This window comes from Phaenicophaeus curvirostris, chromosome 12 (genome assembly GCF_032191515.1).
Source record: "Phaenicophaeus curvirostris isolate KB17595 chromosome 12, BPBGC_Pcur_1.0, whole genome shotgun sequence".
NCBI classification, from domain to species: domain Eukaryota; kingdom Metazoa; phylum Chordata; class Aves; order Cuculiformes; family Cuculidae; genus Phaenicophaeus; species Phaenicophaeus curvirostris.
In genome coordinates, this window is record NC_091403.1 from 19,166,447 (window position 1) to 19,232,559 (window position 66,113).

Sequence of the window (66,113 nt, forward strand, 5' to 3'; positions counted from 1 at the left end):
GAAGGGCAAGACCCCACTTTGGGCTCTCCTGGCTTCTTCAGCTCCAAGCCTCAACCTGGCTTCCAAAATCCTTTCCCAAATCAGGTGAGTGCATTAAGCCACCATCCTGAGGTTGTTCTGGCTGGCTAGAGGCATTGTGGTTTCTCCTTTCATGCAAAAAAATATTTCCCTCAGTTTTCCCTCGCCACTTCTATTTAAGACTTCTAACACCCACTCATCCCCACTTCTTTCTCTTGCTGGTCCATGGGATGCCAACCTATTCAGATATTAGCAGGCTGATGTTTTTATTAGGAATGCAATCCAGCAGAACTTTCTTAGGCTCACTGAGACAAATCCTCCTGGGCCTTGGACTTGCAGCCTCCCTGGCCAGCCAACCTTAGTGATCTCACAGGGCGTAATCAAATGCAGAGGAACTGGCCCTTTAGCTCTAATTAGTTTTGCATGATTGTTGAGGGAAGAAATCCATTTTCATAAACAGAAAGGATTTATACCGCTCCTTCTTGCCTTCGCCCCCCGCCCTCCTCCTCCTGAGTCCCAAAGCACTTTGCTCGGGGCTAACAGGGAGTCATTTTATGAATGGTTTAGATTGAGCAATGCATTATTAATAACAGCCAATCATCATATTATATATCATTTCAGGAGATTTGCTTAATTCAGTGATTTACTGCCCTAAAAAAAAGCCAGATGGACTCTGGTATTTCCTTACACCTCTGTCTTGCGGGGCTGGAGGGGGGGAGTGTGTGGTTCATGGGGTGGTTGTGAGTGGAAGGGTGACCCAAGTGGGACTGTAACACCCTGTGAGTGTGTAGAGGCTGCCTGTTGGAGATGGAAGCTGGTAGGACCTTTGAGGAGCCCTCATCCTGCAGGGGTACCCCAGCTGCAGCCCTTTTTTTCTGGGGCTGGGGCTTGTCGGATGCTGCTCTGCTCACGTTGCTGCGACAAACCCTTTCTAGCCGGATGAATGAGCTTTATAGCAGCTCAGGGCAAAGAAACAGCTAATCTTGCTCCCACAGCCCATTGACTTCGCTATTGTTTTACAAGACTTGGATGAGGCTGGTGACAGCAGACAGATGGGGTCTGCTCTCCTCTGGCCATGCCCCTTGTAGAGGCTTCTCCCTGAGCCACAACCCTGTATTAGTCACCAAAGTATCCACCTGGGTAAATGAAATGGCATCGTCTGAATGTGGTGATGAGCCCTGTGTGCCACCACGCACACATGGGAGCTCCTTTGGGATTGCTCCCTGTAAAGTGCTGTATGGGTGGGATCTGTCCTGATGCCATCAGGACTTGCATGCCCAGGGAAGGCAGCTCCCTTGCTTCGCTGGCCAAGACCCAACTCCAAGAATTCACAACCGTCTCCAGGCCGCTGCTCCCAGAAGATGAGGGTCATGCTCCTTCCCCATCTCCCCCTAGTTTTCCAAGTGTGGCAGCTCCCATGGCAAAACTGGTTGGATGGCCGGGCCCAGAGAGTGGTGGGAAATGGAGTTAACTCCAGCTGGAGGCCAGTTCCAAGTGGTGTCCCCAGGGCTCAGTGCTGGGTCCAGCCCTGTTCAATATCTTTATCAATGACCTGGATGAAAGCATCGAGTGCACCCTTAGCAAGTTTGCAGATGAAACTAAGCTGAGTTGAAGCGTTGACCTGCTGGAGGGTAGGGAGGCTCCAAAGGGATCTGAACAGGCTGGACCGCTGGGCTGAGACCAATGGCAGGAGGTTTAACAAGGCCAAATGCCGGGTCCTGCACTTGGGGCACAACAACCCTGAGCAGCTACAGACTAGGAGAAGTCTGGCTGGAAAGCTGCCTGGAGGAGAGGGACCTGGGGGTGTTGGTTGACAGCGACTGAACATGAGCCAGCAGGGGCTCAGGTGGCCAAGAAGGCCAATGGCATCTTGGCTTGGATCAGAAACAGTGTGGCCAGCAGGTCCAGGGAGGTTCTTCTCCCTCTGTACTCGGCACTGGTGAGACCGCTCCTCGAATCCTGTGTTCAGTTCTGGCCCCTCACCACAAGAAGGATGTTGAGGCTCTGGAGCGAGTCCAGAGAAGAGCAACAAAGCTGGTGAGGGGGCTGGAGAACAGGCCTTATGAGGAACGGCTGAGAGAGCTGGGGGTGTTTATCCTGGAGAAGAGGATGCTGAGGGGAGACCTCATTGCTCTCTACAACTACCTGAAAGGAGGTTGTGGAGAGGAGGGAGCTGGACTCTTCTCCCAAGTGAAGGGGACAGGACAAGAGGGAATGGCCTCAAGCTCCGCCAGGGGAGGTTTAGGCTGAACATTAGGAAAAAATTTTTCACAGAAAGGGTCATTGGGCGCTGGCAGAGGCTGCCCAGGGAGGTGGTTGAATCACCTTCCCTGGAGGTGTTTAAGGGACGGGTGGACGAGGTGCTGAGGCACATGGTTTAGTGGTTGATGGGAATGGTTGGACTCAATGATCCGGTGGGCCTTTTCCAACCTGGTGATTCTATAATTCTTGGAGAGGAGACCTTCATCACGTCCCTTTCTAGCCCATCTTCTCCCGCCTTTCACCCCCACCCAGAGGACCCGTTCATCCCCTTCATCCTCTGTGCCCGCTACCCGCAGACCAGACGCCTCGGTGATGGTCGCGGGACCCCCCGGCTGGAGGAGGGACCACCGGTGGGTTCCAGGGATGCCTGTGAGGCTGTGCACAGAGGACACCTGGTGGTGCGCGTCCTGCACTGCCTGGTCGGCTTGGGGACACCGCCAGCACCCTCTGCCTGTCACCGCGGTCGCATCCAGGCTGCGGGGACTTGAGGGGAGCAAGGTACGTGCTGCTGCCTGGGCAGAGCGAACGGTGCCCCGAATATCTCCTCTCCCGACCGGCTGGGCAGAGGAGGGGTGGAAACGCCCCAATAAATTACGCTGTGCAGTGTAATTTATTTTATAAAGATATTAATTAGATCGGACGTTTTCTTCCCCCGCTCTGAGTGCTGACCCAGCGTCCCGGACCTTTTAAATCCCCTGCTGGAAGGACAGAGGGTCTATGAGTCCTGTTTGCTGCTGCTGTGAGCATCCCTACATCTCTGTGCACAACCCTGATGAGCATCCCTGCATCCCCGGCGCTGTTAGTCTGAGACCCAGCGAGCCCAGCTCACCCCACGGTTCCGCTCATGCCTTTTCCAGCTCCCACAGGATGAGGTTGCGCTGGGCTAGGATCCTGACCGCCCTCCTGGAGAGCAGCTTCTCCTGCACCAAGGGCTGCAGCATGGTGTAGCTCTGCAGGTTGCAGTGGGTGAGCATCGTTCTCGTATCAGCTTGGGGAGGGAGTTCCAGGGCTTCCCAAAGATTCTGCAAAGCCTTGGCTGTGGCCAGGGCGCTGCCCTCGTTGAGCTGCTGCTGCAGCTGCCTTTTTAGCAGGCTCTTCAGCTTGTAGGAAGGGGCCCTGGGCAGCTTTTCTTTGATCAAGGACAACATATCCACATAACCACCCACGAGGTGGCAGAAGTCCACCTTCCTGCCTGTGGCATCCAAGGCTTTAAAGAGAGCGGGCAGCTCCGGTGCCCAGAAATTATAGACGATGAGGATGGGCCTTGGGAGATGAGAGAGGTACCAGAGGAGGTGCTGTATCCCCACCTCCATGGGGCAACCCTGGGAGAGCAGCGCCAGCACCGACTCGGGTGTCTGAATCAGCGTCTTGAAGGTGTACTCTCCGTTGGCTGCCGCCAGCTCCATGATGTGCTGGGCTGTGGAGGGGAAAGGATGGGGCTGGGGTGAGCACTGGGGTTATCCCACTCTCCCCCCCACCCCCACCCCCAGCTCTCCATGCCCAGAGAAGCCAATGCTCACTTTTCTGGTCAATCTTCACACTGAGGAACACCAAGGTGCTCAGATCTGACCCGTCATCCTGGGGGCTGGCAGGGGTGACAGGGCTGGGGCTGCAGGAGCGTGAGGTGCCGCTCTCAGACCACGTTGGGCTGGAGGGTTTCTTGCTGTCCAGGGGCTTGGTGGGTGCCTGCAAGAGAGTGGAGAAGGGGGCCCAGTCCCTTCTACCTGCTTGGACCAGGCTGGAAACACATAAGGAGCAACCCTGGGTGCACTGTTGGCAATCATAGAATCACCAGGTTGGAAGAGACCCATCGGATCATCGAGTCCAACCATTCCCATCAAACACTAAACCATGTCCCTCAGCACCTCGTCCACCCGTCCCTTAAACCCCTCCAGGGAAGGGGACTCAACCACCTCCCTGGGCAGCCTCTGCCAGGGACCAATGACCCTTTCTGTGAAAAATTTTTTCCTAATGTTCAGCTTAAACCTCCCCTGGCAGAGCTTGAGGCCATTCCCTCTTGTCCTGTCCCCTGTCACTTGGGAGAAGAGCCCAGCTCCCTCCTCTCCACAATCTCCTTTCAGGTAGTTGGAGAGAGCAATGAGGTCTCCCCTCAGCATCCTCTTCTCCAGGCTAAACACCCCCAGCTCTCTCAGCCGTTCCTCATAAGGCCTGTTCTCCAGCCCCTTCACCAGCTTTGTTGCTCTTCTCTGGACTCGCTCCAGAGTCTCAACATCCTTCTTGTGGTGAGGGGCCCAGACTGAACACAGGATTCAAGGACTTGGTTGTGTGCAGTGATGTGAAACCCGCAGGGTCTGGCTGCCGGGGTGGGTTGGGTGTGTGTTGTTTCGCAGGAGCGGGCTGGCCATGGGAAACCCTATTGAGAGCCCCAAATCAGGATCTGGGCTGAGGTCCCAGCATGGATGGGGCCAAGTGAACAAGAGCAGAACCCTGAACACAGCCCGTCCTAAGCAGGGGGTGCGGTTCAGAGGGATACAACACACAGGTTTGGGGACTTGCCATCCCTATTTGTGCATCTCATGTGCATGCAGCTTATGCAGGAGCATAAAAGTGGATGAGCAACCTTAACAGAGGAGATACTGCTAGACTTAAAGATCCGTTTGGCCTCTAGAGGAAAAGGAGACTGAATTGGACTGGGAGGAGGTTTGGTGCCTCTCCAGGCTCACCAAATCCTGTGCCTATCACAGTGCTTCCCAAGGGTGAGTAAAAGTGGCCATGTCAACCACCTCCTACCCAGCTTTGGCAGGGATGGACATCCATGGGGTGCATCTCCCTGCTGGAAGAGTAGGACAGCAATGCATTCAAGAGTCTCTAAACTCATTTTTCCTCTGTCTTTCCCCCAGTGACAGTCCTGCACCCCTGGACTGTGCACCCTGCAGCAATGGGGCATCCTTCTCCCTCTGCACCTTCATCTGCAGAGCAGGAGAGAAGGAAATGTAGCTGGATGGATGTCTGCAAGGATGTATGCAAAACCAAGCACTCCCCAGCTGAGGGGATGTGGGATTGCTTAAATTCCAGGTTCAAATTAAGTGTTTGAAGGGCATTTAGGGTCCCTCTGCCTGAGAAGTGCAGAAGGATGGTGGCGTGATGCTAGTGCCCTGTGTCCCCCTCACCTGGCTGTGCTTGGAGTGGCCTGAAGGGAGTTAGATGAACCAAACCCAGCAACAAAAATGTGATTGCAGATGCTCTTGTTACCCAAACCAGCCACAAGCATTTTGAGTTTCTATGCAAAGGGGTTTTATTGAAGGGTTAAACAGAGAGGGGAAAATGTGCAGGATTTGGGGGCGGGGGGAAAATCACCCATGCAGCAACACAGACTCATAGCTCTGCAACAGCCGCGGGTGATGGATCTGGATAGAGCTGGGCACCAGAAATGCTCTTGTGGCTTCAGCTTGGTGCAGAGCATGATAATCCCCAGGTGATCCCACAAGGTTCCTCCTCAGCCCCATAATGTCCTTGTAGAAGTTGTCTGAGCTTCTAGGCAGGTCCCTAGCCCTCTCCCTCCCCTTGCTGAAGGCTGCAGCTTCCCTGGGCTGTATCCCACTGCCTCATTCCATTGCCTAGCCACTATCTCCCTCTGCTGCTCCTTTTTCTCCTTTCCCAGGCTTTAAACCCATATTTCCCATCTCTCAGGGTTGCACTTTCCTAGTGCTCAGCGCCAGACCATCGGTGAGAAGTTCATACTCTTGGGACCTCTCTTTTTTTCAGCCTGTGCCTGTGCTACACCCCTAAATCCACATCGTACCAACAGACACATGATTCCCACAGGGATTTCTTGCTACAAGCTGCTCATGTCCCCCAGAGCGCCAGCCTTGAGATATTTTGCCTCTAACAGGGAATGGGAACAGGGTTGTAGCCCCACAACTCTTTTTTTTTTTTTTTTTTTTTTCCCCCTTTAGAGATGAATCAGGAGAGCAAAGAGAAACAGCAAAGGTAAAATATGAATAAGGAAGCAGCAGGCTGGCGTTTAATCAGGAAACAGCTTTATTGAAGAGTAACAAGAGCATCTGTAATAATTAATACAAAAAGAAAAAGGGTTGTTTACCCCCCATTTAAACCAGTACTGGAAAATCACATCCCGTATTCCCCCACCCCCCTCCCCAGACTACAAATTAGCTGCACTTGCATCCGTTTCCAAAGGGATCCCTGCCTTGCGCTGTTGTTGGGGCAGCTCAGCAGGGATCCCATGCCCTTGGTTCATCTAACCACCTCGGCCAGGACCATTCGGTTGGAACGCAGCAGGTTGCAGCACTGGTGCTGTGAAATGGCACTGCAGGGGGCTTGGAAATGTCCCTTTGGGGATGTTCAGCTGGTTCCTACCTGCTCTGGTGGCTTCTGGGAGCTTCTCAGTCTGTGTAGGCACAGGACTGACAAACTTTCTGAGCACAGATACTACATTCAACTCACAAACTTGATTTTTATATGAAAATTCATTTGTTTCCTTTTTTTTTTTTTTTTAAGCTAAGAAAAACCTTTGCAGTGAGATGGAGAGGACTGAAAGAGTTGTTATGGAGGACTGGCTGGTATGGGATCCCACCTCAGCACAAACCAAGCTGGGGTTTGCTGGCGGTGAGAGAGGACCCTGGGTGCTCCAGAATACAAGGAGATACTGGCAAAGGTCTTAGCCCAGTGGGTCTGGCGCTTGAGAGCAACCAAAGGGGAAGAGAAAGCTGCAAGCAAGTTTCTGGCTGATGTTATGAAGGGAGAAGACTCATGTCTGAGCATAGCTGGAGAAAAGGGAAAGGCACCCCAGAGATGATGGGGCACAGCTGCCTCTTCTGCCTGTGACGTGGCTCAGCAACGAGGGACGTCTGGCATTACACTCACCACTGCGTCATCCTCGCTGTCCTCTGAGCTGGAGATGATGATGCCCATGTCTTCTGTGGAAGGAAAAAGAGGATGCTGAAGCTTCAAGGCTGTGGTGTTGGATCACATCAGTTTTCCCATGAGAGGACCACTCTTATCTCCTGATTTTTGCAGCAGAAGGCAAACACTTCTACCATGACCATGAACCACTCTGCCCTTGGGTGCTCTCAGATGCATCCCAAGGTGTGGGCAACCTCTCCACTGCTGTTTCTCCCAAGTAATGAGCAATAGAACAAGAGGAAGTGGCTTCAAGTTGTGCCAGGGGAGGTTTAGAGTAGATAGTAGGAAAAATTCTTTACTGAAAGAGTGATGGAGCACTTGAAGGGTCTGCCCAGGGCAGCAGTGGAGTCTACAACCCTGGAGTTGTTCAAAAATGTATAGGCACAGCACTTCAGGACATGGTTTGTAGGCATAGTGATGTTGGGCTGATGGTTGGACTGGACGAGCATAGAGGTCTTTTCCAACTGTAATGTTTCTACGATTCTGTTCACCCCATGGACCCTGCACCAGCTTCTCCAGAAGATGCATTTCACCCTCCCTCCTGCTTGCAAAGCTGAACCAAGGACCCCTCACTGAGGGATGCTACTGCAGGCTGGGAAAGCTTGGGAAAGAAACTATGTTTTGTTAAAAATTGTAGGCTGTTTTGCTCTAGGAAAATCCAGAGCTCCTGGTGCAGGAGGCAGGGGAGTCTCTCTGCACACTTGTCCTGCTGCTGTGTTCTTGCCTAGGCTTGGTTTTGCCTCCCTCGGAGACAAGACACGGAGCTGGATGGAGCATCCGTGTCCACCTCTGAGTGTTGCTCTTATATTTACCCCCTGGGAACCAGCTCCCTCTCTCTGCCTCTTTGCCCCAGGGGAGATTGGTCAAGATGGGATAACAGGAAAGGCCACGTCCGGGCTCCCTACCTGTAGGGAAGCTTCTGGTGGCAGGGATGCTGTTGCAGTTCCGGCTCAGCATGGAGGTGCTGGGCTCCCTTCTGTCATCCCACTGGTCTGAACTGGGATCGATGTTGATCGGCATGTCATCATACTCCAGCTTCAGTAGCTTGGGTGAAACCTGGCTGACCTTTTCCACGCTGTGCAAACTCCGCTTGAGCCACGTGGTGGCAGGGAGAGCCTGGAGAGAGGAGAGCATGGGGGGTGGAAGGTGCTGGGGTGGCATCTCCTGGTCCTCAAAGGCTCCTGTCTGGCTGGAGCCATTCTTACCGGGCTCGTGTGCATCTCCGTGAGGCTGATGGTGAAGGTGGGCACGATGGTCTCGCTTTCCGGCTGGACTGGCTCCTCTTGCTGCAGAGAAAGCGTGGAGCAGGGTCAGGATGAACCTCAAGGCCACCGAGCTCTCTGCAAGGCTGTGTGGTCTCCAAGCAGTGGGCAGAGCCATGGTGGGCAGAAACATCCTCAGCCAAGGGGAAACTGAGGCAGAGCCTGGCCCTCCAGCTTGGCTTAAGGCTTGTGCCTGGGCTGTGGTGTTACAGCCACGGCAGGCTATGGATTTCCCTGCCAAAAATGAGGGATCATGAAGCTGCAGGCTCAGAGAAGTGGGATGCATTAGTAGCACACCAGGAAAATGAAGGCTACAAAGAAGGTTCTTCTCTGCCCAGGTGGAAACATGCCTGAGGCGTTGTTGTTGATGAAGAAATGGGAGTGATGGGCTGTGGAGGGGAAGGCAGACCCCTGGGAAAGGCTTGCAAAGGTCAGAGGAAGCAGGGATCCATGTTTTGGCTGATGCAGAACCCCTCCCCACCCAGCAGTGAACATTAAGAAACACAAACATCTCACCAGGTTGTTCTCCAGGGCCACCTCGACTGTGGGGACAGCTTGGGAATTAGTATCTGCAATAGAGAGCAGGGCTGCAATTCTGAATCAGAGCCTCCGGAGCTCCCACTTGGCCCCAGCAGCAGCTGAGCTGGAAAAAACCTGCTCACTGGCTGCAGCAAGGAAGGAGCAGCTCTGGTCTCCATCCCATTTCCCAGCCCTTTGGTTTGGGATGGCCCCATGGGTTTAGGAGTCTCTGGGGACCCAGAATTTGGCATCATCAGAGCCTCTCTGATTGGTGGGAGAGCAGAAAGGGGTTCTGGTCATATAAGCAAAGGAGCAAATCTTGGGCCCAGTGGAAATAAGCACCCTGCAAGAGTGAATCTGGGCTCATTTTGCTGCAGGGAGATGGTTCCGAGCCCTGCAGGACTCAGATAGGTGATGGCTTTCTGAGCTGGCCCAAGCTGGATCCACCCCCACGGCAAGTCCTCACCTGGGTGCCCTGTGATGCGTTCCACCAGTGCCTGCAGCCTGGCTCTGCACTTGGCAAAGTCCCCAGGCTGTGCTCGGTCCCTAGCTGTCACCGGCTCCAGCTGCTGCAGGTCCTCCAGCGACTTCTTGATGAAGGGCTGCATGTCCATCACCTCCTGATCCGTGGCGTAGAGATTCATCTTCTCCACCAGCTGCCTGCTCGCCTCCATCCGCTTCAGAACCCCCTCCACGTGCTGCAGCTCCTTCGCCAGCTCTTGCTGGCCCTGCTCCTGCCGCGTCTCCACCAGCATCAGCAGCTCCTCTTCCTCCTGCCGGATCAGCTGCACCAGATGCTCCACGCGCTCCCGGATCAGCTCCCGCATCTCCTGCTGTGCCTGCTCCAGCCGGGCAGCCTCATCCTGCAGCACCGAGTAGGTGGCCTCAAAGTTGCTTCTCTTCTGCTTCAGCTCCAGGATCATGGTGCCCAGCTCCTCCTGCCTGCGCTCGGTCTCGCTGCGGATGTCGCAGAAGGACCCGTGCTGGCTGTCCAGCAGCGCGCAGATGCAGCACAGCGCCTTCTCGCACTTGTTGCAGTAGATGCTGGAAGGAAATGGGAGCGTCCTTCAAAGCTGGTACGTGAGTAGGAGGAGAAGAGCATTTCCAATACCCCCCTCCCCAAGGGACAGGTCAGGAGTTTAACAAGGGGGTAAACTGAGGCATGGAGCAGGAAAGGGCTTTGCCTCACATGCCTGGCTTCAAATATGGGCACGAGGCTGCGTGTTCAACACACCTTTGCTCCCCTTGCTCTTCCCTTGGACCTACCATTCCCTTGTCATACCCTCCTCCTGCCTGGGATCTCATTGAGGTTGTGGTGGTCCCTCTCCATAGGCAGGTGATGAAACTCTCTTGGCTTTACCCTCCTGGCAGAGTCGGTTGTGGAGCAGCAGCTCCAAAGCCCTTGGTGCAGGATGGGACCCAGAGACAAGGCACCACTCTCACCTGGAGATGTGTCCCTGGCTGGCATGACCAGGAGTGGAGCAAAAGAGGTTGCAGGACTTTTTGGTGTCTTCCAGGAACCGATAGGCTGACTCGGCACGAAGCTCCTCCACCCTCCTGGCCTCGTGGTTCCTCTTCTTGAAGAACCACTGGTGGTCCTCAAAGCACTTGGTGCAGAGGAACTCCTCGCACTCGGAGCACCAAGATGCCGCCAGTTCCCCCCTGCACCGGCTGCAATTTGGGCCGCTGCCATCAACAATCTTCTTGTAGACCTTAAGTCTGGCTTGCAGGTTGATGAAGAGCAGGTTGTCCATGTTGGGGATGCCGTTGGCCTGCGGGATGGCCGTCCGGCACACGGGACACTGCCCAATGGGCTTGTTCTCACTCAGGCAATTGAGGCACAAGGTGTGGAGGCAGGTGAGGAGCTTGAGAGTGGGCAACTCCTGGTGGCAGCCCTCACAAAGGACAAACTGGAAGTCATCCTCCACCGTGGACAGACGGGACGGAGTGGAGCAGGACGGTGTACTCAGCTGGGGTCCCATCTCCATGGGGGCAGCGGCACTGTCTCCGTCTAGGTGGGATGTGGGGGAAAGAGCCCGTTGGAGTATGCGGGATGGAGTGGGACAGGAGCTTCAGTCCCACCGACGAGGACCGTGCAGGCCACCAACGGGCAGCCCACTTTACCCACCCCGCTGCAGGGAAGGGCTAACAGAGCTGAAATTTGGGCAAGCGGCTCCTTTCCACCCCTCTGGCAGCGATGATTGGGTGGCTGTACCCCGGCAAGGTGAAGAGTGTTCTCCCAGGGAGATTCTCTGCTGGCTGCAAAGGGTTCTGCTCTATCCTGTCCTCTGTGCTGGACCCTTGGAGGCCCTCCCGCCCCATCCCCAACCTCTCCCCTCTTCTTTTGGATTTCATAGCTGGGAGGGGCGGGGAACAAAGGCTGCCAAGCCGTTTACTTTCAGTTTTCCACTTCTGCCTTTTCCTGTTCTGCAAGCAGGGCGGGCAGCAGAGGGAAAGGGGGGCCCTGGCTGTTGTCCCCCCAGCTCCTGCAAAGCCTCCTAGGCAGCACTGGGATGCTGGCACCAACCCTGTCCCCAGACTTGTCCCCTTTCCCACCCCTCGCCCCTCTGCCCCCCAGCCCGGCAGGGCAGGCCAGGGGACCCCGAATAAAGCAGGGACCACCCCCCACCCCCCTTACCACCTTCTTTCCCCTCTGCAATCATTTTGCCCCCTAAAAATATAACGACCTGCCCCCCCCACACCCCCCCAACCCCAAGCAGGCAATCCCCCCAGCTCCCTTCGGGGGATCCTGGGCCAGGCTGCTCCCCCTCCCTGCCCCACATCCTCCCTCTAGGAAAGCAGGGAGACACCCCCCCCCTTACCTGCTGGGGGGCCGGGGCCAGGTGGCTGAGGGGCGCTGGGGCTGTCGGGCATTCGAGCGGCAGAGCTCCCCCAGGAGTTTCGTTTTCCCGAAGAGTCTGGGAGGAGAAGGAGGAGGAGGAGCTGGTGGGAGGAAGGAGAGGAGGGCAGGTGGGGGCATCCTCTGCCCTGCCTCCTCCTGCCTTCCCGCTGCTGGTGGAGGAGGAAAGTTTGGGGGCGGGAGGAAGATGCAGGCAATGGGGGATGCAGGCACCGAGGAGGGGATGAAGGCACTGAGGGAGGGATGCAGGCAGTGGGGGATGCAGGAACCGAGGGAGGGGATGCAGGCACCGAGGAGAGGATGCAGGCACCGAGGGAGCGATGCAGGCAATGGGGGATGCAGGCACCGAGGAGGGGATGAAGGCACCGAGGAGGGGATGCAGGCAGTGGGGGATGCAGGAACCGAGGGAGGGGATGCAGGCACCGAGGAGGGGATGAAGGCACCAAGGGAGGGATGCAGGCACCGAGGAGGGGATGAAGGCACTGAGGGAGGGATGCCGGCAATGGGGGATGCAGGCACCGTGGAGAGGATGCAGGCACCGAGGGAGCGATGCAGGCAATGGGGGATGCAGGCACCGAGGAGGGGATGCAAGCAATGGGGGATGCAGGCAATGCGGGATGCAGGCACCAGGGATGGATGCAGGCACTTGGGGGTGGTGGTGGGTGGACGCTGGCACCCGGGGGTTCGGATGGCAATGCTCAGCTTCAGCTGCTAGATCGCACCCCTGAGCTGTGCCGAGGTGCATGTCTAGTGGCTGGCTCGGCTGCAAGGGCTGCTGCTGCGTCTGGAGCAGCATCTCAGGCCACTATGTCAGCCAGGAGGGCTCTACACCTGCCCTATTGCCACACCCCATGCTCAGCAGCTCTGCTCCAGGCTGCTTTGTTGCTCTCCGCCGCCCTTTGTAGGCTGGTGAGATGGTGGAGGGGGAGCTTTGTCATGGTGAGAAGGCTCTACCAGAGCAGGAATTGCTGGGAAAAATATCTCTCTCAGCTCCCTGTGGGGCTGGGGGACCCTCCAGAGACCCCAAGGTGAATGTGTGATGGAGGACCTAGTCCTCCCCGTGGCTGGTGGAGCAGTTTGCGGGCAAGGCCTCTCCGGAAAAACTCACCGAGCTGTGAACCGTGAGCCGTTTCGTCCCTGTGCCGTCAGCAGCCACATGACAACAGACCAGGAAGCATCAGCAACTCCTTCCTTCCCCACTGCAGTATCCTCCCCGCAGCCCCCGCTCCCCATGGCTGGTGGCTGAGGACACCCCAGGGTTCTCTCCCACTTCCAAGGGGAGGGCGGCTGCTTGGCCCCAGCTTTCATTTCCCGACTCAATTCCTGTCAGGAAGGGTCGTTGGGAGGATGTGAAGCCCCCAACCCCTCAGCCTGGGGGAGACCCCAGCAAGGAACCCTCCTGAGGGATGTGATTCCCCTGTGACAACAGCGGGGCTCGTCAGCTCATCTCTGGCGTATCTCCTGCTGCAGGTCAGGGCAAGGATGTTGGATCACGCCAGGCAGAAACCACGCTGGCTACAGAGGTGGCTGCAACAGTGAGCCACGCTTAGAGGGCTCCGAGCACCAGGAGCGGGGCCTCGTGCAAGGCGCTAGCATCATGTTCAGCCGGTCGGGATACCAAGCCCTTCCCTTGGGAGACTTCGACCGCTTCCAGCAGTCCAGCATTGGGCTCTATGGTGCCCAGAAGTACTTCTTCTCCTTTGGATCCAAGCAAGACCCTCTGGGGCCAGCTGGGAATGCTGCAGGTGAGTCTCAAGCTTAGAGGAAAGCTGCTGCCTTCCTCACTGTTGCCACTTTTGCTGCAGGGTGTTGTGCTGGCTTGCTGCCCCCCATAGAATCATAGAATCCCCAGGTTGGAAAAGACCCACTGGATCATTGAGTCCAACCACTCCTATCAAACACTAAACCATGTCCCTCAGCACCTCGTCCACCCGTCCCTTAAACACCTCCAGGGAAGGTGACTCAACCCCCTCCCTGGGCAGCCTCTGCCAGTGCCCAATGACTCTTTCCATGAAAAAATTTTTCCTCATGTCCAGCCTAAACCTCCCCTGGCGGAGCTTGAGGCCATTCCCTCTCATCCTGTCCCCTTTCACTTGGGAGAAGAGCCCAGCTCCCTCCTCTCCACAACCTCCTTTCAGGTAGTTGGAGAGAGCAATGAGGTTTCCCTTCAGCCTCCTCTTCTCCAGGCTAAACAACCCCATGCTGCTGGTTTTCCCAGGGTGCAGGGTGCATGGTGGGGAGAGGTTTGGATGAGGGTTTGCAGGCAGGGAAAAGGGCTTTGGAGAAGGTACATTCCCCATTTTAACACCCTGCAGACTCTTCCCAGAGCTGGCTGTCCTGGATCTGCCATGGGATTATCACCTTCTTGGTCTTCTTGTTGATGGTTGTCACCTTCCCCATCTCAGGATGGTTTGCCTTGAAGGTAAGGGAGGAAAGCAGGTGAGGAGTGGGATGGCAACCCATCCTCAGTGGGGTGGAGGGCACTGTTCCTGGCTGTTCCTGGTCCCAATGCTCCCTGTTCCAGATCGTGCCCACCTATGAACGAATGATTATTTTCCGCTTGGGCCGTATCCGGGCACCACAGGGACCTGGCGTGGTCCTGCTGCTGCCCTTCATCGATGACTGGCAGCGAGTGGATCTGAGGACGAGGGCCTTCAATGTGCCGCCCTGCAAGGTGAGCTGTCTTGGACCTCCGGGCAAGATGGGGAGACATCTCTAACATATCCAGCAGATGTTTTTTGGGATGGGCTGACCCTCGATGGCATACATGGACCTAACTTTCAGTTACTCCATTCTTACGGTGAGGCAAGGGGGGTTGTAGCTGGTGCTGTGAACTGAGTCCTCCCCTGCCTGTGGCTGAAAAGCTCCTCTTTACTCTGCACACCTTGTTCAATGCACATTCGCAGATGAAGACATCTCAAAAACATCGATCCCTAACCTTCCCATATGTCTTTCAGTAACAGCCGCATGTTGGAAACTGGCCTCACCATTCAGACAAGCCCAAACTTTTTTATTTGAATTGGTTTTGTCACTAATAACCCTCTTAATAAAGAGATCTAGAACTGGTTGCCAGCTGGGAAAGAAATTAATGCCTTTGCTACCAGGGTCTATGCACAAGGGTTGGGCCATGGGATGGAGGTGGGGAGAGATCCTGACTCCCCTCTGCCCCAGCTGACCTCCAAGGATGGAGCAATCTTCTCCATGGGCGCTGACGTCCAGTTCCGAGTGTGGGACCCTGTGTTGTCCGTCATGATGGTGAAGGACCTCATTGCGGCCACTCGGATGACGGCGCAGAACGCTATGACCAAGACCTTGATGAAGAAGAGTCTCCGTGAGATCCAGGTGGAGAAGCTGAGGATCGGGGAGCAGCTGCTGGTGAGGACTGCCCCAGCCCTACACAGAGCCCCTCAGACTCCCTAATCCTTGGGCTTCTGGTGTGGACATAATAGTAAGGGAAAACTGTAGCTGCTGAAAGTCCATCTAGCCACGGATCTGACCAAACGGCAGGGAGGGGGTGGGAAGACGTGGTGGAGCAGATGCCTTCAGCCTGTGGATCTCTGGACCTTCTGTGGCGTATCTCAAAGGGCCACACAGAGGGGCGATGACTAGTGCCCGCAGCAGACTTGGGCCAGGCCAAGAGCTTGTAGGTTGAATAAGAGGGGATACAAAAGGAGGCTGGAGGATGTACTGGTATCTCTGGTGCGTCTGGAGCAGTTTGGAGATCAGATGTGCTGCCTGGTGGAGCACCACACCAGGCCATAGTACCCAGGGGAGAGCGAAGAAACAGGCTATCCTGGGAGGGAGCTACAGAAAGGGGAACAAGACAGAGCTGTTTTCCCTGTCCCAACCTCCTCCAAGTGAGGAGAGCAACTGAGTGAGCAGGCTTGAAAGTGAGAGTGGACAACTTGAAGTAGGCCTGGTTCAACACCCCGCATTTAAAGTTGGTGGGTAGCAGAAATATAAGCTAATATAAGAATGCCCATGGTTGGCTCGCTGTGGTGGGTGGTCTTCATGGCCATACCTAGCTCTGCCTGGGCTACCAATATCTCTCCCTTTCTTCCTGGCTGTGCAGCTGGAGATTAACGACATGACCAAGTCCTGGGGCCTGGAGGTTGATCGTGTGGAGCTGAGCATGGAGGCTGTGTTGCAGCCACCCCGGGAGAACCTGGTGGGCCCTCTGGCCACCGTGCCACCTGGGCTGGAGGGACTGGATGGCACCATTCAGCAGCTGGCTGCACATTTCTTCAGCAACACCTTGGCCCTGGCAGGCAGCGGGACTGGTGCTCCAGAGGCAGGTAACCAACCCAGCACCCCTGCTTCTCTACTGAGGCACAACAACCCTGTGCAGCTCCAGACTAGGAGAAGTCTGGCTGGAAAGCTGCCTGGAGGAGAAGGACCTGGGGGTGTTGGTTGACAGCGACTGAACGTGAGCCAGCAGTGGCCCAGGTGGCCAAGAAGGCCAATGGCATCTTGGCTTGGATCAGAAATGGTGTGACCTGCAGGTCCAGGGAGGTTCTTCTCCCTCTGGACTTGGCACTGGTGAGGCCGCTCCTCAAATCCTGTGTTCAGTTCTGGGCCCCTCACCACAAGAAGGATGTTGAGGCTCTGGAGTGAGTCCAGAGAAGAGCAACAAAGCTGGTGAGGGGGCTGGAGAACAGGTCTTATGAGGAACGGCTGAGAGAGCTGGGGGTGTTTAGCCTGGAGAAGAGGAGGCTGAGGGGAGACCTCATTGCTCTCTACAACTACCTAAAAGGACGAATGGCCTCAAGCTCCACCAGGGGAGGTTTAGGCTGAACATTAGGAAAAAATTTTTCACAGAAAAGGTCATTGGAACAGGCTGCCCAAGGAGGGCGTTGAGTCACCTTCCCAGGAGGTGTCTAAGGGACAGGTGGACAAGGCGCTGAGGGACATGGTTTAGTGTTTGATAGGAATGGTTGGACTCGATGATCCGATGGGTCTTTTCCAACTTGGTGATTCTATGATCCCTCCTGCCCAGTGATCTTTGTGTCAGTTGGCTGTTTGACAGAAGAGTCGAAGTCCAGTAAATATCACACTCCTATCAGCACAGCACAAGTAGGTTAGTTGGGGGCAGGAGAGAGGTCCACTAAGGGCACAGCTCTGTACAGCATATGGCACTACACAACCTTTTGAACATGATATCAGAGATGGGACTGGGGAGAGCAGGAGCAGATCTGCAGGAGCCTAGACTCAAGACCAACTCAGACCTTGGTGTTTCCATCAGGCAAACATAGGGTAGGGCTTGAGCTTGCCAAGACAGTCACATGTGAGGGCAACATGGATTTTTTTTTCCAGAAACCCTGCACCAATTTATGCCTCACTATTTCTTTCGGGCATTATTTTCCGCCTCCTGGTAGCAGAGGAAGAGCAACCCGTGGCAGACAGAGGAGCAGGCAGTAGGAACTGGCAAAACCATGTTGTCCTCTTCTTGTTTAGCTCAAAACTTGCTGTATAAGTGGGTTTCTCTGCTCTGGAAATCTTTTCCTGGTGCAGACTAGTGAAGTGTTCCATCTGAAGGTGTCTCCTCAACTTGTTTCTGTCTCTTTGTCCTCAGCAGACAGCATGGAGACAGTGAACGAGGTGGAGCCTCCCACTGCTCCCCTCCTCACCCCTGCCAGCAGTGCCCAGAGGAAGCCCAGTGTGGATGAGCTGCTCTCGGCAGTGGAGCCTGTCCTCTCCGAGGCCCTGGTCAGACAGGTGGGAGCATCCTACCAGGTTGATATCACCCTGCCCAGCGGCGCCCGGAGCACCTACTTCATCGACCTCTCCTCAGGTCACTGCTCTTTGGTGTTGTTGTGTCAGAGAAGGGAGGGCGTCCTGTGCCTGTGCCCTTTTTGCATGCTGTGAAACCCACCAAACTTGGTGGTAGAGGGTCCCAAACCAAGCCAGTTTGGTTGTTCCATGGAAGGTACCTCTGGTTCCATCATCTGAGCACTGCAGTTTAGTAGTTGTGGCCTTGAGTTCATGCTTTCTCAACATCCAAAGTATAATTTGTTTCGAGTTAAAACCACAAATTTTTCTTTAGAAAGACAGCATTGATAGAAAATTGACAGCCAGGTCTCCTCGCGGCTACCCAAGTGGGATGGCTGAGAGATGTCAGGGCTTCTTGGCTCTTTTGTGCCACCAGCTCAAAGGGATTCTCATAGAGGCACATGCATGAGCAGCACATTGGGCCACTGCCATGCAGGAAGATGTCCTCTCAGCACCCTAATCCATTCTCTTTTGGGTGCTGATAGTTTTCCTGGTGGCCGTATCTGCTGTTCTTGGCTAGAATAAAGTTAATTTTCTTCATAGTAGGTAGTAAGGGGCTCCAGTTTGAGTTTGTGCTGGAAACAGTGTCGATAATGCAGGGATGTTTTCATTACTGCCGAGCAGGTCTGACACAGAGTCGAGACCTTTTCTGCTTCTGACGCCACCCATCAGTGAGGAGTCTGGGAGTGGACAAGAAGCTTAACAGGGAACACAGCCGTGACAGCTGTCCCCAATGACCAAAGAGATCTTCCACACCATATGCCATCATGCTTAGCGATAAGAAGCTGGGGGGGGAAAAGGAGTGAGGAATGTTGAGTGGTGGACCCATACCATGTAGAAAATGAATTCTTTCTCAGCCCAAACCAGCACAGCATGGCAAAAGGAGGACAGGGTTTGCATGGAGGTTGACCACAGTAACAGGATATCAGTGGAGCAACACAAGAGAAATCTATCTCCTGTCTCCAAAATCACCCTGCTGGGCCCTTATCTTTCATCTGACCCAACTCAACCCACATGAAACAGTAGGGGAAACACCAGTAAGAAAGGCTTTTTACTGAAGCTCACTGTTTCTCCCTCTCCCACCCATTGTGTCTTACAGGCAGCGGGTGGGCTGGCCGTGACGTTCCCAAGGGAAGCCCTGACGTCATTCTGGAGGTGGCAGAGAAAGACCTGCAGGACCTCTTCTTGGGTGACCTGCGCCCCTTGAGTGCCTACATGAGTGGGAAGCTGCAGGTGAAAGGCGACCTGCACCTTGCCCTGAAGCTGGAGGAGCTCGTCAAGGCGATGAAGCAACATAGATAGAGCATGTGTGTGGGTGCGTGTCTGTGTGCATGTGTTTCTGTAGGTGTGCGAAAGGAGGGGACATAGCGGGGTATATGTGTGGTGGCAGCTTTGCCCTACTGGAGCTCCTGCTGCTCTTCCCATCGAGGCTGCAGGAGCTGGGTGAAGATCTGAGCAGGGAAACTGAGGCTGAACTCCATTGCCTATCCTTATCCTTGGTTTTATCGCCTCTGCCTGTCCTTTGCCTACATTAGAGGATGGGAACATGTTGGCACCCCAGCATGGGCCAGTTGACTACCAGGTCCTTTGGCCAATATGCCATCAGGGCACAAACCCATGTCCTGCTGCCCTTACAATGGGCTTCATGGCTGGGTGTCTTGGACTGGAAGGGGAATGAGCTGAGCAGATTGGATGAAGAGCTTGGGGACACCGGCCAAGGATGGCAGTAATGGGGTGGGGTGGGAAGCCGAAGCAGGGCATGAGGGTGGGCTGGACCAGACTGTGATGCCACTAGCAGGGTTGGGATTGGGGCAGCGTGGCACTGCTGATGGATCATAGAATCATAGAATCACTAGGTTGGAAAAGACCTCTTAGATCATTGAGTCCAACCATTCCTATCTGCCACTAAACCATGTCGTGGAGCAGGAGTGATTCTAGGCAACAACCTGCCTGGTGGTTCCTGGGCCATCCCGACAGAGAGGTTTTTAATAAGTGCTTGTGCTAATTTGTGCTTCAAAGTGCTCTTGCCTGCGTGCTGTGAGGTCTGTCTGTGGGGAGCGTGTGGACTGTACAGAGGCGTATAGAGATATTTATTTTGTAAGCTTCCTTTGTATCAACTCCCCATGGACAATAAACTTGGTCTGCAGCCTTGCGCTTAGGCCGTGATGGGCTGATGATCTGCAGGCAGATGGGGCTACATCACTTGGTGCCTCAGTTTCCCCAGGGTGCTGTGTAAAGAGGCCACATTCTGGACAGGAATTTGCTGGCAGTCAAGGAAGCTGCGTGGTGGGATTTCATCTCACCACATCATAGACTGGGTTATGTTGGAAGGGACCTTAAAACCCATCCAGTTCCACCCTCTGCCACCAGCAGGGACAACTCCCTCTGGATCAGGTTGCTCAAAGCTCCAACCCACCTGGCCTTGAACACCTCCAGGGATGGGGCAGCCACCACTGCTCTGGGCAACCTGGGCCAGGGCCTCCCCACTCTCATCAGGAAGAATTTCTTCCTAGTATCTAATCTAAATCTTCCCTCTTCCAATTTAAAGCCACCCCCTCTCGTTCTATCCCTGCACTCCCTGATCAAGAGTGTCCCCCCCCGAGTTTTCCTGGAGCCCCTTTCAGTACTGGAAGCTGCTCTGAGGTCTCCCCAGAGCCTTCTCTTCTCCAGGCTGAACAACCCCAACTCTCCTCAGCCTGTCCTTGAATGGGAGATGCTCCAGCCCTCAGACCATCTTTGTGGCCTCCTCTGGACCTGTCCCAACGGTTCCATATCTTTCCCGTGCTGAGGACTCCAGAACTGGACACAGGGCTCCAGATGAGGTCTCACTAGAGGGGCAGAATCCCTCTCCCTGCTGCTCCCACAGCTCTGGATGCAGCCCAGGACACGGTTGCTGCCTCATGTTGAGCTTCTCACCCCTCAGCATCCCTGAGTCCTTCTCCTCAGGGCTGCTCTCAACCCTGAACCCCTCACAGCAGAGGAAGAGAAGCTGCTCCTCGGGGAAACATCTTTTTTTGAGGGGTGGAGCTCGGGCTTCCCTCTGGGTTTCTTCCCTATTGGAGGGCCGGGAAGGGCTGAGCCGGCTGGGAAACGCTCTTGCGGGCGGTGACGGGGCTGGGAGCGGGTTCTGCGCAGGTTCCTCCTCCCAGGCTCGAAGGAGGAGTTCTGTGCAGGGCTGGAGAAACCGAAAGTCCAAGGCGAGCGGGGGTGGTGGGCAGCTCGCCCCACCATGGCCAGCGCTGGCCCCGGCCCCCGGGTGAGCCCGGCTGGTCCAGGCAGGGATGGAGAGGGATGGGGGCTCCGGCTGGGGAGGGCTCCAGGCCACCAGGGAATCCCCAGGAGAGCAGCGAGGATAAGCGTTCTGGGGGTTTCTGCCCTCCCTGGTCCCCAGTCCAGCGCTGCCCCAGCAGCGAGGGGAGGCAGGAGGCCAGGGGGATGGGCTGAGGAGGGCGGTGCGGGGCTGGGAGGATGGTCCCCAGCCTGCCAGGGGGTCGTCCGGGGGTCTTGAGATGCTCCCTCCAGGCCCCAGAACCTGCACGAGCCCAGCTGGGCCAGGGGTGGATGGAGGGGGATGCGGGCTGTGCGCTTTGGCTGGGTGGGGGGTGGAATTCCAGGCCACCAAGGAGTGCCCAGCCCCAGGGTGTGGCTTGGGAGAGCAGTAGGGATATGAGTTTTGGGGTGTTCCAACCGCCCTGGTCCCCAATCCAGCCCTGGGAGGCACAGATGCCAGAGGGAGGGAGGGAGGGAGGAGGCCAGAAGTTGGGCTGAGCGATGAACATGGGTGGGGGGTGGCTGGGAGGATGGTCCCCAGCCTCGCAGCGTTTCATCCTAGGGTTTTTAGGTGCTTCCTCCATGCCTCTTTCTCTGTGCTGCCCCTCTGCAGGTGTGTATCTCCCTCACTCCCAGCCCCCTAGTTGAGGGGACTGTCCTGTTTCTTTGCTGGAGGGAAAGGACTCAGCAGGGTCCCATCCATCCAACCTTGCCACGTTGCATGGACCATCTCTGGCCTGCTTGCAGGACCTGGGCATCGCTGGTGGGAAGGGGTTGGGCACTGATTGCTCCAAGTAGGGTTTGCAGGTCACCTCCTCCACCAAGATGTGGTTTCAGAAGCTCTTCAAAATGCACCCTGGCCCTCATTCCTTTTCCTTCCTCCCCAAGGTCCTGGAAGATGATTTCCAGTTCCTCCGCTGTGAGGACTGCCAGCAGGAATCGCCCAACCTTAAACTCCTCACCTGCCTCCACACCTTGTGTCTCAGTTGCCTGAGGAAGAGCAAACGCCCTGGGCAATGTCCCATGTGCCAGACGGCCATCCCACAGGCCAGCAGCATCCCCAACATGGACAACCTGCTCTTCATCAACCTGCAGGCCAGACTCAAGGTCTACAAGAAGATTGTTGATGGAGTTGACTTATTCTGTGACAACTGCAAGAAAGCTGGTGAGTTTTGGTGCTCCAGCTGCAAGGAGTTCCTTTGCACCAACTGCTTTGAAGTCCATGAGCGCTATCTGAAGAGGGAGAGCCATGATGCCAAAAGGGTGATGGACATCAGGGCAGGGTCTGCTAAGGAGTTCCTTGAGAGCACCAGGAAGACCAGTAACTTGTCCTGCTCCAACCCAACCCACAAGAGCCAAACTGTAAGGTAGGTCTAAGAAGGTCTCTCTCTATCTGGGTGGTTTCTTGTCACAGTTCTCTTTGGGCTAGTCCATGATGGGACTAAGAAGGCTGTTCTTGTCCCTCTGCTGCTCTGACTGCCACCCTGTCATGGAGAAGATGGGTGGAAAGTAGTGACTAGTGGGCTGTAGGGCGTAGAGGAAGGGTTTGGATGAAGTTGAATTTAAACTGATAATGGGAGGATGTGGACAGGGTAGACCAAGGGAAGGGAATGTGTTGGTAAGGAGGGTCAGGTTGGTGGAGCTCAGCAAGAAGGCCTGTTGCTACAGCTGCCATGTCAGACAGCAGAGAAGGGTGTGTTTTGCTGATGGGGCTAGACCAGCTTGCAGAGGATTTGAGGATCAGCATGGCTACAATGCAGGAAAAAGTTTAAATTCCCTCAAGGGAAAGTCCAGCTGAGAGGGGAAGATGCTGGAGCATCCGTGGAGGCCAGCATTGATGTTAGCCATGATGGCCCAGATGCAATTGCTGCCTCAGCATGTCCCTAGCCCACCACTTGCCAAAGCTACCAGAACGTAGGTGAGGGATGGATGATGATTTCTACCTCCCACTTCTTATATACTTGCCTTAGGCATCCTATGGAGGTAAGATAGTCTTATATTCTTACTCATAACCTCAGTAAGGGGTCATGGAAGGGCAGGGAGCTCATTTCCCTACTGCCATTGTGATGCACAGCAGAGGAGCAGCAACCCTGTGGAGATAATAAACCAATGTATTAGAGCAACAAAGCTGGTGAGGGGGCTGGAGAACAGGCCTTATGAGGAACAGCTGAGAGAGCTGGGGGTGTTTAGCCTGGAGAAGAGGAGGCTGAGGGGAGACCTCATTGCTCTATACAACTACCTGAGAGGAGGTTGTGGAGAGGAGGGAGCTGGGCTCTTCTCCCAAGTGACAGGGGACAGGATGAGAGGGAATGGCCTCAAGCTCCACCAGGGGAGGTTTAGGCTGAACATTAGGAAAAAAATTTTCACGGAAAGGGTCATTGGGCACTGGCAGAGGCTGCCCAGGGAGGAGGTTGAGTCACCTTCCCTGAAGGTGTTTAAGGGATGGGTGGACGAGGTGCTGAGGGACATGGTTTAGTGTTTGATAGGAATGGTTGGACTCGATGATCCGGTGGGCCTTTTCCAACCTGGGGATTCTATGATTCTATGATTCCTTTGCAACTGGGAGAGTATAAAAACAAACATCTGGCTCAAACTTGATGGTAACTTAAAGTTGATGAATGAATGAATTTGCACTTTGATAAACAAATTATTTACAAAGTGTGTGCTCTGCTTGTGCTTGGCCTCCAGCATCTACTGCAACAAGTGCGAGAAGGCGCTGTGCTGCATCTGCGCGCTGCTGGACAGCCAGCACGGGTCCTTCTGCGACATCCGCAGCGAGACCGAGCGCAGGCAGGAGGAGCTGGGCACCATGATCCTGGAGCTGAAGCAGAAGAGAAGCAACTTTGAGGCCACCTACTCGGTGCTGCAGGATGAGGCTGCCTGGCTGGAGCAGGCACAGTGGGAGATGCGGGAGCTGATCCGGGAGCGCGTGGAGCATCTGGTGCAGCTGATCCGGCAGGAGGAAGAGGAGCTGCTGATGCTGGTGGAGACGCGGCAGGAGCAGGGCCAGCAAGAGCTGGCGAAGGAGCTGCAGCACGTGGAGGGGGTTCTGAAGCGGATGGAGGTGAGCGAGCGGCTGGTGGAGAAGATGAACCTCTACGCCACGGATCAGGAGGTGATGGACATGCAGCCCTTCATCAAGAAGTCGCTGGAGGACCTGCAGCAGCTGCAGCCAGCGGCAACAGGGGACCACATGCAACCTGGGAACTTTGCTGAGTGTGGAGCCAGGCTGCAGGCAATGGTGGAACGCGTCACAGGGCACCCAGGTGAGGAGGCATTTGGCCAGGTTGGCTGGGGTGGGTCACCCACTGACCACTTCTGCTCCTCAGATCTCCAGCCGCTTTGTCTTTGCTCAGCCTTTGCCCACAACGATCTGGGGCAATTCCCTTTTTGGGCTGTTTATTGCTGCATTGGAATGGTGTCCAACTGGGAAGGTGAGATGTTCCGCAGGGGCATTCCCTGACAGGGATGGCAAGAGGTCCATGACCACTCCTGGGTTTGGCCCAGTCTCCTTCTAGCTCTTCAGCAGCAGCGCTGTGGTGGACGTGCTGGTGTTATGGGAATGGTGTGCTGGAGGATCCAGGTTTGGTCAGAAGGTGGTAGCATCCTTCCTGAAAATGGGAGGGGAAAAAAGCAATAGGAGGAGGAGACTCTGCTGAGTCTTCTGCTCCAGCCTGCTGCTGCTGTCTTCAGACCTGGGCTATGACAAATGTCCTCTTTGGTGTCCACATCTGAGTTCCCCAGGTTGACCTCATGGACTGGGGATAGTCCATAGAAGAGCTTAGGTGTGTTGTCCTGGGTGGAGCTTAGGGCTTCCTGGGGACAACGTGCCTCCCACCCCACTCCTTGCATTTCCCTCATGTGGTAGGCATTGACCCTCTGTCTCCCCTCTCCACCCCAGCAAGGCAGGCTGAGAGGACCCTCTGAGCCCTGATTCTCCCCTTCTGCCCCATTCATCCTCCCTCCCTGTGACAGGTACCTCTGCTTCCCAGCATGGCTCCCCATCAGAAGACGACACCCTGATCCTCGAGCCTCCCAGGGAGCATTGCCAATCACATGGAGGTGTCCCTACAGAGCTGCCTGCCCACCACCAGCCTTGTGTCCCTGTGTTGGAGCCCTCTGGCAGCAGAGAACACGTATGTCCAGACAAAGAAGGGAATATATCCCCCACCCAACCAACACCTCCAGCCCTTCTGATGCAGAGGGATGCAGAAGCAGCATCAGCCCATGAGGACACTGCACCTCTTCCCAGGAGCATCCAGGCTTCTCTGGCCTCTTTGCAGGAAGATCTCAATGGCTGGGCCAGGTCCAACACCCAGCAGGCAGACAAGCTCCTGAAGATCAGCGATTGCCTCTTGCAGGCCCAGCGCAGGGCAAACAGGCAACTGGTGTCCATGACCCAGGAGATCCAGGTCATGTCCCACACCCTGGCCACCATTGCCTCTGCTGTGAGACCCTTGCTGCAGTCCATGGCTGGTCCACAGGACCCTGCCACCGCAGATGTGGAATGGCCATCCCTGCCCTCTGACCTGCTGGAATTATTCCCTCACAGCACCTCACAGAAGCATGAACTGCTGGTCCCAGCATCCACACCCTCTTCTGCAAGAAGACCCCCTCCTGCCTCCTCCCCTGGCAGTCCAGTGTGCTTGGAGCCCCCGAGCTCAGCCTCTGAGGAGGAATCAAGGCACTCCACCAGGGGCAAGCGTGGTGGGAAGCCCAACACCAGACTTCGGAAGCGGAAGAAGAAGTGACGCTCTGTAAACTAAAATGATTACCATGGACATTGGCTGCTTGCAAAACCCTTTGAAGGTCCCTGTGGAGATCAAGATCTCCATCTCACCTTGCTATATCGATAAATCCTCCTGGGACAAACAGTGCATTGGTCTTCTGCTGGGTTTGGGAAGGCAACATCTCCCCTGTGAATGAGCCCCCAGTGCTGCATGGCAAGAACCTGCTTGGGAACAGCGTGATCCCACCAATTACCTATTTTTTTTCCTTTCCATCATGTGTGACCTCCTGGCTTATGGATCTGGGATGGATGGGAAGGCAGCAAACCTGTATAGGAGAGCTGGAGGAAAGGCTTTCGTGCAAGGATGGGTGAACACGCTGGCAGGTGGCTAGGAAGAATGGGCACCTCTCCGGCCCAGCCTACAAGCTCACTGCTGGATTTCAGCCTCAGTAGCATCTCTAAGAGGTAACGTGTGTGGGACACAGCTGTGGGAGGAACCACAAATCCTCCTTCGGTCACCAGAATCCAACCCCTCTAGCCCAGGATATGAACCTCTTAAGTGGAAACACAGGATTATGGTTTTCCTACCTCTCCCCTGGCTTTCCGAGCTTAAAGCCAGCCAGGGCACTACTTGTTCATGGGATTTATTTTATTGTTCTTTGGCTCCTCCACTTGCCTACAGAAGCAGAAGAAATAAATCATTTTCCTAATCTGTTGTGCATTGCGTTTCCTTTTGCTCCTCGTTCCCACAATACCAGTGTGCTCAAAAAGGCAGAGGTGGGGGGGGCTGCGGTGATGGGGCCTTTGCAGCATGATGGCCCCTTGAGCCCACGAAGCAGCTGAGATATGCGTGGAATGATGCATGAGACGTGCAGCTATCCCTGAGATAGGTGTTGGCTTCCAGACAAACAAGGAAGCACCAAGACGACCTGTTTGCCCAGGAAAGTGCCAAAAAAAGCTCATCAGGCTGCTCCCCATGGGGACAACCCGAGTTATTTCCTTTTGGATGGTGCATAGCTGTCCTGCCCACCAGCAGTGAGCCAGTTTGGATCATGCCAAAACAGCCTGATCCAGCCCCAGGTATCGCTCAGAACTCTTGGGTGTCTCACCTACGTGTGTGAGCAAAGCGATGAGCACACCAACATTCACCCGGAGGGAGGGTAAAAGCAAACATCCTTGTGCTGGCCCCATACAAGGACTCCTGTCCAAAGCCGTGCTCCTCCCTGGTGTCACTTGAACACACAACCTGCTTTTCCTTCTTATTTATAGCCTCTAACCAGGTATGAGGAAGCTTGAAGGGTGGTTCAGCTGGGTTAGCCTGCCCTTGTCCTCTCCCTCTGGGGACCATGGAGGAGACAACCTGCTGCTGAATGATCCCAGGAAGGGCTGGACTGCCCAGACTCCGTGGGAACCGTTCTGCCCCAGGTTTAATAATACTAATATTTCTTAGAAATTATGATTCTTAACCTATAATAGCTCTAATATTATTCTTGGCAAGGATTATCCTGTTCATTATTTTACTACCATTCATTTCAACACCAAGTCCTGCGCAAGAAGCTGGTGGCTCCAAGGGACAAGTCTGTTCAGGAACAGTTAATCAGCTAAACTATGTACAAACATTTCCCTCCCTTTTGCTAAGATCCAGTAAAGCACAAGGAAACACAAGGAAATAGGAGCTCCTGCAGTGGTTTAGACGCCACCATGTGGAGTCAAGTCCTGCAGGAGCAGAGATGCAGTTCTGGGCAACTCATGGGGTCTATGGTCCCTCCTTTTCCTTTCATTCTTCCACCTAATTCAAGCTTAGATTTCCTCTGCTTCCTCAAAAAATCAGCTTCTGCTTGGTAGAGGAGAGCCAGCCGTGAGTCTCACACAAAAACATGAAATGTCCTGAGTTGGAAGGGACCCACAAGGATCATTGAATCCAACTCCTGTCCCTGCACAGGGCAACCCCAACATTCACACCGTGTGTCTGCAAGCCTTGTCCAAATGCTTCTGGAATATTGTCAGCCTTGGCTCCATGACTACTTCCCTGGGGAGCTCTTCCAGTTCTCCACCAACCTCTGGGTGAAGAACCTTTTCCCCAGTCTCCAACCTAACCTTTCCCTGGCATCTTCCTGCCATTCCCTCAGATCCTATCATCGGTCACCAGAAAGAAGAGCTCAGTGCCTGCTCCTCCACCTCCACCACTCATGTTGAAGCTGCAGACTGTAATAAGATCTCCCTTCAGTCTCCTCCAGTCTGAACAGACCCAGTGACTGCAGCTGCTCCTCACACAGCATCCCCTTTAAACCCCTTACCTACTTTATGCCCCTCTCTGAACACTCCCCAGTACCTTTAGATCCTTTTTATACTGTGGTGACCACCCAGTGCTCGAGGTGGGGCTGCACCAGTGCAGAGCAGAGCAGGACAATCGCTTCCCTTGATCAGCTGGGAACGCTGTGCTTGATGCACCCCAGGACGTGGTTGGTGACATCCTGGAACTCCCCAGTTGCCCTTGGTATGAACAGTTCTATGAGAATCATCACCACCTTGAAGGAGCTGGTGACAGGGACAAATCTGGGCACCTGAAGAGGGGGGTTGCCTTGGGAAAATGTCACCCTCCACACCATTTCCCAGCAGCTCTGCCGCAGAAGGGTCCCATGTTCTGGAGGTGGGACATATGGTCTGGAGGAGAGACATTTCTCAGAGGATCTTACACAGCTGATTGTTACCAAAAATGGGGTGGTTGGAAATGCGGTTGGCTGCACAGCAAACTCTGCATCTCTCCTGTGGGCAAGGGACCCAATCCAGCACCTCAGTACCTCGTTAGAGCCCACCACAATGGGTTTTCCAGGGAATCGGGTGCTCTCAGCTGTTGCCAATTGCCCTTATGGGAGGTGTTCTGAGTATCACCTGAGGTGGGAGCAGCTGTGGGCTATAAAAGGTCCCTGGGCAGCAGTTGCTTCTTATGGTGGGTTCTGGTAGGCAGGATGAGGTCTAGCAGTAGCCTAGTGTTTGCTCTTTTCTGCTGGGTTTTTGGGGAGGTGGTTGCTTACAACCCTTGGGGTGTCTTTAGAGGGGAGGCAGAGCTATGGAGGTACAGAGGGGTTCCTTCCTTTGGGCAATCCTATTCCTCCTCCCGCTCTTCCCCTTGGGCGTGGGTGGACATCTCTCAGCTGCAGGCTGCAGCCCCTTTGCACCCCGTGACCGTGCAGTGCCAGGAGGCACAGGTGGTGGTCACAGTGCACAGGGATCTCTTTGGCACGGGACGCCTGGTCAGAGCCGGGGACTTGACTCTGGGCTCAGCTGGTTGCCTGCCTGCGGTCTGGAGTGCCCTTGAGACCATGGTCACCTTCATGGCTGGGCTGCATGAGTGTGGCAGCACCCTAAGGGTAAGGCTGGAGGGGGCTGGAGCCCGGTAGGGGTGGTGGTGGGATGTCTGCCTCTTGATTTGTGCCTTGGGATGCCGAGAATGGCAGGTGCTGTGGTGTAGGCGAGCTCAGAGAAGTGCTCCAAAACCTTTCCTAGAAGCTTAACATCTCTCTCAGCTTTTCCAGAAGCTGTGGTGTCTTGTCTGGGGCTAGCAGGGAAAGGCACCCAAGAGGCAGAGAAATTGGGGTTTTCCTGATGGATGCAGAGGTATCTAAATATTCCAGGACTACTTAGGCTGTTGCTGCCACCTCCAGGATGGAGCCCAGATGACCTAGTGCTGGGAGCCACTGTAGCAAGCTAGCAGCTGATGCCTGCTTTAGGAGGTGTGTGGGTGCTGCTGGGTGTAGCATGAAGCTCCTTCATAGGGAACTTAAATTCGAAGTGGCTTCTCTCCCCTGGAAGAGGTTGACTCACCCAGGGTGAGCAGGAAACTACTCCAGCCAGCAGATACCTTCATCAAATCCCCTGAGCAGAAGTCATCCTCTGCTACAGAATTATCGAATGGTTTGAGTTGGAAGAGACCTTAAGGCCCATCCATCTCCAACCCCCTGCCGTGGGCAGAGACACCTCCCACTGGGTCAGGTTGCTTAAAGCCCCATCCAACCTGGCCTTGAACACCTTCAGTGTTGGGGCAGCCACGTTTCTCTAGACAAGGGACAGGCTGGAGCAGCTTCCCAGCCCAGAGTATCCCTGCCGCAGGATGAGTGGCACTTGCCTGGCTCCAGCACAAATGCTTCTGGCTGACGAGCAGAAGAAATGCCTCAGCATTGAGACTCTAGGCTTAAATGTGCTGCTCTGTGTGCGAGGTCAGAACCCATGGCTCTTAATGACTGGATAATGTCTTGTCTTTGCCTAGGTGACCCCTGATGCTCTAGTCTACAGCACGAGCTTAAATTACAAACCAGTTCTTACTGGCAGCCCTGTCATCATCCGCACCAGCCCTGCTGTGGTTCCTATTGAGTGCCACTATCCAAGGTAAGTCCATGCAGGTGAGCACCAAGCGAGCCTTTCTGCTACCATGGAATTTAACTATGAGTGTCCCTTCCCCAGGAGGGACAACGTGAGCAGCCATGGTGTCAAGCCCACATGGGTGCCCTTCCATTTCACCATGTCCTCTGAGGAGAAGCTGCCCTTTTCCCTGCGCCTCATGAATGGTAGGTTTTGCCTTAGGGTCTCCTTGGGTGCAGGGAACCCTGGGGTGGCACAGCTAGTGCTGGTATCACCCCAGTGCTCCCAGAGCAGCAGGGGTTCACTATAGTTTTGGTGGGTACCCAGGGCTTTGTGCCTGTTGTGGCTTCCCTGGCTGGAAGCAGTAAAGCACAAGCTGGCTTTCCATTCAGGAGTGCCTGGTGACCTCTCTCCTTCCAGATGACTGGAGTGCTGAGAGAGTCTCCCCCATATTTCAACTGGGAGAGGTCCTCCATTTCCAAGCTGGTATCAACACAGAAAATCATGCACCTCTGAGGCTCTTTGTGGACACCTGTGTGGCCACCCGGACCCCAGACAGGAGCTCTTCTCCCCAGTACACTTTCATTGACTTCAATGGGTAAGAACTGGCTGTTCCCTTCTTTTAAGACCCCTTTCTGCAGGTTATGGGTATTTCTGATTTCCTGGTGGCCCTTGCTTTTGTGTCTAGGTGCCTTGTGGATGGGCAACTGGATGATGCCACCTCGACTTTCATATCCCCAAGACCCAGGCAAGATGTGCTTCAATTTGCAGTAGATGCATTCAAGTTTGCAGGAGACCCCAGCAACCTGGTAAATACTTCTTAAAGTGGGTTCCCCTGACTAGACCAGGCCTGTGGCCTCACTGTTAAAGTAAGAGGGTTTTGTTTAGAACAACTTTCCCAATGCAATTGCCTCCTGGCAACACGTGACTGAGGTCATCCTGTATTACTATTTCTGGATCATGACTCTCTGAGCCAAGGATCTTCCTTGGACACCAGTTCTGATACTGGTTAACTCATGCCTTTCTGATGGGCTTCAAGATCTGAAACCTAATGTGGCTTGAAGAAAGCAAGGTGGGGCTGAGCTGCTCTGGGGAGATGGTGGTCCCCGGGGAGACTGACCCCATGGTACATGGGAAAGCCATAAAGGCAAATGGCAACCTAATCCCTTCGCTCTGCCTGGCCTCCCCAGATCTACATCACCTGCCACCTGAAGGTATCCCTGGCTGACCAAGCTCCTGACCCTCTGAACAAGGCTTGTTCCTTCAACAAAACCAACAACCTGTGAGTAGCTGGAACAGCAGCTTGCCCAAAGATGGAGAGCTTGGGCTTCTCATTTGGTGGGTCACCTTCTAGGAAGGTGGAGTTTGCCATCTGGGTTGGGAGGGTTTTGGTCTCTCCTCTGAGACCCCAAAGCATGTAAGGGATTCTGACAATAGGGTGGAGTGGTCACCAGGCTCTCTTGTAGCTGGGCTCCTGTGGAAGGCACCTGGGATATCTGCTCCTGCTGTGAGATGAGGAGCTGTGGTTTGGCCAGGGACTCCAGGAGGCTCCATGTTCCCTCCCGAGGGCAAGGAGGACGCATCCGGAGAGAACTGCCCTCTGAACTGGGTAGGTTACAGCATTTGTCACTGTCACAGCAACTTACCTGGAGCTGTGTGGCTGGAGCTACCTGTTGGCTCCTCAGTGCTGGGAGAGCTAGATGTTCAAACAAGCATGTGAATGCTCACAAGTCCTCCCTTTCAGATCCCTTGGTGAGAGAAGCAGATGTTGTGGTTGGACCTCTCTTCATCCACAGCTGGCGGGATGAGCCAGTTAGGATACCTACACGAGGTAGGACAAACCTGGGGAAGGAGGGTTGTTTGTGCATCAGGTCCTGGCTTTAGATGTAAGTACCTCCTTATTTCTCCTTTCTAGATGCAGGCCATCTGTGGATGGTACTGGGGCTACCCACAGTAGCTGGTTTGGTCATCCTGATCCTTGCTGTTCTAGGAGCTCTAACTGTCTGCTGGAAATCCAACAACCCTGTTTAAGTCCTTGTTTTCAACTTTTATAGTCTGTCCAATAAAAAAAAAACTGAAGGACTAGAAGGCTTGGTGAGTGGCGAGTGAAAAAGTCTTCCTGGAGAGACTGAGCTACCCCAAACTTCATGGTAACTTTAGCTCTGATTTGCACCCAGTTTGGATCTTGCTCTCCTGTAGTCCTGTCCTCAGCAGAGCTCTGTACAGCCTTGCCCTGTCAGCACCTCCCAGAACACCTAGCTGGGAAGTGTTGCCAGAAAATCACCTCCAAATGCTCTCTTTGGTTTCTAAGAAGCATGGAGGCTTGTTTAGCCTCAAAACACTTCACCTTCTGTGTTGCTACTTGGCTCTGCCCCACACTGGTAACTCTTTACTCAACAAGCCAAGAGGAGCTAAGGCTTTAGTAAAACTTGGACCACTCTTCTCCTGCCTCAAGCTGTTGCTGGGAGATAAATCAAGCTTTGATGGGTGAGAAAGGGAGCACAGTGCCGGGGTTGGTGGGTTGAGCTCTTCCTGGAACAGATGGAGGCAGAAATTCCAGTCCCTGCCCCAAGGACTGTTTACACATAGTTATATGTCAAAAGCCTTGGCTGAAATGTATAAACAGTCCTTGGGGCAGGGATTGGAATTTCTGCCCCTGCTTCTACCCTCCCCCCTCCCCCAGCCCCTCCAGAAAGGGGTTTTCTGATGGATCTGACTTGCATTTGATTTTTTCCTCCCATTGCTATGAAACTTGGGCTCCTCTGCTCAGCAAAGCAGCCGTAATGGTGAGATGTTTCTGCCCCACTGCTCCAAACCCAAGACCTGTTGTTCCCTGCTAACTGGGAGAATCATAGAATGGTTTGGGTCAGACGGGACCTCAAAGCCCATCCAGTCCCAACCCCCTGCCATGGGCAGGGACACCTCTCACTGGATTAGGTTGCTCCAAGCCCCATCCAAACTGGTCTTGAACACCTCCAGGGATGGGGCAGCCACCCCTTCACTAGGCAATCTGGGCCAGGGCCTACCCGCCTGTGCAGGAAAACACTTCTATCTCCACCCTTTCAGCTGAAAACAGCTCCCCCTCATCCTGTCCCTGCACTCCCTGATCAAGAGCCCCTCCCCAGTTTTCCTATGGGTCCCCTTTTAAGTTTCCACTTTAGGCAGTGGTTGGAACTGGACCAACTGAACATCTTGGGATGCAGTGTCAGAGCAAAGTCAGGTGGCTGGATTCACAGAAAGCTGAGATGTGTGAGAAGCTGAGGCTTGCTTGCAGCATGACCACTTCTTGCGCTGGCTTTACAGGGACAGAAGGGCTTCTGCAACCTCTTAGCCTACTATGGGGCATCTTAGGGCAGCCCTCCTGGCTGTGAGGGACAGAGGAAAGAAGTGTATTTGCACATCCTGGCATGTCTTTAGGTGCCATCCTGTGCCCTGGAGACCCTCAGCTGGATGACCTTTGATGGTTGTCACCTTGCAGAGATATGTCTTTGGCACAAGGTAGGGAGCTGGAGTTGATACTTGGAGCACCTGAACTCCAGCTTCATCCCTTCATTTGGTTGCTCATGAATCTAAAAGCAAACTATCCATCCCTCAAAGTTACAAGATTGGTTCTGGGTTGGATCAGGGAGCTCACAGTCTTCAGGTTGGGGTTGTCATAGAATCACTAGGTTGGAAGAGACCCACTGGATCATTGAGTCCAACCATTCCTATCAAACACTAAACCATGTCCCTCAGCACCTCGTCCACCCGTCCCTTAAACCCCTCCAGGGAAGGGGACTCAACCCCCTCCCTGGGCAGCCTCTGCCAGTGCCCAGTGACCCTTTCGGTGAAAAACTTTTTCCTAATGTCCAGCCTGAACCTCCCCTGGTGGAGCTCAAGGCCATTCCCTCTCGTCCTGTCCCCTGTCACTTGGGAGAAGAGCCCAGCTCCCTCCTCTCCACAACCTCCTTTCAGGTAGTTGTAGAGAGAGAGCAATGAGGTCTCCCCTCAGCCTCCTCTTCTCCAGGCTAAACACCCCCAGCTCTCTCAGCTGTTCTTCCTAAGGCCTGTAAGTCAGTAGGGATTCTTTCCTCAACCATATAATCAGACCCTTGTTAGAGGGTTTTCATCCTTGTCTTGCAGCAAGGTGGGAGGTAGGAGCTTTTATGGGGAATAGCTGTGAAAAGTCTTCACCATCCTCTCAGAGCTGAGAGCTGCCTGCTTTTGGGGTAGAAGGTTGAGGAGAAGAGTGTGGAAATGTGAATGGAAGGGATCTCAAAGTCTCCTCTCCAACACCAGGTGGATCAGCTCTGTGTTGGCCTGGCTGAGGCTGACAATGCCATTAATGGAGATCCCCACTTCTCTGTGCCCAGCTCAAAGCTGCACAAACTTCTTGCAGAAGAAATATTTCCTTCCTGAACCTTCCAGACCACAAGTTGTGGCTGTTGCTTTGTTAAATTATCACAGAACTGAATCCTTCTTGATTCAGCATCTTCTCTAGATATTCAGTGCCCTGACAGCCACTTGGCATGTGTGCTCTGAGTGGAGACTAACCCTCTGGTTTGCTGAGGCACAAAGAGAAGCCCCCATCCCTGGAGGTATTTAAAAGACAGGTAGATCAAGTGCTTAGGAATATGGTTTAGTACTGGGCATGTACAGTTAGCCTTGATGATCTCAAAGGTCTTTTCCAACCTGGGGAGATTTTCTGATTCAAAATGGAAACCCTTCTCCATACCACTTGCCATAGTTGCTTTGTGGCCACCTTAAGCAAACTAGGTGAGCTGGCTCCAGGGAAGAAGACTAAAGTTGGTCTACAAAGAAATTAGGGATGGGGAAATGTGCTTTGGATTTCCAGAGCAGCAATCCCCCTCTAGCAGCTTCTGCCTTATCCTTGTCTCTACTGATGCTCAACAGCAGCACTGACCTTGCTGTGTGATGGGAGGTTTTTTTTTTTAGCTTTATAAGTAAAAATGAGATGTGCTTTAAAGCCTTTATGAAATGGGGGAATAACACTGGGTTTGTGCTCATCTTGTGCCCTGGGACTTTCTGGTCTCTGCCTGCTCCAAAAAATGAACTCGTGCATTTCCAAATGTGCTGGTCCACAGCCAATGTCCTGTTGTTCTTGGAATAAAGATGGGACTGCCAGTCTGGGCAAGGCCTAAACTAGGAGCAGAAATCCCCTTTTTCATAGAGAAAGCAGCAGGGCAAGGGAGGGGATTCTGCCCCTCTACTCCACTCTCATAAGACCCCAGCTGGAGACTTGCATTCAGTTCTGGAGTCTTCAGCATGGGAAGGACATGGAGCTGTTGGAGTGAGTCCAGAGGAGGTCATGGAGATGATCTGAGGGCTGGAGCACCTCCTGTACAAGGACAGGCTGAGGGAGTTGGGGTTGTGCAGCCTGGAGAAAAGAAGGGTCCAGGGAGACCTTAGAGCAGCTTCCAGTACTGAAAGGGGCTCCAGGAAAGCTGGGGAGAGGCTCTTGATCAGTGAGTACAGGGGGATGGAATGAGCAGGAATGGTTTTCAGCTGAAAGAGGGGAGGCTTAGATGAGACCTTAGGGAGAAATGTTTTCCTGTAAGGGTGGAGAGGCCTTGGCCCACGCTGCCCAGAGCAGTGGTGGCTGCTCCATCCCTGGAGGTGTTGAAGGCCAGGTTGGATGGGACTTGGAGCAGCCTGGTCCAATTTGAGGTGTTCCTGCCCATGGCAGGGGGATTGGAACTAGATGGGCTTTGAGATTCCTTCCAACCCAAAGCATTGTACAAAATTCCCCTGTCCTGAGTCTAGGTGTGTTTCTCCACCTGGGATTCATCTCTACTAATCTGAGTCTTCTGAACACAAGGTGACCCATCAGAGGGGTTTATTCTTGTCCTGGTACCCATAGACCCACGACCTAACCCTGGAGCTGACCCCTGAGCTGCAGCTTTCTAGGATGCAATGGGGTGAGACCAGGCATCTCCTGTGGTCCTTGCAGTCAAGGACCCAGCTAAGCAGCGATGCTTTCCCTTGGGAGTGGGGGCAGCTGCTTATTTACTGATTCAGCATCACCCACCACTATTATCTCCGTGACGCACAGGGCTCAGCTTGCTGGAATCCCTGGCATTTCTACACAAGTGCCAGTCTCAAGGTATTTCAAACACGAAGGAGAAGTCCTGGAACTGCTGACAGCAGCAGAGATGGGGCGTCGGTTCCTAAGAAAAATACAGAAGGCTTTACGTTGGCCTGTTGTGAGGGATGCAAACGTCACACAGGTGGGTTTGGGGGATGTTGAGTCAGGTACAAGCCAGTCCAAGCTCCAAACCCAGTGGGATTTCTGCTACGAGCAGGCTGGCCAACATCTACCCCCCCTCCATCCCCCCCAAATTGCTGTTTCTTTTTCCCACAAACAGCTGAGCTGCTCCAGCTCAAAAATCCAAATCCAAAGCTTTCTCCTCTACCTAGGGCTTGCTCTGTCTCAAAACAGAGAGGGGGGTTTGTGATGAGAAACAGAGCCTCATATAGAGCCAAGAGGATGCTTGCAGAGCCCTAGCAGGTAAAAGGTTAAAGTCACTCAAGAGAAGGGACAGAGACTCCAATAATGAAGCTTGAAAACACAGAGGGTTTATTTTTAAGCAGCTTTCTCTGTCCCCTAGCTGTGAGGAGCTGGGGAATGCCTAGCCCTGCTTGCAGTGGGGTGGGATAGCAGCTGGGATGCTGTGACGTGGGGAATGGAGTGATGGGTGCAGCGTCTCAGCTCCAGTTTGTTCTTCTCCGAGCTCATTTCCTTGAAAACATCGAAACAAACACAAGCTAAAGAGCTGGGGAAAGGCAGCAGAGGTAAAAGAATGGTTGTATGCAGCTCTGCAGCCAAATGACCTCAGTGCAGAGGCTGAAAAGGGGGTTGTTCAGCCTGAGCTGAGAATGGCTGCGCTCGTGTCAGTGGTGAGGGCTCTCACCTCTACCCCCGTCCTGGCCTCGCTGAGGAACAGGGAGATGATGCTTAAAGCCCCTGTTTGGGCTGGAGGTGTAAGCACATGGGCTCTGGGCCTGCTAGCACAGCAGCATCCGAGTGGAAAACCAAAATCCCAGGGGGGCTGATGGCGCCAGGGAGGGATTGTCCCCATGGAGGGAAAGCACCCAGACTGGGATTGTGGACCCCACTCTTCCCACTCCTGTCACCTCCCCAGCAGCCTTGAAAAGCCCCTTATCACCTTCTAAGCTAAACAAGCCACTTTGTACCAGTCTCCCCGTCTCCGGCTTCTGCTGAGTTTTATAAACAACTTCCCCAAAGCGGCTGACGAGGATGTTTTCCCTCGCCTTGGGCAGCCTGGGAACAGGGGGTCCCGGCACCCCGGAACTGCCTCGGTCATGCCTCCTCTCTCCCCGCACCCACCAGGGTTGGCCTTTGGGTGCCCTTGGTCCCCAAATGGGAGCCCAAGGGTGGCCAGCTCCTGCCCCCGGAGGGGATATAAAGGCTGGAGGAGCAGCTCGAGCTCTCTGTGCTAGGATTTACTGGAAGAAGGAGGGATGGGACCTGGAAGCAGCTTGATCCTAGCTCTTCTCTACTGGGTGATAGGCGAGGTGGCTGCCTACCCACCCTGGGATTTCTCCTGGGGCAACCTGGAGAGCCGAGGGGCTCGGGCAGACCCCCATGCCTGGCCTTGGGCAGAGGATCCTCACTCTCGAGCCGTCTCCAGCCATCAGCCGGTGATGGTGCAGTGCCAGGAGGCTCAGCTGGTGGTGATGGTGCACAGAGACCTCTTCGGTACCGGCCGCCTGGTCAACGCGGCTGACCTGACGCTGGGGCCAGCGGCGTGCAAGCATTCCTCGATGAACCCTGCTCTCAACACTGTCATCTTCACTGCCAGCCTCCACGAGTGTGGCAGCATCGTGCAGGTAAGACATTCTCCCTGTGGTGCTTCCCCCAGGGCTGGGATCCCACTTGGCATCCCCGCCGAGCAGCTCCAGGCTGCAGGACTGCGCACTAGGCATCCCCCATGATGTCAGGGGAGCTCCACGTGCTGGATGCTGAGTGCCATCAAGAAACATCCTTGGAGAAGGATCAGTGGGTATTTCCCCAAAACCAGAGCATTTTTCCCCAAAGCTGCTTTGCCCATTCAGCCACAGACACACGGGTGGTGCAAAGCCCCCAGGTCAGACCCATTTTGCTCATGTTTTGGCTCATTAGGAAGTTTAACTTGCTGGAAATGGTAGCAGGAATCCTTCTCCATCCCCTTTCCTCTAACTTTTCCCCTCTTTCTTTGAATTTCCTAGTGTTTCTCAGTTGGGAAAGGATGGATACACACCTTGGTGGTGGCGGGGGAGGGGTGAGGGTGGCTCCTCCACTGGCTTCTCAATGTTATTCTGCCCAGGTCACCCCGGAGTCCCTCATCTACCGCACGCTCCTCAACTACGACCCCAGCCCTGCCAGCAACCCTGTCATCATCCGCAACAATCCCGCCATCATCCCCATTGAGTGCCACTACCCCAGGTAAGGGCTCTCCATCCTCGGTACCCGCTGCTTTGGTTCCCCGGCACCAACACGGGGCTGTGTCCTGACGCGTGGTGCTCCCTGCGCAGGAGAGAGAACGTGAGCAGCAATGCCATCCGACCCACCTGGGCTCCCTTCAGCTCCACACTGTCAGCAGAGGAGAGGCTGATGTTCTCCCTGCGCCTCATGAACGGTAGGTGGGAAGCCATCCCAACCTGCAAATGAGGATTTTTCACCCTTTTCCCAGTGTGGAGGAGCTTGGGGACCCAGCACCCCACTGGGGAAGCCAGCTTAACCCCCGGCAAACACCAGCGCTCCTGCTTTTGGGCTGAGCCTTGGCTCTGGGAGCCAAGGGGGCAGCTGAAGCATCACCCCAATGCTGCCTTGCAGAGGACTGGACCACTGAGAGACCCTTCACCGGTTTTCAACTGGGTGATGTCCTCAACATCCAAGCGGAGGTGGCCACTGAGAGCCATGTGCCACTGCGGTTGTTCGTGGACAGCTGTGTGGCTGCTCTGAGCCCCGGCACGGACTCCTCACCCCACTACTCCATCATCGACTTCAATGGGTGAGCCCCAGGGCCCCACCAGCAGCTGGGCTGTGGTGGAGAGGACCCATTGGGATGCTGACCCCCCACCCCATCCCACGCCAGGTGCTTAGTTGATGGGAGGTCAGACGACACCAGCTCTGCCTTCATCACCCCCCGACCCCAGGAGGACATGCTGCGCTTCAGCATTGATGTGTTCAGGTTTGCAGGGGACACAAGGAACCTGGTAAGGCTGCATATCCCTTCCTGACAGCCCCAAACCAAGCCTATGTCCCCTATGAATGTGTCCTCATCTCTCTCTCTGTCTCCTGCTCTCCTCGCAGATCTACATCACCTGCCACCTGAAGGTGACCCCAGTGGACCAAGCCCCAGACCCCCTGAACAAGGCTTGCTCCTTCAACAAAGCCAGAAACACGTGAGTAGCCACCGCACTGGGATGGGGCACAACTGGGTAGGTCTCCCTGGCACAGACCCAGACTCGGGGTGGGCACAAAAAAGCTCCGTGGGCACTAGGGGGGCTCCGATGACCATGCTCCCATCCCACTGCAGCTGGGCACCCGTGGAAGGCACCCGGGACATCTGCAGCTGCTGCGAGACGGGCAACTGTGAGTCTCCTGCACTCTCCCGAAGACTCAACCCCTTAGAGCGATGGCCCGGCCGCCGCTTCCGTCGCCACGATGCCAACGGTAAGGTGCCCACTGGAATGGAGAGGACAACCTGGGTTTGTAGGATGAGGCCGTTTCATTTAGCCTGGAGAAGAGGAGGCTGAGGGGAGACCTCATTGCTCTCTACAACTACCTGAAAGGAGGTTGTGGAGAGGAGGGTGCTGGCTTCTTCTCCTAAGTGACAGGGGACAGGACGAGAGGGAATGGCCTCAAGCTCCACCAGGGGATGTTTAGGCTGGACATTAGGAAAAAAATTTTCACAGAAAGGGTCACTGGGCACTGGAACAGGCTGCTTAGAGAGGTGGTTGAGTCACCTTCCCTGGAGGTGTTTAAGGGACAGGTGGACAAGGCGCTGAGGGACATGGTTTAGTGTTTGATAGGAATGGTTGGACTCGATGATCCGGTGGGTCTCTTCCAACCTGGTTATTCTATGATGATCTAAGAGGTCTTTTCCAACCTAGTGAATTTATCCTTGCTCTTTCCTCCTCAGTGAAAGTGGCTGAAGCTGACGTGGTCATTGGCCCCGTGCTGCTCTCGAGGGACCCAGCCATCGTGGGAGAGCAGCAGGAGGGAGGTCAGGGTGAGTCCCTGCCGGCTGTGGCCCTGGGGCACAGCCCGGTGACGAGCACTAACAGCCCCCCTTGGTTTTGCAGGTGGGGTGACGGTGGTGGCCAGTGTGGGGCTGGCGCTGATCTGCGTGGTGGCCGGCGTGGGGCTGGCTGGGGCTGCGCTGGCCGTTGGCGTGGGGCGCAGGAGGTGCTCCCGTGGCTCAGCGTGAGCGAAGGGTGAGACCCAAATAAAGCCTGGGAAGGACAAACAGCATCTCTGCTGCTCCTTCTGCAATGGCACCCTGGGGACACGCCGGGGCTGGATGCCCTGCCACGGAGGGAGCATCCATCCTGCCACGTGGCAGCCCCCAGCTCCCACACAGAATCATAGAATAGTTTGGGTTGGAAGGGACCTGAAAGATCAAGCAGTTCCACCCCCTCTGTGATAAGCAGGGACACATCCCACTGGATCAGGCGGCTCCAAGCCCCATCCAGCCTGGCCTTGAACACTTCCAGGGATGGGGCAGCCACCACCTCCCTGGGCAACCTCTGCCACAGCCTCAGCTTTTCCACAGTGAAGAAATTCCTACCTTAATCCTAGTCTAATTCTGCCCTTCTCCAGTTCATCCTGGAATTATAGTCCTATCACTACAAACTTGTGTAAACAATCCCTCCCCAGCTTTCTTGTAGGCTCCCTCCAGGACATCTCCAGCGGGGTCTCAGCCCTCCCTGGGCCTCAGGTTTGCGACCTCAGGGGTGACGCGGGGGGAGGGCAGGAGGAGCAGGGAACCGCCTCAAGCCCCGCCCACCACCAGGCCACGCCCACAAGCGATAACCACGCCCTCTCCGCGTGGCCACGCCCACAACAAGACCCCGCCTATTATGCACGGCCCTGGCTTGGCCACGCCCATCGACACAAGCCACGCCCACCACAATAGACCCCGATGGTCCGTGCGGCCCCGCCCCCTCCCCAAGCCCCGCCCCCTCAACAGGGATCAGAACAGGCTGGACCGCTGGGCTAAGACCAGTGGCAGGAGATTTAACAAGGCCAAATGCCGGGTCCTGCACTTTGGGCACAACAACCCTGAGCAGCTCCAGACTAGGAGGAGTCTGGCTGGAAAGCTGCCTGGAGGAGAGGGACCTGGGGGTGTTGGTTGACAGCGACTGAACATGAGCCAGCAAGGGCCCAGGTGGCCAAGAAGGCCAATGGCATCTTGGCTTGGATCAGAAACGGCATGACCAGCAGGTCCAGGGAGGTTCTTCTCCCTCTGGACTCGGCACTGGTGAGACCGCTCCTCGAATCCTGTGTTCAGTTCTGGGCCCCTCACCACAAGAAGGATGTTGAGGCTCTGGAGCGAGTCCAGAGAAGAGCAACGAAGCTGGTGAGGGGGCTGGAGAACAGGCCTTATGAGGAACGGCTGAGAGAGCTGGGGGTGTTTAGCCTGGAGAAGAGGAGGCTGAGGGGAGACCTCATTGCTCTCTCCAACTACCTGAAGGGAGGTTGTGGAGAGGAGGGAGCTGGGCTCTTCTCCCAAGTGACAGGGGACAGGGCGAGAGGGAATGGCCTCAAGCTCTGCCAGGGGAGGTTTAGGCTGGAAATTAGGAAAAACGTTTTCACAGGCTCATTGGGCACTGGCAGAGGCTGCCCAGGGAGGGGGTTGAGTCACCTTCCCTGGAGGTGTTTAAGGGACGGGTGGACGAGGTGCTGAGGGACATGGTTTAGTGTTTGATAGGAATGGTTGGACTCGATGATCCGGTGTGTCTCTTCCAACCTGGTGATTCTATGATTCAATAGGCCCCGCCACGGCCCCGCCCCCTCCTATTTAACCCCCGCCCTTTCCTCCCGCCGGCACGGCCGTTCCCACCACGGTCCCGCCCCAGCCCGGGGAGCCCCGGGGCCAGGGACCCCCTCCCCGTGCCCCCGCCCTCAGTCCGACGGGCGCTGCGGCCCCGCGCCGGGACTCCGCGATCCCCGTGGCCGGGCGCGGGCTCCGTGAGTGGCGGCCTCGCTGGGTTCAGCCCCGGCCCAGCACGGCGCGCCCTCCACAATGGCACGTCCCTTCGTCCCGCCTCCCCGCCCCTCCCAGCCAATCGGAGCCCGAGACAGCACCTGGCCCCGCCCCCATATCGTAATCAGCCAATCGGAGACGGCGACAGCCCCTGGCTCCGCCCCCAGATCGTAATCAGCCAATCGCGGCCCGAGGCAGCGCCCGGCCACGCCCACTCGCGCTGGCTCCGCCCCGTCAGCCAATGGCGGCCCGAGGGAGCGCCCGGACCCGGCCTCTCCCCGCTCCGACCGACCCCAGTCCCGCGGCTTCAGACCGAGAGACGCGAGGGGTGTCGGCCGGGAACAGGACGCGGTGGGCTTTCCCGCATCTCCCACCGGGCAGAGCGGCGGGATCGGGAAGCGGGGCTGGCTGGGAAAAGCGGTTCGGGATGGCGCCAAGCGTGAAACGGGCCGGCGGGCGCTGGGCCGCGATTGGCGGGGCCGGCGCTGCCTCGGCCAATGATTAACTGCGCTGGGCGAGGGGGCGGGGCCAGCAGGAGGGGCGGGGCCAAGGCGAAGCCCCGGCCTGTGATCGGTGGGGCCGGCACTGTCACAGCCAATGAATAACTGCGCTGGGTGAGGGGGCGTGGCCAAGGTGAAGCCCCGGCTCGTGATTGGTGGGGCCGGCCTTCCTCGGCCAATGATTGGCTGGCGCGGGGCGAGGGGGTGTGGCCAGCCGTGAGCGCGGGAAGCCGCGGGTGGGCCTGGAGCTGGCTGGGCTCTGAGATTCCTCCCAACCCAAGCGATTCCCTCCTTCCATCATCTGTTGTGCCCTTTGCATCCAGGCTTAAAGGACAACATCAAACACCATCTGATTTCCCCTTAGGGCACCTCTCGGGACAGATTCCCATCCCATTTGTGGCCCTGAGGGGATTGTCGCGGTGGCACCGTGGCTTCAAGTAAACACCAAACCCTCCAAAGCAACAGTTTTTTAATGATTTCTGGTTTTAAAGCTTGTGAAAATAACAATAATATTAAAAATAATGATGAAACGAGACTTCCAGTCATCTCGAAGGACTCCCTCCTTATTTTGAAAAGCTGAGCAAAAAAGGAGCGAGTTCCCTTTTACAGTGACGGGATTTCCAGCACCTTCGGTCCCCAAAAAATAACCAGAGCATCCCAGCATAGCACCCACCTCGAGAAGAGGCGTCCAGCATCCTTGCCAGGTCAGCACCTCCCAATTCAGGCTGTCGTCTTCTCCTCTGCAGGGGTGGCATCGCCGGAGACCCACCCCCCCCAAAAAAAATGCAGAAGGGGTTAAAGATTACAGCGCTCTCTATTGCGAATATGTGATTTACATCATTTATACAGCATTTACAGGCTCCTGCCTTTATTCCAGCTAAAACAGCATTGATTTCGCTTAGGAAATGGGGGGAAAAAAAAAAGAAGGTTAAAGAAAAGTTAAGTATAAAAAAATATTTTGAAGAGTCACTCTCGCTTCCCCTCCTTTTAATGACTTTTTGGTTGCTGAGGAGGGGTCTTGAGGAACTGCTGATGGGCTTTGAGTTCTCCGGTAGGACAGAGGAGCCAGCTCAGGCGCTTTGAGATGGGGACAGAGGCTGGGGCAGGTGATGACCCTCTAGCCCTGCTCTCATCAAGATCTGAAATAAAACAAAAAAAAATCACATTTAAATACATTTAAAAATGTTATTTCAAAGGTTGAGGGGATGTTCTTTTGAAACTCAGCTTTGTTATTCCCTGGAATAACAAGGAAATTCAATATAAACACCCCAATAGGAGAGAGACACCAACCCCCAGCTCCACCGCTGGCCAAATCCAGCTTCTTTTGGGATGGTCATGCAGAAAACTGGGATGAAGGGGAATTAAACCACTCCGGTGTGACCCCATCTCTGGGTTTTTTTGCCCAGGGGAGGACAGACAGACCGACCGGCCTCTCCTTACTGGGAAATCTTGCAGTTTGTCGTGGAGACGTAGCGGCCGGTGTAATGGATGTTGCACCTCACCACGTTGTTGGTGAAGTCCGATTCCAGGACAATGTACTTGGGGTTCACTTGAACCTAAAAAACGGGGGAAAAGGGAAGGAAAAATACCCCCAAAAATTAGTAAGAGAGGGAATGAGCAGCACCTATACCCATGTTAAAAGGACAGCACCAAATAAAGGTGCATGGTCCCAAGCCCAGCGGTTGAGAAGCTCCCAAGCCAACCCCAAATCAATAATGTTTTCCCCTTAAAAATGACCCTGGCCACCTTTAAGACGTAATTTCCTGGCTGCACATCTGTTATATCGATCCACTGGCAGTCAATGTCGGCATTGTAGGTGTCATAGCAGCCCGGGCTCAAACCCTGTGGGGGTAAAAGGAGCATTCAGAGTGTGTTGTATGGGCGGTGAACCCCAAGGAGCCCTTTGAGCGTCCCCTCTGAAGCCACCTGGGTATGGGCCGTGCAGGCGTAACGCTTCAGGTTGCCGAAATCGCAGGTAGTGTCCTCCAGGCAGAAGCTCGCCTTGTGGCCCTCGGCCACCTTCTTCCCTGTGGTGGCATCCAGCAGGTCATAGTGGCTGAACTCGTCCATGCTGTGGTAGTGCCTGGGGACGGGGGTGGGGGGGCACAGTGAGGGGGATCCCCCCCTAGACAGCACCATCCTCTCCCTGCTGTGATTTGAGGGGCTCCCTGGGGACCCCCAGCTTGCCAGCTCCCTCCTCGGGGACATGACTCGCAAGAGCTTGGTGGCTTTAGGGACGTAGGTGTGAAACATGGGGACACCACTTCCAAACATCTCAAAGCGACGTCCCAAAAGGGAGAAATGCCATTTGAAAGGCTTTCAAACTGCAAAGAGGAAGAGGGCTGGTGGTGGGGACACTCACTGGTGGCAGCTGTGCCACTCCCAGCTGTGTCGGGGCCGGCTGGGCAGAAAGTCGGCTGTGCCCTGGTTCTTCACCCGCTGGGGAAACCGCAGGAGCACCCGCACGTCGTAGTCGGTGGCTTCGGCAGCGTAGGCAGTGCTGGGGACATCAGGAAAGGTCAATGCCAACGGCCCCCCTGGCCCTGGCCCCAGACCAGGGGGGACAGGAGCCACCCTAGGTGTGGGGTGCAAGCTCATCCTGGCACCCTAGGAGGAAAATTCCCAGCAAGTGTCTTTGGATGGAGTTTCCTCCACGGAAAAGGAGATGATTGAAATAAAAACAGGAGAGAAGGCTCCCCGGGCTCTGCAGCATCCACCAGACACCTTTCTTTGCCCTTTCTTTCATCCTTCTTCCCATTCCTTTCCCCTTCCATCTTTCCTTCCCCTTCCCTTCTCCTTTTCCCTCTCCTCTCCTCCTATTCCCTCTTCCCTCCCCTCCTCTCTCTCTCCCCCATCCCTCTGTCTTTTCCTCTTCCCTTCTCCTCCATCCTCCTCCTCCTCCTTGCCCCAGGACCCCACCCTGTCTCCCCACAACCCCTCACCCCAGGACGACCCTCTCTCCCACCATGTCCCCATCTCCCCCTCTCTCTCCACCCGTGTCCCCATGTCCCCCAGGCCCCAGGATGCCACCCACACCCCACAGCTGCTCCTACCTGGCCAGGCACTTCTCCTCGGCTGCGCAGCGCAGCGAGTAGAGATGAGCTCGCTGCACGTAGGTGGATGCTTGCACATAGTTGGGGTCCGGCACCAAGTCAGGGAGCCCTGCCGGGAGGACAGGGACAGCTCTGAGGACAGGGACAGGGCTTGGGGACGCAGAGGTCCTCTCCTTGAAGTCACCAGCTCCAACCTCATGGGGGAAGTTTGCTTTGGTGACCACCACGTTTTTTTCATTTTAAGCTGCAGACGGAAAAAATCTTCTCTTACCCTCCCCTCCCCTTCCCCCCCGGCTCTTGCTGGCAAATCCCAAGCCTCCATTTTCCTACAGCGGGATTGCTCAGCCCGTCCTCCTGGAAGCGATTTCACCCAGCCCTGGCTGGCTACCATGCCCTACAAGGGGCTAATGGGGTCCCCCCAAACTCCCCACCTCCCACTCCTGTGTCAGCCAGGGACACAGCCCCTAAAAAAGGGAGGGACCCTATTTCCTGCTGATTCCTGTTTTTCACCCCAAAAGCAGGGTGAAAGTGGGGGCTCTGCTAGCCCCAGGCTCCCCATGTTATGATCCCTTCTCCCCTTTAATTCCTGATGTTGCTCCATGCTTGGGGCCAAGCCAAAGCAAGCTGTGGATGGACAGGCAGACAGACAGCTGCAGGGATGGGCGGGGGCTACCTTGCTTTCCAAAAGCATTACGGAGCTCAGCTGGAGCCAGCACTTCCCACCCCAGCAACAGCCTTTCACACCTCCCTTTCCCAAAGGATCCTCTGGGACCACCAGCCCAGAAAGCAGCCTTACATCTGCCTTGCAAGACAGACAGGGACGTGTGCAGGGGATGCTCCACAGGCACCCCGTGCCTCGGTTTCCCTCTGCAAAGCCAAGCAATGCTCCACTACAATCTCTGCTTGGCAGCCCTCCTTCCTGTGAGCTTAATAGCTCATCTCCATCCTCATCCCTAGCTTAACTCCCATCTTCATCTCTATCTTCATTCCCATCCCTATCTTCACCCCCACCCCCATCTCTGTACCCATCCCCATTCTCATCCTTATCTTCATCCCTGTACCCATCCCTATCTTCACCTCCATTCTCGGCCCCACCCTCATCTTCATCCCCATCCTCATTTTCATCCCCACCTGTCTCTCTCCTTATCTCCATCTCTGTCCCATCCTCATTCCCATCCCCACCCCTGTCCCCATCTTCCTCCTCATCCCCATCACTATCTTTATCCCCATCCTCACCTCTGTCCTTATCCTCATCCCCATCCTCATGCTTGTTCCCATCCTCATCTTCACCTCCACCCCTATCTTCATTTCCTTCTCCATTCTTGTCCCCATCCTCACCTCATTCCCATTCTCCTCATCTCTGCCTTGTTCTCCATCCTCGTCCCCATCTTTATCTCCCTCCCCATCCCCATCCTCCTCCTCATCCCTGCCCTCGTCCCTGTCCTGTTCTCCATCCTCATCCCCATTCTCCCTGTCTCCATCCTCGTCCTCATCCCCATTTCCATCCCCATCTTGACGTTCATCCCCATCCTCATCCCTGTCCCTATCTTCATCCCCATCCTCACCCCCATCCTTGTCCCCATCTTCATCCCCATCCCCCTTTCAAGGCACCAGTGGGTTCTGGCCACACCAGCTCCTCCCTTTGCACTCAGTTTCCAGCATGTCTCTTTTTTTCCCCTCCTCTTTCTTTCTCCCTATTTTCCCTTCTTTTTTTTTTTTTCCATGGGCAAAAAGAACAATGCCTTCTTGTTTCTTGGCCTGCCTTCCCTTGAGGGATCACGTCACTCCATTGGAGTTTGCTTCCTGCCCCACTTGCTTGGTCATCCCTACTGATGTAATACCCAGAGGGGGCTGCGCACGCCATGGGGGGAAACTGGGAGAACTGGGAAGGGCTTTTCCCTCCCCCTTCAAAAAATCAACAATAAAAAAGGCGATGGGAAGGAACCCCTGGGCCCCATCCTACTTGTGAGAGCGTTTGTCATCGTTTAGAAACCAGCTTTTCCTCCCTGTTGTTGTTTATAATAAATTCTTGGACACTCTGGTGAGAGACCTGACTCCTTTACCAACGGGTAGTTTCATCTCCCCCCCAGGACAGAGCTCACCCTGGATGGCCCCGGTGTTATTGTAGGGTCTCCTGCCTCATTTTCAGCAGCGATGGAGCAAACGGCGGGTGCCAGCACCGCTGGGGTTAATAGGATGGCAGGATCTGACCTCCCCACCCTCCAAATGTCCCCTTATCGCAGCAGGGCACCAAACTGTCCCCATCCTGGGGGCTGGTCAAGCCCTGATCCTTTTTTTTTGCTGAGCCAGCGCTTTTCCACCTCCTGCAAGTTCGGGGCCCTGGCAGCCCCCCTGCTATCGCCTCCAAAACGGGACAACCACAGCAAGAAAATGTTTGTTTTTCCTCCTCCGCCCCTTGGTCTGCCCCGGGGAGCTGCCAGAGAAGATTTCCTTCTCCTTCCCCATGAAAATTGGAATAATAAAAAAAAGGCAGGCCTGCTCCCCACCGCGCTGTTTGTGCAGGTGTGCCGGGCTTAGCCCAAAAATCTCCGGCTCCAGCAGCTTTCCAGCTAAAGGGGTGGCTGCTTTGCTTTCCCATGCCCAGCAAGAGCGGGTCCCACATCCAGAGACACGGGGACCACCAAACAGGGTGGCCGTGAGCAGTGGAGACAAGGAAATTCCCCCAAGTGACTGAGATGCACCCCTTCATCCCAGACCTGCAGAATCCACCCTCCTAGTGCATCCCTTCATCCCATCCACGTCCAGCCCATATCAGCCCCACAGCATCCGTCCTCCAGCACCTCCTGGTGCACCTTCATTTCATTCCATTCCATGCCATCCCATGCCATCCCAGGGCCACAGCATCCCTCCTCCAGCATCTCCTGCTGCACCTTCATCCCATCCTGTCCCACCTCATCCCATCCCAGGGCCACAGCATCCCTCCTCCAGCACCTCCTGCTGCACCTTCATTCCATCCCACCCCATCCCATCCCAGGGCCACAGCATCCCTCCTCCAGCACCTCCTGCTGCACCTTCATTCCATCCCACCCCATCCCATCCCAGGGCCACAGCATCCCTCCTCCAGCACCTCCTGCTGCACCTTCATTCCATCCCACCCCATCCCATCTCGGGGCCACAGCATCCCTCCTCCAGCACCTCCTGCTGCACCTTCATCCCATCCTGTCCCACCTCATCCCATCCCAGGGCCACAGCATCCCTCCTCCAGCACCTCCTGCTGCACCTTCATTCCATCCCACCCCATCCCATCTCGGGGCCACAGCATCCCTCCTCCAGCACCTCCTACTGCACCTTCATCCCATCCTGTCCCACCTCATCCCATCCCAGGGCCACAGCATCCCTCCTCCAGCACGTCCTGCTGCACCTTCATCCCATCCCACCCCATCCCATCCCAGGGCCACAGCACCCCTCCTCCAGCACCTCCTACGGCACCTTCATTCCATCCTATCCCACTCCATCCCACCCCAGGGCTACAGCATCCCTCCTCCAGCACCTCCTGCTGCACCCCTTCATCCCATTTCATCCCAGACTAGCCCTGCAGCGTTCCTACTCCAGCACCTTCTGATGCATCCCTTCATACCTCCATCCCATCCCAGCCCCACTGAATCTTCTCAGGATCCCTGGCTGGTTGTTAAGCCTGAAGACAGCAACAAAATCAACCAAAACCCATCCCCAAGCCTACAAGAGACATTCCCGGCAATACTGTCATCTCCTCATCCAGGGGCTCCATCCCTGGGTGATTGCATCCTCTGAGGTCACAACAGCCACCATGATTCAAGCTTAGTGGGTACCAAAATCACTATCAGCCCATAGGATTTCCAAAACCTGCTTCTATTCCAAAACCAACCCCAGGTGACCCATTTGCATGGGGGCAAGGCAAAATACCCCACCAAAGATGTAGGAAAGCAGAGAGGACAGGTCTGGGGAGGGGTCAGGGAGAGGAAGCCCCTGGAGATGCCTCCTGGGGGTCAATCAAGAGCAGCGAGCACCACTAAGAACTGGCACGGTGGTTGAACTCCATAAGGAGGTGGGGGGATCATCTGGCACTGTGACTTAGATGCCACGTGGCTTTCACTAGCCAAGAGCTTCTTTGTATGAGACCATTCAGCCCCTAAACAAGACCTGGGTGGCACCGGGGTCCTCTGCAGTAGTTGTGAGCAGGAGACATGAAGACTTTTGGTGTCTCCTCCTCATCTCCCTGCCAAAGCCTGGTATGCTGCATTTATGCACCTCCCTCAACCAAACCACATTAGATGCTCCTCTCCCACCTCTACCACAGCCTGGCCACCTACAGATTTAAGGCTAGAAACTATTTCAACTCTGTCTTCCAAGGTGCCTTCATCAGCTGGTTGGGATGGAGGGAGGTGGAGGACCCAAATAAACGCCCTCTTAAAAGCCAGTGGGATCTAATTGCTTAATTAACCCCCAAGGTGCCCCAGCAAGAGGCCAGGAATGCCTCACATTCCTGGTTGAGCCGTGTGGGATTAGGAGGCTCTTAAAGAGTTTAGGCGCATAATTAACATCTGATTCGGCTTTATAAAGTGTTTTGACCAATTAAGAAACCTGCCTGAAGGGTGGCCCTGCAGGCAACAGGCTTGGAGAGGGGTTTTTTTTGGAGACCCCCAGGGAGGTGACAGCTTTCCCCAAACAAAGCTGGGCTGAAGAGACCAGCAGGTGACCCAGAGGAGAGGCCAGGGGGGAGCTGGTGGTGGTGGGGGGGGGTGCAGAGAACCTCCTCCCTTGTGTGGTTGGATGATTTTTATTTTCTTCTTCAAATTTATTACGGAAAATATGTGAAGGAGGAGGCTTGGGGCTCCTGCACCTAGAAGAGGGTGTTCTGTTGATGGGCTTGTTGGCCAACAAGGGTTGTCCACCCAGCCACGGGCACCCTGACGCCCCTGGCAGAGCCACAGCACTTTCACCTCCTGGCCCAGCTTCCAGGGATCCTCGAAGGACGCAGCCTTTGCCAACGGGAAGGAGATCTGGCAGGCATCAGCCCGTTTTCCTCTGTCACCTCGGGTCATCTGCAGCGCAGCTGTCCCCAGATGTTCCTCCCCAGAGGCAGGAGACCACCAGCATCCCTCATCCCTGCATTCCTCATCCTTCCATCCCTCGCCAGGCAGCAGAGGCTGTTCCCAGTGAGGTAGGAAGGTCCTCTCTTCGCAATCCCTGTCCCAAGGCTCTTTCCCACACATCTTCAGCAGGGCTGGACCTCAGGCTGACCCAGCCCGGCTGCTCTCGCTGCGTTTACTCACTCGCACGCAATGGGGCAGGGCCGGGATGAACGCTTCCCCCAGCCTGAACCCTCTGGGAAGGGTTTTTCTCAGAAACCAGAGACAGGGCTGACGGGTTACGAGGTCAGATGGGTCAGAGGCGCCAGCTGAGATGGGTTCCCCAAGGGACAGGCAGGGAACAGATCCCCCAGGCTGCTGCTCCTCACACCCTCCAGCCTCGCTTCCAATTTCACCACGGAGCAAAAACGCTCTTGGCAAAGCCTCAGCCGAAAGCCACAGGATTTCATCAGGATCGGGGTCAGTAGGACATGAAGTGACAGTGTCCCTGCTGCAACCTTGGTCCCCTGCTGCGGCCCCAGGTGAGGGAGCACAGATCCAGGTATGGCCAGGATGACCTGGGATGTGACAGTGTCCTACCCCAAGAACACGGCACAGCACGCAGCCACCCCACGGATGCAGGATGACCTGGGGATGTGGCCCATGGCCACCCTAGGAGCACGGCACGTCCCCAACCCAAGGCACACGGCCACTCCACAGACACACGGCACAGACCCACACAGCAAATGCAGGATGACCAGAGGCAGCAGTGACCCCCCCATCCCACAGCACAGACCCTCCCCACAGCCATGGGGGGGACCTTGGACATGGCACAGACCCACCTCACAAGCACAGGATGACCTGGGACACAGCACAGACCCACCCCACAGGCACAGTGTCCCCTCATCCCACCCCACGCGCCCACCCCAGAGGTGTGGGGTGACCATAAGCATGACACAGGCCCTGCTGGCACTTGTGCCTTTGCATCCCTTCTCTTTCCTCCCTCTTTTTCACCACCTCAGACCTCATTCTCAGAACACGTAGGATCTCCAACAGCCCCAGCTCCTTGGTGGCCCCTTGGCCACATCTGTCCCCACTGCATTGGGGCCGCGTTCTTGGAGCCGCTGGCACCAGACACGGTTACAGAGGGCTCTGTCCTTAGGGGAAGCCCTCTACCTGGGTAAGGAGGCACCCAGGCCACCATCCCACCCTGGGGCGCTGCCACACACTCCAGGTCCCCTTCAGGACACCATCCTGCCCCAGGGTCTCACCTGGGACACCATCCCACCACACAGTCTCATTCAGGACACCATCCCGCCCCACCAGGGTCTCACCTGGGACACCATCACCTCCCCCCAGGGTCTCACCTGGGACACCATTCCCCCCCCACCCAGGGTCTCACCTGGGACACCATTCCCCCCCCCCCAGGGTCTCACCTGGGACACCATCCGCCCCCCCCAGGGTCTCACCTGGGACACCCCCACCCCCACCAGGGTTTCACCTGGGACACCCCCACCCGGGTCTCACCTGGGACCCCATCCCACTCAGGACCCCATCCCACCCCAGGGTCCCCCCCGGACACCATCCCCCCCCGCGCCGCCCGGCCTCACCTCTCCCGCCGTGGCTCGGTCTGTAGACGCTGCCCAGGCTGAGCCGCGCTTGCCCGTCGGTCCCGGGTTCGGGGCTCCTGGCCGGCAGGAAGGGCTCGGGCCGGGGGGCCCCGTAAGGCTCCAGCGGCCGGAGCGGCGGCTGCTGCGGCTCGTAGGGCGGCCCGTGCCCCGCGTAGCCGGTCCCGGGGGCCGCCTGCAGGGTGTCCGCAGGGGCGAGCGAGTCCGGGCCTCCGAGCTCCCCCCCGGTATCGTGATAGAGGCTGTGCGAGTAGCGGCGGTCCAGCCCGTCGGCCGGCTGCGGGGGGACGGCGCCGCGGGGGCGCTCCGGGTAGTAGCCGTGCGCTCGGTAGGGGCTCTGCTCGTCCCCGTAGTCCTCGTAGCGCGCCCGGGGCTGGTAGGGATACACCACGCTGGCCCCCGCCGCCGCCACGGCCGCCCCGCCGGCCCCGGTGCTGCGGTGGTAGCTGTAACCCTCGTCGTAGGCGCGGGGGGCGAAGGGGAAGGGCGGGTAGGGGGGGGGCTGCGCCGCGGAGGCGTAGGCGAAGGAGGAGGCGGAGGCGGAGGGAGGCTGGCGGGGGCGGCCGGCGGCGCGCAGCCGCTGCGAAGCCGCGTTGTCCCCCACGGGCCCGTCGCGCCAGTTGTCGGGCACCTGCCCGAAGCCGAAGGGGTGGCGCGTGTGTCCCCGCACGGTGCCGGAGCCCGGCGCTTGTCTCCGCACGCTGCCCGGCCCCGCCAGCAGCACGCGGCTGCCCGCCGCCCGCTCGTGCCCCGCCGGTTCGTACTCGGCGCCGCTGTGCAGGAGGCTGTACACGCGGCCGTTGTTCTCCCACTGGATCAGCTGCCGCCACGGCTGCGGCGCGCCGCCCGCCGCCTCCTGCTGCTCCTGCCCGCCCGCCAGCAGGCACAGCCCGCACCCCAGCGCTGCCCACAGCCCCCACGCCGCCGCCCGCCGCCACATCCCGGAGCGCCTCCCGCCGCGGCACCGCCACCGGGACCAGCCCCGCCAGCGGCGGCGGCGGCAGGGGCGGTGCCGGGTCCTAGTGCCCGCCTCCGCGACCTAGTGCCCGCCTCCGCGTCCTAGCGCCGCCTCCGCGTCCTAGCACCGCCTCCGCGCCCAGCCTGCCTCCCCGGGGCGGTGCCAGGTCCTAGTGCCCGCCTCCGCGTCCTAGTGCCCGCCTCCGCACCCAGCCTGCCTCCCCGGGGCGGTGCCGGGTCCTAGTGCCCGCCTCCGAGTCCTAGCGCCGCCTCCGCGTCCTAGCGCCGCCTCCGCGTCCTAGCACCGCCTCCGCGTCCTAGCACCGCCTCCGAACCCAGCCTGCCTCCCCGGGGCGGTGCCGGGTCCTAGTGCCCGCCTCCAAACTCCGCACCCGGCCTACCTCCCCGGGGCGGTGCCGGGTCCTAGCACCGCCTCCGCGTCCTAGCACCGCCTTCGAACCCAGCCTGCCCCACCCCCAAGGGCGGTGCCGGGTCCTAGCGCCGGCCCCCGCGCCCAGCCCGCCTCTCCGGGGCGGTGCCGGGTCCTAGTGCCCGCCTCCGACCCCAGGCTGCCTCCCCGAGGCGGTGCAGCGTCCTGCCTCCCTGGGGCGATGCCGGGTCCTAGTGCCCACCTCCGCGTCCAGCCTGCCTCTCCGGGGCGATGCCGGGTCCTAGCGCCCGCCTCCGAACCCAGCCTGCCTCCCTTGGGCGGTGCCGGGTCCTAGCGCCGCCTCCGTACTGGTAACTCAGGACTGAAAATATTAAACATAAACGGGGGGGACCTGAGGACCGAGTCCAGGGGTCCCTAACCCTGCCGCTGTCTGGATCCAGCCTGTGCAAACCCCGAGTCCACCACCACCTCGAGGCCACTGGTCTGGCCTCACAGAATGAACAGAGCACCAAGAGTCTTCTGCCCTGTCCTCCCTGGGGACCCCCCTGAATTCTCCCCCTCACCTTTTTACAACCCCATGACCCAGCCTGGCATCCCCAGGGGGATATTTCCAGGCAGAAATGAGGCTGGGACAAAGCCTCCCAGGGTCGTTCTCTCCGTCTTCCACCCCGGGGAAACTGAGGCAGCACTCCAAAAGCCAGAGCAGACACCCCAGCCCCTGCCGCTCTGCAGACCCTGCCCCTGCCCTTGTGTTTCCCAGCTTTTTCCTGTTGCTTTAAGTCCTGGCCGTAGGGACGTGTGTTTTCCACATGTAGATTTTACCTTTTCCCCTTCTCCTGCCACTTTCATTCCCAGCCCTGAATCAGGAGATGGAGCCAGGATGAGGCCAGAAAGATCCCAGCACCACACCTTACCAGAGAGGCCAAATCTCTGCTGGGGGACCTCCCAGTTCCTCACATCCCCCAATATTTCTTTGCTTTTCCTAGCTCCTGCCCGTGCTCCTCCTCCCATCTCCCCAAAGGGACTGGAAATACCAGAGTTGATGTAATAGGCAGAGTGCTCTGGCCAAGGAAGGAAAGCTCGGACTAACCTCCTCCCACAACCCCACAGCTGCTTGTCCCAAGTGGGGCTGGTTGTGGGTTGCTGCCCTCCACATCGCCCCAGCCCTGGATTTTGAGGGGGGAGATGAGAGCTTGGTGTGATGTAGTGGGGAGAACATAGAGCAGCTTCCAGTACTGAAAGGGGCTCCAGGAAAACTGGAGAGGGGCTCTTGATCAGGGAGGGCAAGTATGGGATGAAGGGGAATGGTTTTCAGCTGAAAGAGGGGAGATTGAGATGAGATTTTAGGAAGAAATGTTTTTCTGTGAGGGCGGGTGTGCCCTCCCCAGGCTGCCCAGAGCAGGGGTGGCTGCCCCATCCCTGGAGGTGTTCAAGGCCAGGTTGGATGGGGCTTGGAGCCCCTGATGCAGTGGGAGGTGTCCTTGCTGGTGTCAGGGGTTGGAACTGGATGGGCTTTGAGGTCCCTTCCAACTCAAACCGTTCTGTGATTCTATGACACAGCAGGGACAGGGTTGTCCACCCCCCCCCAAGGTGTGCGGCAGGAGGGATGATGGGATGGCTCTCCTTAGGTTTGGTTCAGGTGTGGGGGTCTGCGTTGCTCCACACCCCAGGCAGTGAGATGCGCCCAGGACGCGGTGGCCGAGGGGACAGGCTGCCAACTCCATCACCCTTCATGGGGAGGGTCCCTCCTGTATCCCTACCCTGGACCAGCATCCCCAGAGTGGGCCCAGAGGGCAACTGTCCCGAAGCAGGACCCTGAGCCACCAAGCTCTGTATCGGGGGTCCCAGCCCCACTAGATGGTGCCAGCAGCCCACGCTTGCGGTGCCACCGCACCCGGGGTCACAGCGATGGGGACAGACACCCCGGCAGAGGCTGCTCCCACCCCAGCCTCACAGGAATCTCTTCCAGAGGTGGGGTGGGAGAAGAGGGGGGAAGGGCTGGAATCCCAAACCATTTTCTCCCCCTTTCTTTTTTATAAAGATCCCGTGGGGATGGATGAGGTTGCCCGTATCCAGCAGCAGAGCTGGGAGCATTCAGAGAATCACAAAAGGGTTTGGGTTGGAAAGGACCTTAAAGCCCATCTAGTTCCAACCCCCCTGCCGTGGGCAGGGACACCTCCCACTGCATCAGGTTGCTCCAAGCCCCATCCAGCCTGGCCTTGAACACCTCCAGGGATGGGGTATTGTGGAGTGGCTCCCCTAAAGAGCATGAGACAAAGCCACAGTGCTGGGGAAACTGAGGCAGCGCTGGCCCAGGGCAAACCCCTAGAGCAGCTTCAGTGCCTCCATCCCTCCCCACTGGCCTCGAACCCCCACATTTCAAGCTCTGTTAACCCCTTGCCCTGCCCATTCTGCTTTTCATTTGCAGAAATAATTGAGAATATGGTGAATTTGTTTCATTCCTGAGTGATTAAATGAGTTAGGAACTTAATTACCTAAAGACTATTTTTCTATTATGATTATTTTTAGGCAATTTGGGATAACCAGTCATGTGAATAATTGTCACCTTATTGAGTCAACGGGAACAAGTGGTCACCATGGGGCACTGTGGCACAAAGGCTTCTCTGGCTCTGTTCACATCAAACTCACCAAAATCTCATTCCCAGGATTTCCCTGCCTCCCTTTTAACATGGATTTTCCAGAACTGACTTGAGTTTTCAAGACAACCAAGTGAGGGAAAGCAGGAGGGAGACAAAAAGAGTTTAACTGAACTTTTTCCTGTGAGGGTGGGGAGGCCCTGGCCCAGGTTGCCCAGAGCAGTGGTGGCTGCCCCATCCCTGGAGGGGTTCAAGGCCAGGCTGGATGGGACTTTGAGCAGCCTGATCCAGTGGGAGGTGTCCCTGCCCATGGCAGGGGTTGGAACTGGATGGGCTTTGAGGCACTTTCCAACCCAAACCATTCCATGATTCATGCCTCTGCCTGGCCCTGCATTTACCTTCCTTCTGTCCTGGCGTGGTGGGAAGGGAAACTGAGGCACGGGGAACCTTCCCCTGGCTGGCACAAGGTACGCTCACACTGGGACCTGAGCAAATCCCACCTGGTGTTTGGGCACCCATCAGCAGACTGAGGAGTTGGCAGTCGAGGAAACCTTGTGAGGAGCATCCTCCTCCACATGATTCATCCGAACTCTCTCGCCGGAGCCAGTAAGCACTTCCAGCCGGAGAGTGTGTTTGAAGCCTCATTTATCCACCAACCTAAATGGAAGATACTTTTATTACTTTCTCCCTCTCCATCTCCATTGAAATACTCACCAGCTGGATGTAAACAATCCCTTAACTTCTTCCCTGCCAACTGCCGACAGCCACCGGGCTCAGCCACAACTGATGCCTTCAAAGTCCCTTGATCAACCGTTCGCTCTTTGATGTTACGGTGGGGTAATTTCCAAGGTGGGTTTGTCAGCCAAGCCCTGCTGACCCACAACCCCCATCCCCCCACCAAGCTTTATATTCCTGGTTTCTCAGCGTGGGTAAAGGAGAAGGGAGAGCATGAAGTGATGCTCCAGCACTTAGCATCAGAGGGATTTTTTTGGATTATCTTGTCCCTAAAAGTCTTTTTCCTCTGTGAATTTGTCTGGTAATGGCATCCCATGGGAAGGAGCTCCAAAGTTGAATGAGTTGCAAGTTCTTTCCTTCCCAGAACCAGTCTTGAGGAAGGAAGGCAAGAAAAGAAGGAGGGGTGGGAAATGATCTGGGGTCGTAAAGCTAAAAGGCAAGCTTGGGGTGAGGTGGCTCTTCTCGTCCTTTCTCCCCAACACCACAAATAACTCAAAATTCAAGAGAAATTACATGGAGAAACCCATGGGATAGAGCAGGGACATCCCAGCTCTGCCACCGTCTTGCTTGGGAGTGGTCAGCCCCTTTCTCACCCTGTGCTTGACGCAGAGATGGCTGGGGAGGGTCTGCAAGGGGTGGTGGTCCTTCTCCCTAACTTGCTTTATGGCTTCTCAATGGTTTTGAACCCTCACAGCACTCCTTGTTTGCCACACTTGCATTCCTCTATCACATTTAGCAATTATAGGTGATTTTCTTTCCCCCTTGTGTTCTTAACGGAGCTTATAATTAACTCTCTTCTGATTTGCATCCATGTTTGTATGCCGGCCTCATCAGAGATGTCAGCAAAGCTCTTCAATAACATCGCCTCCAGGTTTTTTATAGCCAAGTGCAGCTTGAGAATCAAATCTAAGGGGGTTCTTTTCATAGAATCACAGAAAACTGTTCATCCTCATCCTATCTCTGCCCTCCCTGATCGAAAGCCCCTCCCCAGCTTTCCTGGAGCCCCTTTCAGTATTTAAAGGCTGCGATATGTTCTCCTTGGAGCCTTCTCCAGGCTGAAGAAGATCAACTTTCTCAGCCTGTCCTCATATGGAAGGTGCTCCAGCCCTTGGATCATCTTTGTGGCCTCCTCTAGACTCACTCCAACAGCTCCATGTCCTTCCTTGTGCTGAGGACTCCAGAACTGGACACGGGGCTCCAGGTGAGGTCTCACCAGAGCGGAGCTGAGGGGCAGAATCTCCTCCCTCGCCCTGCTGGTCCCACTGCTTTGGAGGCAGCCCAGGATACGATTTTCTTAAAGGATGAGAAACCCACTGTCCCCAGGAGGTACTGTCCCTCATCATCTAGCCTGCAGGGACATTCAGAGACATTTGAAGCTGGCAGGACCCATGGCTTCACCCCAATTCCTGGCTCCTGGTCCCAGCCCAACCCAGTCTGAGCATCCCATCCAGACTGGCAACGTTTTAGCCAAAGCTGCTGGAGGAGAAACACGGCTTCTGAGATCTGTCTTGGTGGCTCAAATTAGCCTTCAGTGTTGGGCCAGGCATTGGGAACATTATGGTGACCAGGAGCAGCATCCTTTTAATCTGCATGGCCGCCCACTCCCTGTAAATGTGCAGAAGTTCCTGCATTTCGCTGGAGGTTTCTCTTTGCTATCATAAACTGAATAAAATTGTCATCACCTTAAACTCAGTGGTTCTGCATGAGGAATGTTCTCTCCCTTATCTCCCCAAACCTCCTGCCTCGGTTTTCCAGCCTATTTGGATCGCTTTACTGCTTTGCAACCCAACCTGGCTCTTAACTAAGATGGGAAAAATCCGTCATGTTCCTTGAGGTGAGAATAAAATCCATGAAGGTTTTCACCTTCACAAGCCTTCCCGAAGAACATCCTCCTCTGCTTTCCTGAGCCTGGCCACCATCACGGTCCCCAGCCCTTGCTGGGGGACAACACTTACCACAGACCGGGAAGATAGGTTGGACACCACCAGGGTCGTCACCCTCAGCATCCCTGGACTCCTTGTCTTCCAACCTTCCCATGCTTCCATGGCTGCAGCCAGGCTGGATTCATAGGCAAAAGAGATCTTAATCCAGCTGCCTCAGGGAGAGACGTGCTCTGCAGAAGGTGGACAGAGGCTCAAGAGCATCCTTCAACTGCTACTGCTGCAAAAAATAAGGCATCAAAGCTTCTTTGGGGAAGTCAAGGGAGAGGTTTTCTCTGGTATCGTCCCATCTGGAGGCATCGAAGCAGCCATGGATGCACCGTTGGGTCTGGCAGGGCCGCCTGCATCCAGCCGTGCGGGAGAAACACCCCAGTTACAACCAGTGGGGAGGTTTTCAACTTGTTGATTTCCACAAGGTAAACCCAAACACCTCCTTCTCACCTCCATTCTCATTCACCAAGGCACAATAAATTTTAATCACATCCAGCCCAGCAGCACCCAGCTGAAGACCAGTTCTCCTTCACTCTGCTCCTTACCCCCAACAGCCAATTCACATCCTAAAATAACACAAACCCATTATTCCTATGGGCAAATTATTTTTTTAAATTAAATCTTAATGCAAATCTCAAGGGTTTCCCTGCCCAGAAGGGGTGACCCAAAGTGGCTCGGCTGTTCCGGCATCAGCAGATGGCAGGCTCTGCAGCCTACAAACCACCCAGTGCTGCCTCACCCATCCCTGCAGCACCAGCTGGGGGGGCTCAGCATCACCCAGAGGGGCTCAGAGTCGCCTCAGGGTCCCAGCACCTCCCCCAGGGGTCCCAGCCCAGCACACGTGCCAGGTACCCTATGGGCTTTGCTCATGGATGGCAGGAGATGGAATTAATTGGGGAGGCAGAGTGGATAATAACATGTTTTTTAAAGTGTGTTGTTTGCAGCAGACTTCTCTGGAGTGGGTTATTTATAGGATGTGTCTATAACCTAAATAAAGCAGCTGAATTTCGCTGTGTCGCTCTGAGGGGGGATGCTGGCCAAGACCTTGGTGGTGGAGACACCCCACCCCCCACCCCCTCCTCCCTCCCTGGTGCCAAACCAGGCACCCCTGGCCCCTCTGTGGGTGCGGCAGCACATTTAGAAGCAAGACACCAGCTTGAGAACTCCAAGCATCCACTTCGCAGTGGTAACACTGGTTAAACAAAGTGGTTTAACAAACAGACCCTCATAAGCGTATGGCAGCCCCCATGCCTCATCCCTCCCATGACACCCCGAGGAGGAGGAGGATGTGTTGCTCACCGTGAGCTGGACCAGCAGTTCTGCCACGGCTTCTTCCCAGCACTGGGCTGCTGCAAACAGGGAGCAGGAGCCAGGACCTTATGCTGAGCAGGGCAGAGACAGGGCAAAGGTGTCTCCCAGTCCCAGGTGTTCCAGCCACAACCCAGCTGGGAACTGAGGGGGGTTAGAAAACCCCCAGCTCCTGCTCATCCCAAAGGGGCCTCATATCAGCTGGCAGAGATCATAGAATCATAGAATCACCAGGTTGGAAAAGGCCCACCGGATCATCAAGTCCAACCATTCCCATCAAACACTAAACCATGTCCCTCAGCACCTCGTCCACCCATCCCTTAAACACCTCCAGGGAAGGTGACTCAACCCCCTCCCTGGGCAGCCTCTGCCAGTGCCCAATGACCCTTTCCGTGAAAAATTTTTTCCTAATGTTCAGCCTAAACCTCCCCTGGCGGAGCTTGAGGCCATTCCCTCTTGTCCTGTCCCCTGTCACCTGGGAGAAGAGCCCAGCTCCCTCCTCTCCACAACCTCCTCTCAGGTAGTTGGAGAGAGCAATGAGGTCTCCCCTCAGCCTCCTCTTCTCCAGGCTAAACAACCCCCAGCTCTCTCAGCCGTTCCTCATAAGGCCTGTTCTCCAGCCCCCTCACCAGCTTCGTTGCTCTTCTCTGGACTCGCTCCAGAGCCTCAACATCCTTCTTGTGGTGAGGGGCCCAGAACTGAACACAGGATTCGAGGAGTGGTCTCCCCAGGGCCGAGTACAGAGGGAGAAGAACCTCCCTGGACCTGCTGGTCACGCCATTTCTGATCCAAGCCAAGATGCCCTTGGCCTTCTTGGCCACCTGGGCCACTGCTGGCTCATGTTCAGTCGCTGTCAACCAACACCCCCAGGTCCCTCTCCTCCAGGCAGCTTTCCAGCCAGACTTCTCCTAGTCTGTAGCTGCACAGGGTTGTTGTGCCCCAAGTGCAGGACCCGACATTTGGCCTTGTTAAACCTCCTGCCATTGGTCTCAGCCCAGCGGTCCAGCCTGTTCAGATCCCTTTGGAGCCTCCTGACCCTCCAGCAGATTGACACTTCCACCCAGCTTACTGTCATCTGCATGCTACAGCCTCCTCCCCACACCAGGAGCAAAGAACCTTCTCTCACCACCCTTCTTTTCTTCATAGTCTTCTTTTTCCTCCTCTTCCATTCACCATTTATTCTCTCTGGCTGCTCTCAGGTGTTTAATATTTGGCCCAGGCTTTTCCTATCACTGCCCTCCTGCCTGCATCTGTCCAGGCTCTCCTGGGTGGGCTGGGACAGAGATGGTGATGGCCACCAGCAGGGGATTATCCCCAAACCTCACTAGAACAGCATGTTCTTGCAGTGAGGTCCCCCCCAAACCCTCATTTAATTCACCAGACAGAGTGAATGATGAAGTTGGGACCACGATCCCTCCTGCCTCATCTCCCTCCTTGCCTGGCAGAGGCTCCCAAAACACCAGCGGGGAGCTGAGCTGAGGGCAGGAAGGATAAATAAACTCCAACACATCCCATGTCTTTCCTCCATCCGCTTTAAAAGGAGAAACACCACCCACAGCCATGACAAATGCCTTTGTCTGGCTCACAAGTGGAATAGCTGACACCCAGGGAGCGGTGGCTGCTTGTGCTCCAGAGTTGTAGGTGTATAAATATATAGTGAATAAAATGAATAGTTTTGTTTGTTCTGCTCTTATCTAATTTAATAGCTTCTGGGTGAGCAATTACTCTCTGTAACAAGAGCAAATAAGCAGCCTTAGTGTAATTGGTTGAGTATTACTCTGCTTTATGCTATATAATGCAACATTAGGACCTCAGCACTTACTCTTAGATGAAGGTTTTTTGCTCCGGTCACGGCTGGAGGGATGCTCAGTGTGAGTTTTCCCTGGTTTTATACACGAAAACCCAAACCCAGCTCCATTTTTTGCCATTCCCAGCTAGGAAGAATTGCTTTTTTCCCACTTAACATTTACTGCAGAAGATCTGCAGGATGAAATCTCTCCTGAAGGAAGGGGTGGGTGATCTCGCTATGTGTCTGGATGCACCTCACTGTGATGCTCATCCTCTCCCCCAGCTAAAACAAAGCTGGAGCTGGCCTGGGCAGCACCAAAACCTCAGCCCTGAACATGGCTGGTTTTAAAAGAGAAGGGAAAAAAAATCACCTTTCGAGACAGCAAGAGAAACCAGCCCATCATCTTCAGCCAGACCAGCTCCATACACAGGTTTAGATGGTTGTTAATGTATCCCTTCCTGCTTGGAATCATAGCTAGGTTAATGTCCTCGCCGGTGCGCTCCGTGATGGACATCTCCATTAGAGGTAACTGAAAAAGTGACAAGAACTGTCTAGGGAACAAAATAGAAATTGGCTTTTGGGTCGGGGAGAGGTGGAGATTTCATATAAATCTGCTTATTTGCTTTGTTACCGGTGAGGAAATTGAAGCGGCAGCTCCAGATTCAGGTGTGTGTGGAGAAAGAATTGAGGAATGGGAGCTAAAGTCCAAACCACAACAGTTCTGGGGTTTTCCTGGGGGAAAATAAGCCTCTTCTTTTTTTCTTCAGCAACCCCAAATCCTTCTCTCCACATATGCCTGGGAGCTGCTGCCTCTTGGCCCCATGGAGGAGACCTTTCCTCCAGCTGTTCATCCCTGGAGGCCAGAAGTAAAGACTAGTTCTTCCAGATGCCCTCTGTTCCCCTTTGAAGCAGTGAAGACACTGCTTGCCCTGGCCATGCTTCAGTTTCCCTCCCTGTGGAAAAGAGAAGGGGAGGAAAAAGTGACACATGCACACCTTTGGTTGTCCCAGAGGGAAAAGGATGTAGCATCCATCCTGTCCCTTCTCCCACAACCCCCACTCTGGGTGCTGAGCACCCTCAGTCACTCTCATCTCGTCCATCCCATTCCATGCTTTCCCATCTCATTCCAGGGACCCGCTTCTGTGCACAGGGATGGGATGAGCCGAACCATAGACACAATGTCACCCCTGGAGTGAAGGAACGAAGCCAGTTCTTGTATTTGATGCCCCTCAAGCTCCCCCCACCACAGCCCTACCCCTCATTAAGGAGGGGTGAATAAAATAATGGATGTTGAGAAGCTGGGAGGAATGATTTAACCCCATCACAGTGTCTGTCTGCATGAGGGATGTCCCATCCCCAGATAATACGGCAAGAGAGGGATAGCTTGTGAGCAGATATATTGCTCTGCAAGGAGGTGTGTGGAGTGAACTGGTGCAAACTGGTCCCCAGCAGCATCCAACACAGCCTTGAAGATGAAGAAGTCAAGCACAAGCAATGGCTGGGTGGAGGGATTTTGTCACTGTGGGGAAGGGTAATTTTTAGGTGCAGAGAGACATGAATTTGTGGCTCCTGCTGCCTGCACTGGGAGCAGGCTGGGAACTCAGAGAAAGCCACCTCCGCCCCAGAAACAGCAGCACCCCACAAAGAGGTCTTCTGCAAGCAAAACCCTCGTCCCCTTTAAACCGTTTAGCAGGGTTAGCTCCCAGCTGGTACAAGGCTGATTATCAATATGCTCTCATTTATCCTGCAAAAGCCGCCTGATGCTGTGAAGCCACACGTCCACCCGTGCCGTGGCATCTAAACCCAGCCCAGAATAGCAGCAACCCCAAATCGGCTCACGCTTATTGACTAACCTTGTTAATCCTACAGAGAATGAAAAAAACCACCTAGGAGGTCGAGGAATTTCTGTTGCAAGCCCAAAGCCGTCTTCATTTCGATAAAAGAAATTTACACTCTGCTAAATATCCAGAAGCATCAGATGAGGCTGGCAGAAAGAGGTTTGGAACAGCCACAATGATGAGCTGGGGTCTGCGGGGTGGGATGTGAGCCTGTGTGAACTTCATGAGGTTCAACAAGGCCAAGTGGAAGGTTCTACACCTGGGTCAGCGCAATCCGCAGTTTCAATACAGACTGGGGGATGACATGATTGAGAGCAGCCCTGAGGAGAAGGGCTTGGGGTGCTGGTTGATGAGAAGCTCGATGTGAGCCAGCAACACATGCTGACGGCGCCTCTGCTATGAGGATGGGCTGAAAGAGTTGGGGTTGTTCAATCCTGGAGAGAAGAAGGCTCAAGGGAGACCTTAGAGCAGCTTCTAGTACAGAAAGGGGCTCCAGGAAAGCTGAGGAGGGACTTTTTACAAGTGTGTGGAGTGAAAGGATGAGGGATGATGGCTTTAAATTGGAGAAGTGAAGATTTCAACTAGACATTAGGAAGAAATTGTTCACGATGAGGGTGATGATACACTGGCCCAGGTTGCCCAGAGCAGTGGTGGCTGCCCCATCCCTGGAGGTGTTCAAGGCCAGGCTGGATGAGGCTGTGAGCAATCTGATGCAGCAAGTGGTGTCCCTGCCCATGGCAGGGGTTGGGACTGGATGGGCTTCGAGGTCCCTTTCAACCTAAACTATTCTATGATTCCATGATACCGTGGGCACAGCCAGGTCAATGTGGGTCTGTCATGGACCAGATGGATGAAGAAATTACTTTGTTCAGGTTAAGGAAGGCAAGATTTGCAAAAAGAGGGGTGGGGACAGCTAGCTAACTAAGGGAAAATATATAACTCAGAGCAAGAAAATGAAGTTTCACATACGGAGCCTGCATTTCAGCAGCAAAGTTCTGGCACGGAGATGGGTCACAAGCATCCTGGAGCTGGGATAACGCTTCTACCAGCTGAGAGCTCCTGCTCTGGTGCTGTGTTTGTCTTGATGCTGAAGAGCCCGTAATGATGGTGAAGCACCTCAAAATGTGTCCAGACCCTCATTCCCCATGCTGCAGGGTGCACTGGGGCTGGGAGCTTTGACAGAGCAACCTGTCTGCCCCTTCTTGCGCTGGAGGAAAGCATTATCATGACCTTCTCCAGCCATAAGCCCCATCCCACCAGGCTCCTTCCCCTCCAGCCCACCTCAGCTGCAGGATGCTCTCCCACGACACACAGGCTTCTCGCTGCTGTGGCCCTGGGGAAATCAAGGCAGCTATTTCTCCAGTGCTTCACGAACACAATCACTTGCAGTGCATAAACATTTAAATACCTCTCAGGGCTGGAGAAAACCTGCTGCTGAGATGTTTTTGATATCCTACCCCATGTCCCAAATCCTCAGTTCCAGCTCAGGCATCGTGTCTCCCCTTGCGTCTGCCAACACCACGAGGCTGCACGGGGATGGGAAAGCCAGAAGAGACACAGGGACAACGTTAAACAACCCAGTGCCACTCTGAGGAGTCTCATCTCAGGACCAGGGCCACTGCCACCAGGAGAGCATCAACATCAGTCTCAGGGATCAGATGAGAGAGGACCAGCAGCCTCCTCCTCTCCTGCCCAGCACTGAGGGAATTTGCATGCACAGCGGAAAAGGAGCCACTCAACACCAGCTACACATTCATGCATGGGGTCCTACCATCATCTCCAGTGGGTTCCACCTCTCCACCCTCCTGATGGAACAAGAGGCCTATAGGAAAAGTACCTTCCTGATCCTGGTAAAGGAATCGAGTTCATAGGAGCTGAAGCACTGCCCAGGGAAGGATCATTCCCTAGGGACACGTTTTCCTGTGTGCCGGCTTGGGGTGACATCCCCCACGATGGAGCTGCTGCTGCTGCTCATTCCTCCTCATCAGCATCCGGGGTTGAGATGGGGCGGGGTGGTTGGAAAGCCAGCACCAAATACAAATCCTGCTGAACACGATGTGCTTTGAAACAGAAAGGAAAGAGGAGGAGGAGAAAGCAAATCAGCAAAGCTCGGGAAGCATAATTTTGTTAAAAATCTCAGCAGGGACGCAGTGTAATTAACTCATCATGA

The 66,113-nt window shown here is 55.5% G+C and overlaps 6 protein-coding genes across 13 annotated transcripts; 4 read left to right on the forward strand and 2 right to left on the reverse strand.

Annotated features, from left to right (window-relative positions):
• Positions 1-2,667: 2,667 nt before the first annotated feature.
• On the reverse strand, positions 2,668-13,052 carry LOC138725443 (protein PML-like). Of its 4 annotated transcripts, none has more exons than XM_069866373.1 (10): positions 12,914-13,052; positions 11,768-11,863; positions 10,389-10,956; positions 9,412-9,989; positions 8,943-8,995; positions 8,370-8,450; positions 8,070-8,280; positions 7,126-7,175; positions 3,801-3,966; positions 2,668-3,697 (listed from the first exon to the last, which is right to left on the reverse strand). In XM_069866373.1, exons 2-10 carry the CDS (start codon positions 11,817-11,819, stop codon positions 3,123-3,125), a joined length of 2,334 nt encoding a protein of 777 aa, XP_069722474.1. In that variant the 5' UTR covers positions 11,820-11,863; positions 12,914-13,052; the 3' UTR covers positions 2,668-3,122. The 4 variants fall into 4 exon arrangements, with proteins under 4 accessions (XP_069722474.1, XP_069722472.1, XP_069722475.1 ...); XM_069866371.1 differs by having other exon boundaries at positions 7,126-7,214; XM_069866372.1 differs by having other exon boundaries at positions 2,670-3,697; positions 7,126-7,178; positions 12,914-13,051.
• Positions 13,053-13,057: 5 nt separating this feature from the next.
• Positions 13,058-19,761, forward strand: STOML1 (stomatin like 1). Of its 2 annotated transcripts, none has more exons than XM_069866375.1 (7): positions 13,058-13,550; positions 14,121-14,227; positions 14,330-14,479; positions 14,977-15,180; positions 15,878-16,100; positions 17,378-17,596; positions 18,674-19,761. In XM_069866375.1, exons 1-7 carry the CDS (start codon positions 13,403-13,405, stop codon positions 18,874-18,876), a joined length of 1,254 nt encoding a protein of 417 aa, XP_069722476.1. In that variant the 5' UTR covers positions 13,058-13,402; the 3' UTR covers positions 18,877-19,761. The 2 variants fall into 2 exon arrangements, with proteins under 2 accessions (XP_069722476.1, XP_069722477.1); XM_069866376.1 differs by having other exon boundaries at positions 17,381-17,596.
• A 1,009-nt stretch (positions 19,762-20,770) lies between these two features.
• On the forward strand, positions 20,771-26,256 carry LOC138725675 (protein PML-like). Of its 2 annotated transcripts, XM_069866812.1 has the most exons (4): positions 20,771-20,830; positions 21,733-22,211; positions 23,533-24,110; positions 24,820-26,256. In XM_069866812.1, the coding sequence occupies exons 1-4, from the start codon at positions 20,804-20,806 to the stop codon at positions 25,593-25,595; spliced, it is 1,860 nt and encodes a 619-aa protein (XP_069722913.1). In that variant the 5' UTR covers positions 20,771-20,803; the 3' UTR covers positions 25,596-26,256. The 2 variants fall into 2 exon arrangements, with proteins under 2 accessions (XP_069722913.1, XP_069722912.1); XM_069866811.1 differs by lacking the exon at positions 20,771-20,830 and having other exon boundaries at positions 21,644-22,211.
• A 2,110-nt stretch (positions 26,257-28,366) lies between these two features.
• On the forward strand, positions 28,367-32,076 carry LOC138725677 (zona pellucida sperm-binding protein 3-like). The gene is made up of 9 exons (XM_069866813.1): positions 28,367-28,944; positions 29,841-29,959; positions 30,035-30,138; positions 30,353-30,530; positions 30,621-30,741; positions 31,123-31,214; positions 31,399-31,541; positions 31,677-31,763; positions 31,848-32,076. Exons 1-9 carry the CDS (start codon positions 28,543-28,545, stop codon positions 31,961-31,963), a joined length of 1,362 nt encoding a protein of 453 aa, XP_069722914.1. The 5' UTR covers positions 28,367-28,542; the 3' UTR covers positions 31,964-32,076.
• A 4,931-nt stretch (positions 32,077-37,007) lies between these two features.
• Positions 37,008-40,433, forward strand: LOC138725478 (zona pellucida sperm-binding protein 3-like). Of its 3 annotated transcripts, none has more exons than XM_069866428.1 (9): positions 37,009-37,783; positions 38,260-38,378; positions 38,468-38,571; positions 38,769-38,946; positions 39,031-39,151; positions 39,249-39,340; positions 39,475-39,611; positions 40,081-40,170; positions 40,244-40,432. In XM_069866428.1, exons 1-9 carry the CDS (start codon positions 37,415-37,417, stop codon positions 40,366-40,368), a joined length of 1,335 nt encoding a protein of 444 aa, XP_069722529.1. In that variant the 5' UTR covers positions 37,009-37,414; the 3' UTR covers positions 40,369-40,432. The 3 variants fall into 3 exon arrangements, with proteins under 3 accessions (XP_069722528.1, XP_069722529.1, XP_069722530.1); XM_069866429.1 differs by having other exon boundaries at positions 40,081-40,164; XM_069866427.1 differs by having other exon boundaries at positions 37,008-37,783; positions 40,081-40,433.
• Positions 40,434-43,099: 2,666 nt separating this feature from the next.
• Positions 43,100-53,337, reverse strand: LOXL1 (lysyl oxidase like 1). The gene is made up of 7 exons (XM_069867045.1): positions 52,380-53,337; positions 45,701-45,809; positions 45,010-45,147; positions 44,574-44,730; positions 44,394-44,489; positions 44,088-44,203; positions 43,100-43,786 (listed from the first exon to the last, which is right to left on the reverse strand). The coding sequence occupies exons 1-7, from the start codon at positions 53,335-53,337 to the stop codon at positions 43,780-43,782; spliced, it is 1,581 nt and encodes a 526-aa protein (XP_069723146.1). The 3' UTR covers positions 43,100-43,779.
• Between the last annotated feature and the right edge of the window lie 12,776 nt (positions 53,338-66,113).

What these genes read in the sequence shown, in the direction of transcription:
- STOML1 (XM_069866375.1), top strand. Translation starts at nt 13,403, where the DNA reads ATGTTCAGCCGGTCGGGATACCAAGCCCTTCCCTTGGGAGACTTCGAC. An exon ending in GGATCGGGGAGCAGCTGCTG is followed by an intron (nt 15,181 to 15,877) that starts GTGAGGACTGCC and finishes CTGGCTGTGCAG; the next exon opens with CTGGAGATTAACGACATGAC. An exon ending in CTTCATCGACCTCTCCTCAG is followed by an intron (nt 17,597 to 18,673) that starts GTCACTGCTCTT and finishes TGTGTCTTACAG; the next exon opens with GCAGCGGGTGGGCTGGCCGT.
- LOXL1 (XM_069867045.1), bottom strand. Translation starts at nt 53,337, where the DNA reads ATGTGGCGGCGGGCGGCGGCGTGGGGGCTGTGGGCAGCGCTGGGGTGC. An exon ending in GAGGAGAAGTGCCTGGCCAG is followed by an intron (nt 45,148 to 45,700) that starts GTAGGAGCAGCT and finishes TGATGTCCCCAG; the next exon opens with CACTGCCTACGCTGCCGAAG. An exon ending in GAGTGGCACAGCTGCCACCA is followed by an intron (nt 44,731 to 45,009) that starts GTGAGTGTCCCC and finishes CCCCGTCCCCAG; the next exon opens with GCACTACCACAGCATGGACG.
- LOC138725675 (XM_069866811.1), top strand. Translation starts at nt 21,670, where the DNA reads ATGTGGTTTCAGAAGCTCTTCAAAATGCACCCTGGCCCTCATTCCTTT. An exon ending in CACAAGAGCCAAACTGTAAG is followed by an intron (nt 22,212 to 23,532) that starts GTAGGTCTAAGA and finishes CTTGGCCTCCAG; the next exon opens with CATCTACTGCAACAAGTGCG. An exon ending in ACGCGTCACAGGGCACCCAG is followed by an intron (nt 24,111 to 24,819) that starts GTGAGGAGGCAT and finishes TCCCTGTGACAG; the next exon opens with GTACCTCTGCTTCCCAGCAT.
- LOC138725443 (XM_069866371.1), bottom strand. Translation starts at nt 11,819, where the DNA reads ATGCCCGACAGCCCCAGCGCCCCTCAGCCACCTGGCCCCGGCCCCCCA. An exon ending in AGCCAGGGACACATCTCCAG is followed by an intron (nt 9,990 to 10,388) that starts GTGAGAGTGGTG and finishes ATTTCCTTCCAG; the next exon opens with CATCTACTGCAACAAGTGCG. An exon ending in TGTGAAGATTGACCAGAAAA is followed by an intron (nt 3,698 to 3,800) that starts GTGAGCATTGGC and finishes TCCCCTCCACAG; the next exon opens with CCCAGCACATCATGGAGCTG.
- LOC138725677 (XM_069866813.1), top strand. Translation starts at nt 28,543, where the DNA reads ATGAGGTCTAGCAGTAGCCTAGTGTTTGCTCTTTTCTGCTGGGTTTTT. An exon ending in ATTGAGTGCCACTATCCAAG is followed by an intron (nt 29,960 to 30,034) that starts GTAAGTCCATGC and finishes TCCCTTCCCCAG; the next exon opens with GAGGGACAACGTGAGCAGCC. An exon ending in AGAACTGCCCTCTGAACTGG is followed by an intron (nt 31,542 to 31,676) that starts GTAGGTTACAGC and finishes CCTCCCTTTCAG; the next exon opens with ATCCCTTGGTGAGAGAAGCA.
- LOC138725478 (XM_069866427.1), top strand. Translation starts at nt 37,415, where the DNA reads ATGGGACCTGGAAGCAGCTTGATCCTAGCTCTTCTCTACTGGGTGATA. An exon ending in TTCAACAAAGCCAGAAACAC is followed by an intron (nt 39,341 to 39,474) that starts GTGAGTAGCCAC and finishes ATCCCACTGCAG; the next exon opens with CTGGGCACCCGTGGAAGGCA. An exon ending in CCGTCGCCACGATGCCAACG is followed by an intron (nt 39,612 to 40,080) that starts GTAAGGTGCCCA and finishes TTTCCTCCTCAG; the next exon opens with TGAAAGTGGCTGAAGCTGAC.